The sequence below is a fragment of the Notothenia rossii genome (genome assembly GCF_949606895.1).
Source record: "Notothenia rossii genome assembly, chromosome: 6".
NCBI lineage: Eukaryota > Metazoa > Chordata > Actinopteri > Perciformes > Nototheniidae > Notothenia > Notothenia rossii.
In genome coordinates, this window is record NC_136909.1 from 70,804,289 (window position 1) to 70,875,852 (window position 71,564).

The 71,564-nt window shown below is 38.6% G+C and overlaps 1 protein-coding gene across 3 annotated transcripts; it reads left to right on the forward strand.

The window, feature by feature from the left end:
- The first annotated feature begins 2,627 nt into the window (after positions 1–2,627).
- On the forward strand, positions 2,628–56,296 carry wdr27 (WD repeat domain 27). Of its 3 annotated transcripts, none has more exons than XM_079690020.1 (24): positions 2,628–2,767; positions 10,894–11,035; positions 11,381–11,505; positions 11,716–11,829; positions 11,920–11,971; positions 12,274–12,344; positions 12,464–12,578; positions 12,729–12,831; positions 14,480–14,571; positions 14,754–14,818; positions 15,319–15,431; positions 16,416–16,489; positions 21,449–21,518; positions 21,679–21,747; positions 21,840–21,943; positions 22,130–22,219; positions 23,080–23,201; positions 24,922–25,055; positions 26,488–26,585; positions 27,076–27,197; positions 30,697–30,794; positions 38,538–38,640; positions 40,897–40,995; positions 55,422–56,296. In XM_079690020.1, exons 1-24 carry the CDS (start codon positions 2,756–2,758, stop codon positions 55,521–55,523), a joined length of 2,289 nt encoding a protein of 762 aa, XP_079546146.1. In that variant the 5' UTR covers positions 2,628–2,755; the 3' UTR covers positions 55,524–56,296. The 3 variants fall into 3 exon arrangements, with proteins under 3 accessions (XP_079546146.1, XP_079546145.1, XP_079546144.1); XM_079690019.1 differs by lacking the exon at positions 2,628–2,767 and adding an exon at positions 4,048–4,449; XM_079690018.1 differs by lacking the exon at positions 2,628–2,767 and adding an exon at positions 10,025–10,497.
- Positions 56,297–71,564: the final 15,268 nt, after the last annotated feature.

A 71,564-nucleotide genomic window follows, 5' to 3' on the forward strand; every position in this document is an offset into this window, starting at 1 on the left:
AATGGAAAGCAGCATTTGAAAAATTATTAGAGATTATTTACATACAGTATATGGTGAAATTATTGGTCCTAATATGGAACCTTGGCGCACACCCTTTCAAATCAAATCAAGTTTTATTTATATAGCACATTTATAAACGATTTTTGGTCGAGCCAAAGTGCTGTACAAATAATAAAAATACCCTACAGTAAAGACATTTTACAGCTAATACAACAGCAGTTTGTTCAGAATATTAGTATGAGAAGAAAACGACACCCTCTGTCCTTAGACCCTTACATCGTACAAGGAAAAACTTCAAGAGAAAAACCACAGTTTAAAGGGAAAAATGGGAGAAACCTCGGGGAGAGCAACAGAAGAGGGATCCCTCTCCCAGGACAAACAGACGTGCAATAGATGCCGTGTGTAAATCGAAGAGATAATACATTTTACAACATAGGTAGACCGAATGTTAGGAAATGCATGTGTCTATAATAAGAGGATGAATCCAAGAAGATGTCAACAATCCTGTGGGAGCCTTCAGGGAGGCAGCACGACGAGACCATGACCCGAAGTCCACGACTTAATCCAGAACTCAGGATAGAGGATCCAGGATGCGGGACCACAGCAAGAGGATCAGCCTCGACTCAAGATCACATCAAGACACAAAAGAAGAAAAATTTGGCTGGGTTAATCGGAACATGAGAATACACAGATAGACAGACAGAAGGAAGAACAAGCACTCCCTTTGGAGTGATTTTTTTTAAATATTGAAGTTAAATGCATCAATCTGGTGCACTTTGAGAGCAAAATGAAGAGATATATGGATACCTCTCAACATCCATATGAAACAACTGTAAACAGATTTACTTTGTCTTTATGGATTCGATTGTGGACTTGATTGTGATTGCTGCACATTATCCCTTACTTAATAAATACTTTTTTTGATAATCTATTATATAGAAAAGTATATCATATTGATATATAATATATAATTTATTGATAATATATAATATAATCAAATATAACAATCAAAACGAAATAAGTAGTATTAAGTATTAGGGCTAAGAAAATATTGTACATGTGAAATAGTTGTATGTATTGATTTAAATTGACATGCATACGCTAAGCAAAAAATAGTCCGTTGTTACTGTTTGAACTAACGTACCAACGGCACTGAACATATTACATATTACCTACCATATTACGTTATATACTTCTTACCTTCGATTTCTCTTGTTCTTCTCCTCATTCGTCTGTGTTTTTCTTCAAGTTTTATTGTATTTCTTCAAGTTTTTATCTTGTTGGTCGAATGCACTTAAGCGTCAGCTAAATGCAATGTAATGTAATGATCAAAAAACCCCTCTATACGTCTAGACAGCGTGAGTAAATTACCGTACAGCCAATCACAATGCGTGACGTCATTGACGTCATTACGTCGTGACGTTGTACGTATTGACGTCACTGGTAAGAGACGGACCCCGAACACATATGGTATCCCGAACACATCTGGTACCGACACCGGCTCTTCTGTTCCCTGCTCGCCTGCAGATCACACTTGGAAGCAGTAGCGTGGCGTGAGAAAAAAAATTAGGGGAAGCCAATAATACGTCCTTTCTTTTGGGGTGGGGGGGGGGGGGTGTCGTGGTCAATGTAATAACGTAACCAGATGAGTGATTACAGCGCCCGGTATCATTTTACACACATTTGTATCATACAGATGCAGGACTTACACACGCCTGTTATCTGACCGACAGGTCCGCACGCACTCTCCAGCCGAAACTCTAATAAACATTAATTCACAAACTAAATCAGGAGGCCTTTAACGTTTTACGTCCGGTTCGCTCCTTTGTTCCTCGCTGTACACAGCTCCAGTTTGGGCATTGGCCTGTCATCAGATTGTATTTGTTGTAGTCCAATTATTTTTGATTAAATAATCCAAATCTCCACCCTCCATAATTGCAATTGCTTCAGTTGCTTGCTTCTTTCTAACGGCGGTGAGAGTGGTGCAGTGGCTCTATCTATCTTCTATCGATTAGATGTATGATTCGAAAATTATAAAAGTAGGGTAGACATGTGGATATTATCCGACTGAACAAAACGTGCCATTACCTAACAGGTTCGTTTTCCACTGACCTTTTTTCGAGCTATTTTCCAAAATCCTGTGGAAAAATCCCATTGCTATTTTGTCGAGGGAAACCGAGCGCAGCTTACTTCCGCTTTTTGGGACGCGTCACTGCACCACTAAATTGATGCGATTTGATTGGATTGTGAGGCAAGGCCTTGGAATGGCCCTGACCAAGGTTGGCAGGGGCATGACGTGAGCCTCATCTGATTGGTCAATCCCTCCATTTTCTTTCACCAAGGGAAGCAAATTTCGGCTGGCCTCCTCTCGCAACAGAGAGTGCAATCTACTGTTTCACCATAACATCTAGAGGGGTGCTGTTTCACTCTTTGTAAAATACTCAATGAGAATGGGGGAGAGACGGGCCGGCAGCAACACACAACAAAGAATTTCCGAAACTAAACGAAGTGTTTTTATTTATTTATTACAATTATAACTACAATCCGAAAAAACAGGGGAAGCCTGGCTTCTCTTGGCCTCCAGGAGAAAACGCCACTGCTTGGAAGCGCGGCTAAGAAAAGGTTCCCCTCGGCCCTGGAGGCTGTAGCCTTTGCAGCTTGCTATGAACGCGAGCCGGCTAAACTAACCACTGATGTTGTGCTAGGCTAGTGGTGGCTGAGCTAGGCTAGGCTAAACCACGCTAGCGCTGCATTGATGGTGGACTGGGTACGTTACAACCGTTATGTTTGGACACAATTGATTGTATAATCTAACGCAGGGGTCGGCAACCCCTGGCACGCGTGCCAGCATTGGCACGCGGCACCTTAACCAGTGGCCAAGCCCGCCTTAACCTGCCATCAGGCCCTGGGGCTGATAGTTTTTGTAGGCCCCCTATTTAAACAACAAATCAAAGTCATTTATAGCCTGGGCAGGCTCTGTGATCGCACTTCTCCACTCTGCTCTACACGCGCCTGGTCCTCTCCTCCATATGAGTGACGTATCGGGCCTCCCTCATGTATTTGTCCGGTTGCCGTTGGCTCCCCTCCACGTAGCAAGTCCTCGTCGTCCTCTCCATCTCCTCCAACAGATAATGTCCCTCCTGTCTGTTTTCCCTTTCCCGCTACTCCATCGCTATCAGAACCAGACGGCCTACTTGTCTCCGAGGCCCCGCGGCCGGCACCGCTACCGCTCGGTACAGAACTCATCTGTCCTTCCTCCTCATCCTGGCCTACAGCTTTAAAATAACCTGTAAGCTTCGGCATTTTTTGTAATAGCTGCTTGTCTCGAAACTCCTTTTCCCTCAACAATTTCCTTTTCCGAGTGCCACTCTCAAACTTTTTCTTCACTCAATCACTCGCAATTTGAATAAGTCACATGTGAAACATATTCTCATTCTGACGTGTGGGTGTTTGTGTATATTTGCGTTTGTGTGTATTGTGTTTGTTTCCCGGGGAAAACACTCACGAGAAACACCGGCTGTTGTTATGCCTGCTGTGACGTCAAGTTACTCCGTTCTCCGCTTGCAATTATGCCATTACAAGCTTCAAAGTTGTATTTATCATCTGAATTTACCGAAACAAGTTTAATATTCTGAAAGCCAAGACTTTGTTTTTTTAAAATCAGATGAAGACAAACTGTAACGGACCTTGCCGTGTTATCTATGATTACTATACGTCTTACATTAATAATTTCAGTGGAGGGAGGGGGGGCGGCGCTGTGGAACAGCAGAGTGGCGAGGGAGAGCTGTTGTCTTCCCTTTACAAGCTTCAAAAATGTATTTATCGTGTGATTTTGGAAATGAAAGTTTCATATTCTGAAAGCCAAGACTTTGTTTACTTAATATTTTTTTTAAAAACACCCGAAATAAAAAAATAAAAAAATGGATTTAAAAAAAAAAAAAAATTAATTGGCACATGATAGGCCCCCGATCTCCGTAGGCCCCTGGGCTTCAGCCCAGGTCAGCCCGTGCATTAAGGCGGCCCTGCCAGTGGCACACTAGGAATAAGTGGAATAAGTGTGCAAAAATATTTAAATTGTATTTTCGGATCCTGAACGAGACCGCCGCCAGAGCGCGTCTCCCCATTACCTGCAGAAGGAAGCCATGCACGCAACGCAGCCCCGCTCTCTTTATCTCCAGGTGACATTCTGCCGCTTTCCTCCGTGGTGCAGTGCTGATCGTTTCACCACGGAGGAAAGCACTTCACTAATTGCAGTAGGCCTACCCATAAGGAGCTGTACAAATGCCGCCGTTTTTGCGTGGCTGTGTATTTAGTTGAAAGCCCAGTGGCGATCTGCTCATCTCTCATCGACATAATATGCTACAAAGGGGCGGACTGGCCATCTGTGTGTTGAACTTTCCTGTCGGCTCCCAGACCGTAGTCGAGGAGGGCAGAAGCAACAAGCTTCAGGTTCGATAACCCACTTTAGAGAGAGGCGAGCTCTTCTTGGGAGGCCGTTGCATTTATTTAGCTGTTCTTCTGTTTCACAAAATACATCACAGAGCTCTGTTTTTCTGCTTCCTCGTTTCACTTCCAGAAACATACACACGTTCTCTCCATAGGTTCTCTCACTGTCGCTCTACCATCCACAAACACACATGCACAAGCCACACCCCTCTCTCTCTCTCTCTCTCTCTCTTAAAGGGACAGCGATCTCATCTCACTCTGCATGACCCTAATATAATAGCATGTGTGCTCTGGAGAATCACAGAACGGACGATCGTCCTTATTATTATGCCGTTTAAACCAATTATTTAAATGTGTTTGTTAAATTCGGCATCATGCGAGTTGCGCTGACAGGTCCACACACTGCTTCAGGTCCACACTGCTTCCCCGCAGCGAGGCTCCCCCGCCCTCCTGCTGATAGTTGACGAGCGTCAAGCTCCTCCGCGGATATAATGTTTATACAAGAGACACATCTATGTAAATCTGATCAGCGAAAGCTGAATAGGCCGTGGATTGGACAAATGTTTCATTCACAATTTAACCTAAAGACAAGGGGCACAGCCATTTTAGTTCGGAAAAAAGTAAATTTCACCCCTACTAATACAATTTTAGATCCAAATGGACGTTATGTCATCATTTCTGGTACACTATCAGAAGCCGGTCATCTTAGTTTCTGTGTATGCTCCCAATTGGGATGATCATAATTTTGTGAAGTCGCTATTCCCCACCATCCCCAATTTGAATTCCCACCTATTGATACTGGGAGGAGATATGAATTGTGTTATAGACCCAGCACTAGACAGATCTAGTTCCAGAACTGTGGCGCCCTCTAAAACGGCACAAACTCTCTCTGCTTTTATGGACCACTATGGCTACGTCGACCCGTGGAGATTTTTACACCCCTCGGCTAGGCAATACTCTTTCTTTTCCCATGCACATCGTTCATACTCTTGCATAGATTATTTTATTGTTGATAAAACATTTATTTCGTCGATTGTCTCTGTTCAGTACTCACCGATAACTGTATCAGATCATTCAACTGTGATCCTGGACCTTCACTTTGATCATAAGCCTAAGGAATTTAGATTCTGGCGTCTTGACCCTCTTTTACTTTCTGATGCAGCCTTTTGTGAGTGTATTTCGGAATCAATTGCATTCTTCTGTGAGACCAACCAAAATGAAGAGACCTCTGCGTCCCTACTCTGGGAAACTCTTAAAGCTTTTCTTAGGGGTAATATCATCTCGCATACGTTCATGTTAATAAACTTTGTAGAGCACGCCAAAGAGAACTGGAATAATCTATCATTAATCTAGAAAACCAACTATTTTCCACTCAATCACCTGATCTATTTAAAGAACGGATGGGGCTCCAAACAGAACTTCACCTTCTCCTAACAAGAAAGGCTGAACGACGACTCCTACATTCACGAGGGTCTATATATGAACATGGTGATAAAGCTGGCCGTCTCCTGGCCCACCAACTAAAGGCTAGGGTTGCCTCGATCCAAATCACCCAGATTCGGGACGGGTTGGGCTCTCTCACTTCTGAACAGGGAAAGATTAATAACATCTTTAAAACCTACTACTCTCGTCTCTACACGTCTGAATCCCCTGATAACGAAGGTCAGCTACATACATTTTTGGATAAATTAGATATGCCCAAGATTTCGACTAACGACCAACAGACACTAGATGCCAAACTGCAGCTTGCTGAGATTAAAGAGGCAATACAGTCCATGAACATTGGCAAATCACCGGGACCTGACGGAAACCCGGTAGAATTCTACAAAAATTTCTCAAATCAACTGTCCCCATTATTATTAGATAATTATGTTTAATTCGTCGTACGACCAAGGTTCACTGCCGCCCACCCTTATGCAAGCCTCTATCTCTCTGATCTTTAAGAAGGGCAAGGACCCGTTGAGCTGTGCATCATATCGCCCAATCTCGCTCCTTTCTGTAGATGTGAAAATACTTGCGAAGATTTTTGCTCGCCGGTTGGAATCTATTATACCCTCCATCATTTCGGAAGATCAGACGGGATTCATAAGAGGGAGGCACTCCTTCACAAATGTCCGAAGATTTCTCAGCGTCATCCACAGCCCGCCTTCTCCTGCTGAACCGGAGGTTGTCATATCTCTTGATGCTGAGAAGGCCTTCGACAGGGTTGAGTGGGCCTATCTGTTTTCTGTCCTTCAACAGCTGGGCTTTGGTCCAGGCCTCATCTCCTGGGTTAAACTTCTGTACTCTTCTCCTCACTCCTCTGTATGTACGAACACCCAGTGCTCCAAATTCTTCCCTCTTTTCCGCGGGACGCGTCAGGGGTGTCCGCTCTCCCCACTACTATTTGCAATTGCTATCGAGCCATTGTCGATTGCTCTAAAAGCAGAGAGAGGAATTAAGGGGATTCAGAGAGGGGATATCGAACACAGGGTCTCATTATATGCTGACGACCTTCTTCTGTATGTGCGCGATCCTATAGCTAGTAATCCACACATACTCTCACTTTTGACCACTTTTGGTTCATTTTCAGGATACAAATTAAACATCCAAAAGAGTGAATGTTTCCCTATCAACCAATTGGCTGCAGAATTACCTCTTTTGTCGTTGCCTTTTAGAATATCCAACTCAGGGTTTAAATATCTGGGCATTGCAATCACGCAGTCTTTTGGTGCGCTACGGGAACAAAATCTTACTGTCCTGACGGCAACAGTCAAATCTGACCTAGAGAGGTGGGGCCACCTGGCACTCTCTTTAGCGGGAAGAGTTCAGACGATAAAAATGAATGTACTGCCCAGATATCTATACATCTTCCAATGCCTACCTATTTTTTTGCCTAAATCTTTTTTCACTGCTATTGATAACATTATTTCCTCATTTATTTGGGCTGGTAAACATGCAAGAGCTAGTAGACCATTACTGCAGAGGGACAGGTTCCTGGGTGGGCTTGGTTTACCTAACCTTATGGGTTACTACTGGGCCACAAACACACACAAAATCATGCTCTGGTTCACTTCACCCCAGAGTGACTGGTGTCTTGTGGAGGCCAACTCATGTCGATCCACGTCACTTCAAGCCCCCGCGTGTAGCACTCTGCCCATTTCCCCCTCACAATTCACATCTAAACCCCTTGTAATTGGCACTTCAAAGATCTGGGCACAAGTTAGACGTCACTTTGGTTCGCTTACTCTTCCTCAAGCGACTCCTGTCTGTAACAACCATCTATTTTTACCAGCAACAATTGACCCCCAATTTTCTCACTTGGAGAGGGAAGGCCTCCGCTGCATAGGGGAGTTATACATTGATAGCCTGTTTGCCAGTTTGCCACTACGGGTTGCCTTAATCTAAGAGGATCTGATTTCTTTAGATACTTTCAACTAAGGGATTTTGCTAAGACCCACTCTCCACAATTCCCCCAATCCCTGCCTCCCAGTGGAGTGGATCTTGTACTTAGAGCAAGAACTTTGTCTAGACGCCATGTCTCTTATTTTTATGAACTTCTTTCTGTGGTTGATGAATCTGCCATTAACAAGATTAGAACTAATTGGGAAAAGGAACTAAAGTTCACCTTCTCTGATGACTGTTGGAAGGAGGCCCTGAGAGCCGTTAACTCATCCTCCAGTTGCGCTAGACTCAGCCTAATACAGTTTAAAGTTCTCCATAGACTACATTATAGCAAGGCTAAGCTCTCCAAGATTTATCCAGATAGATTAGATGACCGGTGTGATAGATGCTCCCAGGCCCCCTGCGACCTGACTCACATGTTCTGGTCATGCCCTACATTATCTAGCTTCTGGCAATCTTTCTTCGAGTGTATTTCTGAAATTGTAGGTCTAAAAATCTCTCCATCCCCTCATGTAGCTATTTTCGGTAGGACCCCAGATGAAATCAACATTATAAACACTCAAACCAATGTCATTGCCTTTACCGCCTTGATTGCTCGTAGGAAAATCCTTCTTTTGTGGAAATCTCCTTTACCTCCCTCTTTTAAAATGTGGCTGAGTGATACTATGTCTCTTCTAAAGCTGGAAAAAATTAAGTTTACTCTCCGGGGTTTCTCGGATAAGTTTTACGCTCATTGGAGGCCACTGATCAGCTATGTAGACCGTCTTCCCCCTGATATGGTGTCGCTGTAAGGATTCAACCTTTATTTATCCATCTATAATTCTGATATGATTACTCCCCTGTCCGCCACACATGCAGCGCGTGTGACATCCCTGAATATTTGTTAGTATGTGTACATGTATGTATGTATGTATGTATGTAAGTATGTATGTAAGTATGTATGTATGTATGTATGTATGTATGTATGTATGTATGTATGTATGTATGTATGTATGTATGTATGTATGTATGTATGTATGTATGTATGTATGTATGCAGGTATGTGCATGTATATTATTGTATCTATCATTTTGTATTGTATTGATGTACTGTTGCCTCAGTGCTCCGGGAGAGGGGTGGTTGGGATGGGATGGGATGGGATGGGTTGGGATGGGGCGGGGTTAAGGGAAAGTGAGTAAGGGTTCTTTTGGGCGGGAAAAAAATGAAAATGCCTTAATTGCTGTAATGCACTGTTACACTTTTGTCTTACATGTGAATAAAAATATTTTTGAAAAAAAAAATAATGAGGACCACAGCATCCGCTATGGTGATGCTGGAGATCTAGTCTCAACCTGTTCGATACAGCTTAATCTGACTTTGCTCCCAGTCTTATTTTGCGTCCCTTGTACAAAGATGGAGGAGTCTTTCACAATACCTTCACATGTTTGACACTTAAAGACGTGAGAAGAGATTACAATCATTCTTCATTGCTGAAAGTTGCATCAGTGTAGCATATGAGCCCTCTCCCTTTTCTAGTCATAAGATCCAGTGGAATATTTCCCAGCTGCTGAGCTTGGAGGGGGCTCTGCCAATTTTGCATATCCCTTTCTGACGAGTGTGTTGGTTAATCTGGCAAGGCATTGCAACACTTCCAAGCTTTCATTTTGACAAAGAACATAAAGCTCCAAGTTAGTTATAGCAGGTAGCCTACTTTGGGTTGCTTGCGAATTCATTTATTAATCTACAACATTAAACAACCCAGCACCAAGAGAGGAAGGAGAATACTGTCAGACTTTATATGTTGTATGTGCTCTATTTGCAACCACCAAGACAAGACAGTTTCCAAGGAAAAGGAAGAATGGGCTGGTTTAACCTATTCAGTGTGGGGATTTCCAAAAGTAAAACATGCATTGTTGTTTTTAATCTCATCCAGTCATTGATTTGCAAGTTGTGATTTAATTAATTAGAAGTATACCATTTTTTTTATTTGTATATTGTGTTAAAATATAGTATACTACTTTACAACATGTCTTGAAGCAGGGCCTGTCAGTACGTCCTAAGACTAAAGGTGAGCAGTGATTGCCATCTTGTGGTCAAACGAAGAGGTACAAAAAGGAAGCAACCATGAATGTGTTAAAAAAATATATTTTTAAAGAAGATACATTTAATGGTAACGCATAGTAACGTGTAGCGTTAAAAAAACGGAAGCGTGGATGTTACATATTTAAGGTATATAAAAAATGATTGGCAATGCAAATTTGAATTACTTATGTTGTTTTAACTTGTGTGAATCGTTTATTTGTAGGCGTAGGCTGCTGTTAACGGAAGTTGATGACGTGTCGGTGTCCTAGCAACCTGCGAAACATGTCCACCTACAACTTTTGTGTAGAAGAAACTACATATCTTCCTTAAACATGAACTAACTTTAATGTCACTGTTGGTGAAGCAAAAGTACCTGTACGGCATGACTCCTCGGTTACTTTTAACGGGAATTAATTAGCGTTTTCTGCTGGCGCGGCACTCCACCAGAGTTTCCTGACAGGAGCAAAGATGGTGACTGAAATGCTCAGTTTACCTTGTGATAGACTTCTGTCACACCGACAGCTAGCATGTTGTCACACTTATTGTGGCATACCAGTGGAGGGCAAGAACATGTTAATTTACAGTAACATGGATAAAGATAACAAGGTTTGTATTTATGTACACTTTTTAAGAATTAAATTGGCTAGGTCGCTATGTTTGTTAACATGACTGCAAGTGCAAACCCCAGGATAGCTTGTTTAAAGTCCTCATGTGTAGGCGTATTTGAATAGGGTATGTTTTTTAATATGAAATATTCTGTTTTTCAACATTCTGTACATATAAAACATAATCATTTTGACAATTAAACAAAAGTTGATACAATGTCGGCCTGTCTAATTAAAACATTTGCCTCACTAAGGTAAGACTAAATTATATCTGACATGGATACATATTTTATATTGCTTTTTTTAAGATGGAGAATGACAAGATTGATCTATCACAGAGCCACACATAACTTATTATACTACATTGCATATTTTACCAGAGTCTGTTTGTCCAAAGCCCCTGCTGCTAACAGGCCACCATGGTGAGATCAGTGCCATGACCTTTGGGAAACTACGTGGACCTGTTCTCCTTTGTTCTGCCTCTCCTGACTATATCATTGTCTGGGATATTGAACTGTGCCACAGGAGAACACAGGAGGGTGAGGAAATATGTATCTCTTCGTAGTGCAAAACATAGTTGCTCCCCTGGCCAAAGGTGGTTTTCAGCAAGAGTTTTTATCCAGTGTTTATTTTATTCTGAACTACATGTTTTTTCTCCCAACCCTCATTATATTGCCCTACCAGTTTAGTTCCCTAATTAGTTACAAGTCAACCCTGTGACACAAATCTGATATCATATAGGCTACTGTGAGTATGATCATTTTCCTGAGTGAAACTCTTAAGAAGCCTGCCATCTAGTGAAAAATATCCAGATAGCCCACTGATGTCTACTATGGTCCTGTACGTCATTTGCTTTGCTTATAAACAGACTCATTTGTTTGCAGGTAAAGTTGCTGCTGGAACAGTTATTGGGACTTTACTGGGAGAAGTCGTCCATCTTTCATTCTGTTTCTCTGATGAACGAGTGGCTGCATGCTCGGGATCAACTTTGTATATTCTCAGCTCAAAGGTACAAAATAATGTTACTTTGAACATTTCAGTATTCCTTTGTGCACATAAATCCTCCCTGAATGTTCTATTTCTCACATGGATTACAAATACTGCTCTTTCTTTTACTTCTCTATGTTATACGTTACAGACATCTAAAATATGTGTCATATTGTTTATTTGCTGTAGCCATCACTCTAATCAAAATTGTTAATGTTATTTTTCACATTAGAGACATGAAGTGATTTTTACCTTTACCAACCACCTGGGACCGTTGACGTCAGCAGAGTTCTGTCCCTGGAATAAAAACATTCTTGTCACAACTTCAGAGGATCGCACTTTTAAGGTACCATAATAAATATCCCACTTTTACATTAATTTATATCAACTGTTACACAAACTGTAATAGTTATTAATAGAAAGTGTCTCTTTGCAGGTGTTGGATTTAAAAACTGAAGCTGTTTGCTACCAGTCTTTTGTGCTTTCAGGTATGATATTAACTCTTAAAAATCTTGTAAAAGAATGTACACACCTTTATTCACTTTGTACAGTAAAGGTGGTTTTATCGCATATATTAGTGGGATCTATTTAAAATCGGGAATTGTTATTATATATCAATATAATAAATATCAAATTATAGGTGTCAAAGCTAATCATTAAGCATTTAACTATTTATGTTTAAAGGCATGCTTCAGTAGTGGTAGCTGTAGAGGAGTCAGGGCCCTGCTTTATTATTAATAATATAATATTTACTACCAACCTACCCAAAGTAAATTCTTCAATTCTTAAGGCTCTCCCCTACTCAGTGTTTTCTTCTTGGAGGAGAACAGGCACCTTATCACTGGCTCAACTGATGGACAGGTGAGTGACTGAGGCACACAGTCCTTAACAGCTCACACTCACTATCTGACTCAGTCTGTGCTATCACATGACGACATTCCACTAGCTGCTAGTAACAAACCTGTTCCTGTTTGGTTTAGCTGTGGTGCTTTTCTGTCACCGATGACCACAAGTGTCACCTGGTGTCCAAAATGGACCTTCAGAAGATGGAAAAAAGACATCTACAGCACCAAGGCACTGTCAGCGACCCAGCAGGTGATGTTACTGATCTATCAGAAAAACAATGATGGAGAATATCTTGTACTGGCTTTGTGAGGAAATGTATTTTCATAAATCATTTCTTTATTTTCAGCTACGTATATGATTATTTTACATATTTTGAAGGTTTTGGACATTTTCTTCTAGGGTTCTCAGAACAGTTAGCTGAAGATAAAGTGGATACTTCAAAACCTGTTCTCAAAATGGCTACATGCAGCTCATTAATTGATACCAATAATGAGCTTAAAAAGTAAGTTAATCCTTTTATAAACATTGCTAAATGTTAATAGGAGTTATATGATTGCTTGGTATGGTTTGACACAAGAGACTTCTGATGTTGTTGAGCTGGGGTAACTGCAGAGTTGATTAAATCCTTTAATGTTTTCCAAGTCCCAGAAGCAATTTCTTTGAATTTTGAGACCTAGATAAGTACTGACAAGAAGGATATGCATAGATAGATTTCATAGTTTCACAATAGAGGCCGATCTAGCTCTCAAGTGCTATAAAATGATTAATAGTTTTGAAATGTGACTTTACCACAGGGAAGAGCTGCTTTGCTTCATTTGTGACAAGGAATCTTAATGTTGAAACAAGACTTGATTCTGTCAACACTGTGGCCATCCTCAAGGGCTTAATTCTTATTTCCACTAGGTAAAAGTTGTAGCTGATCCAGGAAAATATTACACAGGCAATTCAAACACAGTTGTCATGAAAAAAAAAACAAATAGCTGCATTTTTCTTCCAGTAACACTGCATAGATTTCTGAAAAGCCTGCACCAAAATGCAACCTCTTCACGGCTACTTGCGGCACGTGTCCACGTAGTCGCTTCAAACGTCACAGGAAACTTCACACATCACAGGAAACTTTGCAGGCTTGTAGCATAAACTGCTTCAGGCTGTTAAAACATTTGATGTTATGACAGGAAGCAGGCACTTAAAATGCCCCAGCATAACTTTCTGTGTATTTTGTGGACCACTGGAAATGAAATGGACGTTGATTCCTTATTTTTCCAAGCAAAGCATATGATCTTGGAGCAGTATCTTCATAATCTTAACTCAGGACCTCTAACAGACGCTCCAGTTCATCAACCGCATGATGTCTGTCTGCAACCACGGTTTTACTGGACTCCATTTGATGGGCTTTAACAAATAGGTCTTTCTTTGCTCAGGTGTATGATGGGTATGTTTGCAGCTGGAAAAGTTTCTGGTTTCACATCCAGTGGAAGCTGACTTTTCTACTGTTAAAATACAGTATTGGTGAATAAAAGTGCTATATAAATATGGTTCTGGGGCTTCAAATTAGCTATTGTTTTTAGAATACTTTTTTAAATACTAATGTAAGTATGTTAAAGTCAGTATATGTAGGATTTAAGACTTTATGCCCCCCAGTAGAGAATACAAAATATAAAAAAAACATTGTGGCTAACAGCAGTAAACCTTAATCTACGAAGCTAACAAAACAATTTTTGTGCAATTATCACATAAACCTCCACACGCAATGGTCTCCATCCTGCACTGAAGCCCACGCTCAGCATGAATATAATGATGCACTAAAATATAAAATCTGTCCCACAATGTTATAGCCTCAGCATGAGTCTCAGTGCAGGAAGTGGATGAAAAGGATCCTTCAGACTCAGCTCGCAAACCTTTACTCGGTGGCAGTATTTTCCATCTTTCTGGGTGTACATAGTTTAGACTACGTGAAGTCAATGGAAACTTGAATAAAAGCCTATAGTTCTATGGTGTGCTTACCATGCCCCTCCATCACATCAGTATGTTTTTCTTTAGTATGTGGTTACATTGTCTTTCCCCAAATGATCTGTCTTTCCCCAAATGATCTGGAAAAAAGGGAAATCCTGTAACAGTGTTTCCATACTTTTCTGTGTGGGCCCCTGCAGGGACAACAGCTGGTTATGTATTGGAAGCTCCGACGGCCTGTATGTGGTGGAGCTGGCTACTTCAGAACTCCTAACAGCATTTTATTTCAAGGGTAGGCTGCTGGTGGTGACACCTCTACAATTGCTACTCTACTCTGTAATTTGTTTAAGCACTAATGTTCAACCAGTGCACCATTACACTACAATAGGAGACATTGTATACAATTATTTCTTTTCAGAAAGGTTTCACACACCTAAGGGAATTCACTAACAACCCCATGAACGATTTGTCTAGATTACCCCATCTTGAGCATCTCAATGGCAGGGTCGTGGTCAATCTCTCCAGGCTGGGATGACTCTGTGAGTAATTACAGTAATATCTTCATGAAACCACATTGAGACATTGCGCTGTTATCCTTTCAACTGTAACAATAATTAAACTGTCCTTCAAAAGATGCTTGTACTAAGTAACCCTTATGAGATTTTTGTCTCACGAAAGTATTCCTTAGTCAGACCACATGCTGAGGTTGATGCAGGCCTGGCTGCTATTGTCAGTTCTGCTAAAAGTTGTTCATATCTGATGATAAAAGTCACACAAAAATGAAAAGTTAACTACTGAATTATAAATATATAATTATAATATAATACTTAAATCAGTTCATTTTCAGGGTCTGGATCTTTGTGGAGTTTTTCGTTTTGATTGACTTTTGAAAAAAGTTCTGAGATGCTCCTCTTCTCATTCCTTACGCTTTATTTCCACAATCCGTTCTTGAATAATGTGGAATATACTTTTTTTGAAACAGGTATGGAGTGATGCAATTGTTTGTTACTAATTGATTTCTGAATTCCTTGTCACACAGATGGTGTTTTTAGTGAGCTCTATGTTCACTCCATGTGTGGCCCTGTTGGAGTTACGTCTGTGCGTCCTAAGGAGCACCTTGGCTTGTGGTGAAGGCTTTTCGGTGTTCCCGAGGTAAGCTCGGAGTCAAAGGCAAATATTTGGTTATGCATTGGTATGTGACATATTTGATGCTAACGCCCCGGAGGACAAATTGTCCTTTTTTATTGCTCTGAGATCTGAGCAACGAATCAGCTCTGTGAGTAAAACGTCAGTATCTTGTTTGGCACACCTATGACACAGTCTGGAAAAGCATGCTGCTGGAACCCAGGTTTTTTTAATGTTATAGAATGCCAAATGCTAAATACTGTATCTCAGCCGCTTGTATTGCAAATTATTCTGTCAATTGTTTATTCATTGGCAATAGTAGATTGTATTATTATTCATTCTACAAAGAGCCTAAGTAGAAACATACTTTCCTTCAGATCAGGTTTAGTTCCAGCCTGGAACTGCTCTGCTCAGTGAGTTACTTCTACTACTCTGTGTACATTTTTTAAATGTAAGCTTTTAAATCTGTATGGGTTTTAATAAAGCTGCTTGAATCCAAAAAATCATAATCAGTCATTACTCTCACAATAACATCGCGTAAAAAATGCCCAAAAAATGTAATTTTCTTCTGGGGAAGGAATGAAATCCACACTTGTATTACCTGAACCTCCAAAATCTAGCAGCACCAATAAAGACTTATAATTTCATTAACGTTATTTGTTTTTGTGCTTTTACAAATATGCAATTTATCCGCCAAATAACAATTTGCAAAAACAGTGCAGTTGTAGACTTTTGTTGCTTTCTCTCAGACACTGGCCACCAGCAATAGAATATATACGTGTGGTCAATTTATTTTTTAATTGGCCTCATGCCTGTGACTCCTTGTGACTCTGACATTTCCACATTAACTTGGCATATTATAACTATTCTTGCCATCTGGTTTCTCATGAGTCAACAATATCAGGGTACTGAGAATTAGAAGGGCTAATAATCCACAATGCTGGAAAATGCTATGCTCCTTCATTTCCAGTAACTCTTTCCCCCCATTTCACCACCCTCCTTTGTTTTCAGCTCTCCTCCAGTGCTTGAATCTCCTCTGAGTGCCGAGTTTAAGAGAAAGGAGCCCGAGCATCCTAAAAAGAAAGGTCAGAACACTCACTCCCCCTGACTCAAGCTCATGCACATCAAATAAACAGGAGCAACTGCTGTTTGATGACTGTTTTTAAAGTATGACCCATTTTATAGTTCACCCCATGTCTGGCTCGTTGTCTGTTTTGATTGGACACTTCTCTTAAATTGTACTTATTGTAGGTTTATAGAAAGCCTGTGTGGCTATTACAAGAGCAACTGAGAACCTCTTCATTATCTGTAAATATAGAGGATGGAAAATATGCCCTTCTTTGCATTGTGAGGATTGTTGATGTGGCATTCTTAAAAACACTCCCTTCTGTTATTATTTGCCACATAGGCAGTTCTTAAAAACAGGGAGAGTATACCACATTTAGACTGACACATTCTCCTTAATTAGCTCATGTACGGTTGCTTCTTGCAGTCGTGGATTCCGAGGTAAAGTGAGCCTATTTGTGGTTCTTTGGTGTGTCATTAGGATCTGGCAGCTTGAAACTCTCCTGCAGGAGACACACAGTGCAATATACTGTGGTTAGCATGTTGCTATTACAGAGAGTTACTGCTGAGAAAGCCAGTATTAGCAGGGCTCCTCACTGCTGGAGTGAAGGGAGCTGCCACTTCTATGTAGGTGATCTTCAGGGACTCCATAGGTGCTTTTCGACTGCATTGTCAGACCCAAAACCTACAAGCATCTAAGGAGCATTGCAACCCACCATGCTTCCCCCACGCATCTCTACATTTGTAAGGATATGTGCAGAACTTTATGCAAATTACATCTCAAACCTCTGAGATTCCTGGAAAGGAAATTGTTTTTCCAATAGTACATCTTGTGCAGAGGGCTGTGAGAGCACATTAGATATCTGTTGTCACATCACACTGCCTGCCACGTTACATAATCATGAAACGAACCAGGACTTTTATGAGATGATGATAATCAGCTGCCACTATTCTTTGCATGATGTCACTTGTCTGAAGTGCAATGCCTGAGTCTTTGCCTGGATGAAGTTGTTTTGAAGTTAGGGTTATAAGGGGACCACTATAACAGCAGTTGGAGTTGAATATAATCAATTACATGTTCTGAACTGAATGTCTGTTATTTCGCTCAACAAAGTGATTACATCAGTAATAACAGTTAAAGTTAAATTATACAGATGAAATTGATTTAGTTGTTTTTCATTTATCTTTAGATGTCAGTACATTTTGAAAAGGAAAGATTGGCTTTATGTAATCCCCAGCGATATCAGTTGAATGACTGCTGCAACACATACGCCCTAGATCAGTAACATCGATGTCTTCTTAAGAGCTAGAGAGGGGTAGAGTAAGATGGGAAAAACAATAAGTGACATACAGTGGTGGAATAATTACTCAGATATTTTACTTAATTAAAAGCAGAAATACAAAATTGCAAAAGTTTTGAAACAAGTGAAAGTCCTGCATTCAAAATCTTACTTAAAGGTGGGTTAGGTAAGTTTGAGAAACCAGCTCGAGATACACTTTTTGTTATATTCCATGGAATGCTCTTAACATCCCGATAGCAATGAATATCTTAAGTGCTTTGACAAAACATCCATACAAAAATGTTCATCTGTGGAAGCCGTAGTACTGTAAAAAGCACGACCAATAATTTTAGCCGGCCCGGCTAAAATAACTGGATGGCCTACCTGCCTGTCAGCCTTCCATCTGTACACAAACTTATCTCGTGCCCTCATTGGTCATGTGCGCGTTCGTGTGTGTTGGAGGAGGGGCTCTGTAAGGAAGTGGCAGATTTCTTCCGGCTGTGTATTTTCAAATTCTAGCGCACTCGAGTTGGTTTCTCCAAAATTACCTACCCCACCTTTAAGTAAAAATACTAAGTATTGGCATTACATTATACATCAAGTACTAAGAGTTTACATACTTGAACTGCGTAATGACACAATGAGGAATCGAATACATTTAATTACTGGGCTATGATTATTGATGCATTAATGTGTTTATCACAGCTTGTAAATGTAAAGCTAATTTGAAATGCTATATAATGTTTCTGGATATTTTAACCAAAATAATTATATATTTATATGTCATCATTAGTTTAATGATTGATTTATATTTTGTATAAGCTAATACTCCTAATCGAGTAACTAAAGTTGTCAAATAAATATAGTTGAGTAAAGAGTGCAACATTGCCTTACAAAATGTAGCTGAGTAGAAATATAAGGTAGCACACATAACAAATACTCAGGTTAGGTAAAGGTACCTCATAATTGTACTTAAGTACAGTACTTGAGTAAATGTATTTAGCTTGTATCCACCACTGGTGACACATGAGGAATTGTTTGCTTTTGACTGCTCTAGTTTAAAGGAAATGGGAAATGGTTTCATGCTGTTAGCCATTTACGCCATTTGTCAGTGCTTTGCAGAAACTACTGTACAGAGTACCTTTTGTTTAGTGATTCCATTTCATGTCTAGCTCTTTGATGAGGTTTGATATTGTGGTTAGTTCACATAGCTACATGTAGTAGTTCTTTGCCCTCTTTGTACATTTCCCCCCAGTATGCTACACACATGTTCCACATGGAGAGCATATTATTCAGGTGCTACATGATTTCCATTGCTGTGAGCCCCTGAGTTTGGCTCCTTATTGGTGGATGCTGTCAGTCTTCAGTTACCGAGCCTCAGATACCTTCCTTCTTCAGCTCTTGTGCTTTCTCCTACCGTGTGACCCACTTTTCACAGGTCAGTAAGGCTATAACTCATACCAAAGTCTCTGGTTACATTCAAAGCAAGATTGCAGAGACACATATACCTTCTATGGTTTATACATTTTTAAAAGCTTGAATTATTTCTCTTTCTTTTTTCTTGGGTCACAGCAGGAGGTCTGCGTTTTCCCATCTCCTGTTCTCTGACTGAGAACAAGAGTTAGTGGTTTATTTTAGAGTAAACTCCAGGCTAGCTGAACCTTGTATCTTTTTAAATGCAGACAACACAAACCGTAAAACACTTAGTTTTTACTTCTTAAAATCACAGAAACTGAAGAAAGGATGTATTTGAAACTTGTTAAACCTGACCAAATACAGCTGATATGCCCTTATCGTACCATTGCTCATTTGCTGCTCTTTTAGCTGTTGCATCAGAGGTTAAAAATCCTCATATTAGAATAATGAATTTAAATATTATGAAACCTTTTTTCCGTTGTTTGACAGTTTCTGACAGTTTAGGCTGAGCTAAGTCTTACATAATGAGTGCTGTAAAAAGAGCACACAGGCAACCGCTGTGATTTTACGCAGATATGACTCTACTTTGAAATGTGTCTGAAACCCTTGCTTTCCTTCAAACAGCGTCTAGTGTAAAGTCAGCGTAAAGTATGAGATTTTTACTGCCCCATAAAACTAAATGGCCATTATATATCAACAGGGGGTTAATCGGGAAGGGATTGTGTTGCCAGGTAATTAAATTTCTGGACTAAAATGTCCTGTTTGTAATCTGTGCTGGGTCAAAAACACACCACATTATCGGCAATAGAAAATGTGTACTTTTTTTATCTGATTAATGCTATATTATCAATTTGTATTTGTATATATCCAAACCAGGTTAACAAAAGTTGTAACGCTTGCTTCGTAAACACCTCTGACCTCTGTACAAAGAAGGCCTCTGAATAGAAAAAGTGGAAATAAGGAAATCAATTGCTTCTACAGAAGCAACTCGGCATGAAAAGTATCAACAGCTTTATTCCTCAGGGCTGAACAAAACAAGCAACAACATGTCCCCTAACAAACTCACATTTCACTGCAACATCCAAGAAAAATGGAACAGGATGGTTGTTCAGAAGTTGTCAAGTGTGCTTTACAGGAAAAAGTCCTTCAGGGCCAAAACTGGAGTGAACATTGGCACTGCTGATCAAAGATGAAGACTTCCAGATAAGAAAGGCTTGAAAATAGATCAAGATGTGCTTCTTTTTTATTTTGACTGGTTGGTTTAACTTGTATTATTGTTTTGGTCTGAGAGCCAAAGAGGCACAACTAAAAGTACCAAACTCTAAATTAATGATTCAGATTCAATAGAGTCTGATGAGCTGTAAGCAGGGTTTGTAGTCTTAATGATTTATTAGCTAACTTGATATACAATTAATAACCATACATTTGCTTGTGGTAATTTACTGAAGATAAGTTAAAATGCCATCGTTCCTTTTGACAAATAGTGAATTAGCTTATGCTGTGTTTGTGTGTCACCAGATAGGACAACATTACCAATCAGTCTGTGTTCTTTAAGGTGAATTTGATAACACTGTCAATGAATTACCTTAGATAATAAATGACTGTTAGTTGTCTTTAAGATATGATAAGAAACTCAAGAGATCAAACACTTACAGGCAGTCTCCTTATCCAGGTTCATTTATAGTTTGGTTGGTCAATTAAACCCATTGGTCAATTATTTAACTTGAACAAATTCAGGGAAATGTGTTCTTAGTTGAGAATTTAGTGGTAATGCTATCAGGCAAATTAGTATATTATGTGTTCTGATCTTAAATTAAATCTTAAATTGCCACTGGGAGATTTTTCTTGCATTGCCTGTATTTGACAGGAGAACACTTTTTGGAGAGCTTCACACATTTTAATGGTTGTGGAAAAAGTGAGCTCATTGTAATATAGTAAAGGCACTGACAGCAAACAGGGAGCAGAATGAACCATCCCACAGTTTGTGGCTAATGCACTTAATACCCAGAGCAAGGATAGTTTACCCTATAATATTGTATCTTACTTCACATGTTATAATTGATGAAAAGCCACTGCAGTATAATGAGCATTATGTCCTAAACATGGAACATAATGAACAGGAATTATTTGTTCCTTTTGACTCATTTCACTTATCTTTTATTTATAGTATATTTTATCTTGACTCTGGGGTCATTTATACTATTTTTCAAATTGTTTGGACTGAATGTATTTGTGCGTTGTGGTCTGGGTCTAATTTAAATTACCACCTTATTTTCTACAAAGGAGGAGTAAAGGAGCAGCCTCTAGTTTTCCATTCTAAGGTGAAGTCATCTGGATACACCAGTGCCCCAAGGTAGGTCACTGAGCAATTATTACATTACATTACATTTAAATGACAGGAGGATTAGAAAAGCAAAACTCAATGCATTCCTAAAAATATATTTATGAAGTTTGATTCACCAAATACATTGATACATGAAACATCACAGGAACATTTTGTTTTTGCTTTTTAGAAGTGCTATGTTTTCACCTAAAACAAATATCCAGAAGAATCCCTCCTCTAAAAAGGCTCACAAAAATACGTAAGCAAACCCATCCTTAAAATGCAATTTTGATAAGTTAATCACATTTTATTGTTGATTAACATATTGTACTCATTTTGATGTTTTTGTAGAAGTTTACTCCTCAGAGATTACCCAGCAGACAGTGCAGCACCTACTATTCCACACACTCATCTAAGCATTGCCAACAAGTCAGTCCACTGCCTTCAGTATTCAGGTGAGACAATATGGCTGCAGCAATATTGACAATAATATGTGGAACATAATGTCATTAATGTTATATTTTAGGACAGATGTTTCTATTTCAGACAAAACACCTTCCTTGTATTACTGCTGTTAAATAAATGGTCTGTTACCTGAAATATCCTAATAAAACTTTTCTGTGTTTCTCTGTCTCTCCCAGGTGACGGGAAACAAATCCTGTGTGGTCTTGGCGACAGCTCCGTATTATTGTACAAGTCCTCCCTTACTGGCAACCCAACTGTCTACACAGGTGCATGAAGTGGTCCTGAGTATCAATACCGTAAAAACTTCTGGGTTAACAGTATTCGCCCTCATTCACCTCAAGGCATTTACATGTTGTTAGTTGTCTTTGCCAATAGAAGGACTTATCGTATTGATGTTTTTTTCTATTGATTTATTCATGTATTAATAAACTCCTCACAGATAATATTCATATGTTAGAGCAAGCCAAGGGTGAGATGTTGCCCCTGCTGTTTGAAGAGACAAGGAGGATCAATACCTAAAACGCCATCCTCAGCATGGTCAGCCTTATTTGGGATACTGTGATTAAAATACCTTGAAACAGATTCCATGGCTTAAGATGAAAGACTCCTGGAACATTCAAACATTCACTTACTAAGCTATCACTGTCAAAGTGGTTGATAAAGCATAGTCTTCTACCAGGAAAAGCATGGTTTGGTTATATTCCAATGCAAGAATTAAGTACATACCGTCTTTGATTTTGGCAGACAGTAAAACCTAGGTGATGATCGATGAAAGAGCACATTGTCTTTGGACACCAAATTCCTCAATATATTTCACACGGTATTAAAAAGTTAAGCATTACCAAGAGCATTCAGTTCTGTCTGCCACCCAGCGATCCTAGGCAGTAAACACTGACAGGCGAAGAGAGGATATCCATCCATGTCAAGCATCTGTTTCGCACTTGCTGGCTGAAGTGCAGCGGGAACAAAGTCTTCACAAGGGGGCGCCAGAGATAATATGAAAGGAGTTGAGGTGACCAGTAGGTCATTGTGTGCCTTCTCTCTTCGATCTGCAGCACTATAAAAGTAAATGTCACAACCGCACTCTGTTTCCAGGTTCACTTCAAACTTCTCTCTTTACAAGCAGGGCATGACAAGCCAGTGGGCAGTGTGAGCTGGAGCCTCAACAGACAGTGGTGGCTGAGTGCGTCAGAAGACCAGTCCCTACGAATCTGGACCCATGGCAGCCCAGAGCCTGCCATTATCATGGTAAATGTCCTGTCATTCATGAAAAGACGCCAGGTCTTCATTTAGATTTTTATGGGTTTTAATTTAGTCCCTATCACCCTAATCTTATCAACCATCCCTAAACTTAATCAAACCTTCCCTCAGCCCATAAAAATCAGTGAAATAAGGACCAGCCAGAGTGAGCTCATATTGCAAAAATGTCCTCACTCTGAAGGTCTTAAACTCAAATTGGTTTAGAAGGATAAACAATAAGTACAGACACATGCCGTTCAGCCTCACTCCTTTCTTCAAAGACGGCTATGATTGCTAGAAGGATTTCCCCCCAATTGTAGTGTTGTGAATGGGGCAACGATGCCACACTTGAATGACAGTAAAAATTAGTTGCTACTGTATGCACATTATTTTCATTTGCTGTTCTCAGCAACCTGCTTTCAAAGTATAAAGATTAGATATTGGGATCAAGTAAGATAATAAATTAAAAATGTTTTTTAAGGTGGATTGGTAGGGTGCGCTATTTTATATAGTGGGAAATGAGGGTAAAATACGCTTTTATGCAAATTCTCTCATTTGTTTTGTCTGTAATGCATTAGCAGTTGGCATACCTTTGTAACCGAGCCTTTTTTATTGTTAAAGTGTATATTTTTCCTTTTCTAATAAGAATATCATCTCTGAATTAAAAAAAAAAGACAAACACGAAATGAATTGGGATGATGACATTGTGGGTTTCTTGGCTTAGAGACGGTCCCTTTGTCATGCAAAGCATCTGCTGGACTCAGAGCGTCCAAAACACTGATCATATGCAGACCCTCCTTACTTCATTGGGTATCACGTTCAATAGGACAGTCAGAAGTGTGTCTTTGTCCCCATGCCAATCGCAAACTAAATCTGGGGTCTCCCTAAAGCTGATGCTTACCATCCGCTTGTCTTAGTGAGATAGTTTTGAGCTTGGCGGGGTCTGCAGCCTTTGACTGCTCTGTGTTCTTGTGAAAGAACTTGGCAACAAATGTAGGGACAAGGGTTCTGGAGGGGTTAGCCAGAATAACAAATATCTTTGTACAGTTGAAACCTCTAAAGGAAACAACCACAAATGACCACTTAGTGTTCTTAAAGTCTATTGTCATTGGAAGTCTTCAGAGGTCAGATAGGTGGGAGATAAGTCAACAGAGAAACCGTTCTGACATGACGGCCTGACTGTTAGCTTCTGTTATCTTGACAACATTGAACAGTTTGGGGGTTAAGGCCCTACTGGATGCTATTTCTTTAGTTCACTCGCTCCTTTTTTGGATAATCTTTTAGTCTTTCTTTCCACTAATCTGAGTTGGAAGTGTTGTGGTTTCTTGGCAAATGCCTGGAGAAAACAGACAGTAGTTTATCTGAATATGTTGCAGGTATCAATTTGAGAAATTAAAAAGCCATAGCAGTGAACAGCACTTACTGTTACAGCTTTTTATTGCTTAGTAATTCAGCAGTGACTTTGCTTTAAATCACCTTCAGGCAACATGGAGTACCAAGTTAGAGAAAAACAATTTAGAAACAACCATTTAAGGTCTAAGTCTTTATTTTAGCATCAATGTAATGATAGAAACACACAAGAGAATTTGATACAAATGTTTTATTTTTTGTTATATTCTTTGTTTATATTTTTAGTTGTCAGTACTACAGTATATGCTCTGGCATCATAAATGTCTCAATCTTTTCAGTATATCAGTTTAATTTATGTCTTCTTCCTTTCACCCTTTAGGGCAACAGTATGTTCTCCAAACCCGTTAGGAGTGCTCAGTTTTATTACCTCGACAAATTTCTGCTTCTGGCATCTGGACCCTCTCTATACCTGTACCTTTATAATGTGGACATCACACGGGACAACATCAAAAGGTAATCACAAGGGCACAATCACAATAGTTCAGTGTTTATACTTATAGTGAGTAAACTTGCTATTGCTATTGAATTGGTTTAACTTCATTTCATTTATTATTTTATATACAAAATAAGATGCAATGACAAAACTGAGAACGCTTGACAGAGTCCAGGCAAAGATTTCTCTCATCTTTTTTCATACAATTTAACACCCCAGTCACTGCTGGGTAGTCAAAAGAAGTCTATAACCTTTTAGTGGCCCAGCCTCAAATCATTCATTAACCTACAACATCAACATCTTAGTGGACTGCCATAAAGGATATCAAAATGAACAAACAAAACATATAGGTTTAATACTACATTTCCATATGAACACTGTATACTGTTACTGTTTGTATTTCTTCCATTCTAGTTTTTGTTTAATCTGTAACACCTTGAAACCATTAATAGAACAGCTGAAAGAAATGTAACTGAGGCATGGTACTGGCGTGTTGGAGAAGCATCATTACATTAAATACATCTAATGTGGTTACACAGTCACAGGGGCTTCCATTCAACCTCAAAGCTGCACAATAGGATCACACTCTTGATGACATGGTAATACTGACACATTGAGTGCCGTTCCCAAGAGAAGATTAAAAGCACTTGCAGGCTACAGAGGGAATTTTTCAGAGATGTAAACCAATCACCCACCACTTTTCATCTCAAGCCTTAATAATAATGACCACCACATCTATTATAACAGCAATGCAATGCGGATGAAAGGGGCATACACTGTAGATCAAAGGACTGATCTTTAGTAAGACATGCAAGTGTTTATGTAGGAAGCAGGTTTTGTTGCTTAAGCTAGATTTGTTACTTATTTGATGGCCGTCTGGCTATATTTAGCTGCTACCACACACTGCTGACACTCGTTACCACCAAAAGTACATGACTGTGTGTTGTCAGGCCCTATTTACTGTACTAGACTAGGGAAATCACAATTGAGTATCTGCATTTCCTCTTTAAGCAGTGCATGTTGCTTATTCGTCTTTCCCTTGTTTTAGTTGTATGATTTGTTACAATAAAAACTAAATCAGAAATCCCTCCTAAAAGGTAGTGCATTTTCTCCAACAGCCGTATAGCTCAGACAACAATTAAGATGTGTTCAAATGTTAATCATCATTTTTTTTTTTCTGTTTTTTCCTTTTCCGTTTTATGTTTATTTTCATGGCTCTGTTGTTTAAGTTATATTGATAAGCATTTTTTTTTTGTTTCGCCCGTGTGGGCATGGAGGGAGGGGGGAGTGTAGTGAGTATACTGTTATATTACAATATAAATGAAATGGCATCGATTACTGTACACTATAATGAAATAAAAAGACTTGTAAAAAAAGAAAAAAAAATTTTTTTATCATCTAGTTTCTTTTATTGGTCTAGAAACTGATGCAGATTCTTTTTTTTCTTATCAGGTATCAGCAACGGAGTGTCGTCAAATTGGCTAAATGCATAACGTCAACATCAGCGACAGACATCACTGCCCTGTCTGCTATCAATGATTTCTTCTCTTGTATCCTTTTGTCTTGGTATTATTGCTTTTGCAGCAGGAAGTATTCTATACAGTAGACTGCACTGATGCTGTGGAGAGCAAAGTGAACAAGTGTTGCCTCAGGGCAAACACTGCAGACTGTACCTGTAAATCATTTAGGTGTCTTAAATTGTTCAGGAATGTCTGCGTTCCTGCCCCTTTTTAGGTTTTTACGATGCATTTACTTTACAATAAATCCACTGGTGTGAGCTGCGTCAGGATACGTGGGATCCTGTCTGTAGTTATTTTGCACCACCATGTTTGGGAGTGGAAAATGGCTATACAGTGATTACAGTAAAAACTATTATAAATGGGATATTTTAAGTCTGGATTTACCATGTCAATTAAGGATTTATTGGTTTATCATTAAAAACACACAATTAAGTTAAACAGAAATCTCTCTTTGTTGCCTACAGCACGCCTATAGTATGTCAACAAATAATATCATACATTTTCTTAAAAGCTGTCTCAGACATTGTTCTAGCTTGTGGTTCTGATCGATCCATCCAGGTATTTGACATGAACAGGGGTTGTGTTGCCGCAGCGATCTCTGATGCTCACAGCAGATCCATCCACTGCATTACACAGAACAAGGTGAGTCCATTTAAATCTTACTTTCAAAAAACGGACTGCCAAATCCTTTTTAAGAGTCCTATCTTCTACAAAATATGTTATCTTTATTATATGTATTATAATGCGATGTAACGTCGATAATGTCAACATGTGTGAAGTACCTACGCATAGATTCTTCATACATAAGAAACTGGTAAGTATACTAGATATTAAAACTGGAAACCATTGAACAAGTTTTACCCATATCCTGACTATTGTGAAAAATAACAGGTAAAAACACAGCAGTCTGCAACTTCTGCTTTTCCCTCTTCAATAGGCAATAACAATGAGTGTGATTCATTCAAATAGAGTTTGCCTTAAACCACAGACATTGTTTTTCAGAAAATGGCCTATTTCTTTACAATTATATTTGTCATTGAAAGGGAACCGTTTTTGGCATTCAAAAACTCACCCATAAACGTGTTTTGTGTAGTTCCACTAAAACTTACAAAAATCTTTGAACCTTTTGTGAATGGAGTCAAAAACATAACCGACAGACTGAGTGACGTTCAGACCTGACCCATACTGCAGAGATTTAGCTTGGCTTGGCATCAATTGTAAGTATGAGCTCCATCTTCCATTTAACTCTTGAAGGGGCTACTATTTGGCAGAGGCTGTAGTCTTACATAAGACTTCTAGGAGTGTTGTGAGAGTTACATAAGGCACAAATCATCTTTGAGCAAACAAAAGTGTTAGTTTGTGGTGTGACTGAAGAAGGTCATGGTTAAAAACAGTTTCCATGACAGGCAGACTGGACGTGCCATCATCAGTATCATTCATCTTGCTGAGAGTTTGAATGTAATTCCCTGGTGCATCAGGATTCAGCAGGAGATGGCAGGCCTTGGAGTAACGCTGTTCCATGATGCACTTTGGGTTTTTGTGGCCTTACTCACTCATCACTGTCTTGGAACAATGTGGGCCCAATTTGCTTGTATCTAACAAGTAGACAGCTTGGGCCTGTATCCATATCCATTATAGTGCTATGAAGAATTTAATACTGCGTCATCACTCAAAATGAAACTATAAATATCAGTTATGAATTCTGGGTCTTTTTTACATTTCTGTGCAGATATGTAACCTTTTTTAGAGTGGAAAGAAGGTCCTGGTTTGCCTGTTTTTCTAATTAAAAAAAAAAGACATTACTTTTCATCATAATAAATGCGTAAATCATTCAGCTGCTAATATAACTTGTCTTAACCCTCCTATTGTCTTCGTTTCCCCCCCCCCCTTACTTTGGTGTTCGCGGTCAAATTGGACCGGTCCTGTTTTAACTGCTATTACATTAACACAAAAATCATTAATCATCACCAAATTTCATTTAAAACCCTTTCAAACTGTACATATTGTATCAGACTTCTGGTATACATGAAGAACTTCAGTAAATATACAAAGAATAGACACTGAACATATATTGCGTGTGCCAGGTGTGATCCATGTGGGGGGGTGGGCACATAAGAGCGGGAAATGTGTCAAATTGTTCTGTGTGTGTGTGAGTGCCAGGTGTGATTCATAGGGGGGGATTGGGCACATCTAGAGTATGTGTGTGTTTGTGTGTGTGTGTTTTATCTGATCCGGATGGTTACTAATTCCTTTTCTTTATGGCGGTCATTTTTGACCGGGAACACCATGGGTGACTAAATCATCCAAAATTCAATGAAAGTGGTGGTCAGCCATTTTAAATGTTCAAATGTCTACTGTGAAGGATATCATAAAGTCTTCATGCAATTGAATGTAAAACAAAAAAGTTATGATTGATGAAAGTAGTAAATCGGTCAGATTTGACCCGAAGACAACAGGAGGGTTAATACAGAAAGGTGTGTATTTGTGCGAGCTTGGGCCTGTATCCACATCCATTATAGTGCTATGAAGAATTTAATTTAGCGTCATCACTAAAAATAGAGAGAAAATAAACTATAAATATCAGTAAAAAATTCCTGAATTCAAGTCTCAGGTCTTTCTGCATTTATTACATTTCTTTGCTGATATTTTTCATTTTTCAGTGAAAATCAGGCCATGGTGTGTCTCCACTTATATTGATGTTTGACTGTTTTTGTAATAGCAACAAAGCTATTAGTTTTCATTATAACTCATCTATAAATCATACAGCTGCTTACATAACTTATCTTAATATAGAAAGGGGTATGTTAGTGCGAGCTTGGGCCTGTATCCACATCCATTATAGTGCTCTGAAGAATGTAATGCAGCGTCACCACTAAAACTAGAGAGAAAATTAAATATCAGTTAAAAATAACTGTTTCAGGTTTTTCTGCCTTTTTTATACATTTCTTTGCAGATATGTTTCATTTTACACTGAAAATCAGGGCATGGTGTCTCTCCAGCTATATTGATGTTTGACTGTTTTTGTAATACTGTAGCAACAAAGACATTCATTTTCCTCAAAACAAATCTATAAATCATAGCTGCTTATATAAGTTATTGGAAAACAGAAAAGTGTGTATTTGTGCGAGAGAGAAGCTTGTACCCAGTAACCCTGAGCTATTGACTCTCTGCATGTTGACCTGTGCATACTTGACACTCAGGGCCAGCCTGGATTAGCTGGACACACTGCAGCTAGCGGCATGGATTAAATGCATCAACCCATTCAACTGCAATGCTCTCTTACACACAGCTGACCACACTCCTTCCACCCAGAGGTGCCTGTTCTTTGTCACGCCAGCTATTGTGTGCCATACACTGTGGAAAGCCAGCAGTGTGTTGTTTCAGCTTGGCTATTGCGTCAATGACGGGTCCTCCGCCTGGGTGCCCGAGGGCCTGTGGGTGCTGTAGGGTTAATACCTGAGGATCAGAGGGATTGCCCCAGCCTGGAGACTGCACACATAACATCACTCTCCCCTCCCCTCTATAGCTTTGTCGTCTCGAGCTGGACCGAACTTTGGGAACTGCAGCATGTGAATCAGCTTTTCCCACTTCAAATTTCCATGGCCTCTTTGGCAAAATTCACCTGGAACTCATCAGAGCTGAGGACTTCTCGGAAAAATGGAACTGGAAATGCCCTCTCAGACTCCTGTTCTCACACTCTTAATGGAAATCTAAACAAAAAACACCCCCACCGCTCTCTCTCTCTCTCTTTCTCTTGCTCCCTCTCTCTGTAACACACACACACTCCACTGTTTCATCTGATAAGTTGGTGTGAAAGTCATATATGGAATGTATGTATACACGTGCAATGGAAAGTCTTTATATTTATAGATGTACCGTATCTCAGAGTGGTGCAGAAAAATGAACTACATTTTTGTTTCCATTACAGTTTTCCTTCCAGCCCCAATGCGCGTAGATCGCCCTAAAGTCACCTTCTACTTTTAGGAAGTATTAACGCTACCTGGAATAAAAATGTGCTTTATTTGCCAAGACAGGATATACAGCAAAGAAACTTTTCCAGTACTGGACATTGATTTACAACCCATTTCAGTCAAGCATGTGCTGACTAGTCATGTTTCTCTTTTTTGTGTTTAATTCACAGGGCTCTATTTTCAGCACACAAGCTCCAGATTCATACAACCTCTTCCTCACCAGTGCAGTCACGGATGGTGTGAAGATGTGGGACCTCCGTTCACTGAGGTGGGTTTCAATATGTTCTTTTTTTTGTGTTTGTTATCGATGTGCATCTAATGTGATAACCAAAAAAAGTGTGTTCAAACGCCTATGTCATTAAATACACACTTAGTAAATACTTCTGTAAGCTTAGGTTAAAAACCCATAAGCACAACATTAGTGGCATTACAGTATACAGTACAATGGATAGCAACTTAACCAAAACAAGAAAGAGTTGAAAACTCTATATTCACATTATCTTTTAGGACACTTGGCTTAAAGTGCAATACAGAACTACTGGCATTGATTCTAAAATAACTGCCTCATCCTGACGTAATAGGGTTTTGCCATTATTTCAGACAGTTATTTTGAACACCTGAATGCAACCTCTGTAAGAGCTTAGCCTTACTGTATTTTTCTCTGTTTCTGACAGAAAGCTTAACCTAATACATTAACTGTGATGAGTAACTGTAATCACCCCATTTGTTTTGTGCTGGCTTTACCGTCATAATCTCTACAACATTTGGTCCAAAAGAGCAATAGATATTCCATCACATTAGGGAAGAAATATGAAGTGCTAAATGACCTTATATTTCAATAACCCCATAAGATGTTCTCACAGAAAACAATCCTCAGTTGATAATGGAATCTGCAATTGTTCAATTTCCAAAGTTACAAATATTTTTCTTCTGGCATTTAGTAGCCGATCCATATAAGGCGGATAATTCAAGAAGGCTCTCTTGGATTTAAAAATGTTCCTTTTGGCCCAGATGAAAGGCATTTTTAGGTAGTTCGTTCATTCATTGCTGAGTCTGCTTTCATGTTTAACTCTATATCCCGGACTCAATCAAAACCTTATTTTGTATCAGATAAATATTTGTGCATGGTTTCCAGGTCAACTTCTGCTCCTTAGAGCTGTCATCAAGCATCCCTCAGTAGATGCAGTTCCTCTGAGTTGAAACATGTGTATGTATGAAAACAACAGCATTTGTCAGGCCTGTTCATTTGATTTCCCTCTTTGATAAATGTTATATGTCTGTTTTCGTAGCTAGTGCTAACCACAAACAGTGGTACAGCTCACCTAAATTAATATATATTTATGTGAAGTTGGCCGCTCATGGGAGTAGTTAGGTCAGTTCTTGGTTTTATGTTCTTTTTTTTCTCTGAATTATATAATAAGGCAATATAAAATTCTTGGAAATATTGACTTGCACGTGTAAAGCTGCCATAAGGTGCTCATGTGACTGTTGTTTTTGAACAACCATCAGCATCACAAAGATATGTTTGAAGAATGTTCAGAAAAGAATATCTCTTAGCCCAGGGATGTCAAACTAAAGCTAACTGAAGTGCTAGATATCCTTAAAGGTAAGGTAATCGATTTTTTTTTTGATTTTGCCTTTAGGGCCTAGGCTAGTAGGTAACTTATTGGGCGCTTTTACATCAACATAATTTTAATTTAATTTTTTTTTAATTTTTTTATTATCATTTTTTTTGAAAATTAATGAGACCAGACATTTTCTCACGACACTGACTCAATAAACCGTCATTCCGAGGTTGATTTCTGCAATCTGTAGAGTCATTGCCAATGTATTAATTGGCATGTTTTACAAACTGTTTTTCAATTAGACATTAACAGTAATCTTATGACTGTATCGTTCTAGTCCATAAACACTGCTGAGGAATGAGTGTCATGGCTAAAAGCTGTTATTCTTTACATTGAACATAAATACAGTGTGGCCATTTACCCGTAAAGTTAATGGCGTAATATTCTTATTGGTCACAGAAACGCATAAATTGTTACTGTAGGTTGGAACAAGAGGAAGATTACTGTTTCCCCTCTTCAATCAAACTATAGGAACTTCTAGGAATAAACCACAATGGGAAATGTACATTTCACTACTGAAACTCAATCTTCCTTTTTATTTTGCTCTCACAAGAGAATCCCCAGCCCTTCTTGTACTATTAATTTGTTTATTTATATGGGTTTATTTTTTAAAGCCTTTACTCACCCCTTGTATTTCCTAATCTTTATGTCTTGACGAGTCAACACTTTAGTATTTAGCACAGTTTCAAATCCCCTGCAATCACATAACAGATTTGATTTAAAGCTGCAGACAGTGATGATCGGGTCCTCACACATCCATGTGTGTTGGGCGTATTGGTGGTACCCTGAGGCAAATAAATGTGTTGACTTACAGCAGTTTCTTTGGTGAAACATCAAAATGGCTCTGCCAACCCAAACCATCGTAACTTTTGCCAAATTTGAAATCCTTTAGAAGTAAATGCCCTTGAATGTTAGAAAACAATTTAAAATTCAAAATGGCAGCTGGTGAGCCTTTTTGCCATGCCCATGCATAGCACAGATGTTTATGTAAATGATCACCAAGTCTGTATTTTGTGCAAGTTTTAGTCAGTTTTAAGTCCTCTTAAGGTATATAAAGAACAGTCATCCTAAAGATAGATTTAACAGATGTTTTTTCTTTAGTCCAGATTTGTATCCCCATGAATCTGGTGAAATGTCCATATTGTGATAAATGAATGCAATATCAATAATGCATTTATCTGAAATGGTAATACTATAGTACAGTGGTTCTCAAAGTTTTTCTGTCGGACCCCCCCAACACAAATAGTCACGTAATGGGCCAAGTTAACATTTATTAAAATACATCAATGAACCTGAGCATTCCTTTGCTCGAACAGTGATAATAAAACAATGCTCCATAAGTCTGTGTGGTCAAACAAATAAATACATAATACAATTGTGCAATCCCTTTGCTAGAAAAATAAGTTATAATACTTTGCCACTTTGCAATCTGTGCAAAGAAATGAAAAGAAAGAAAATGCTGATATTTTTGCAAAGAAGTGTGTCTTATCACAGCATTAGTGGCTGCAATGAGCCTGTTTTGCACTGCACATTTCTTCAAAACGGGGTTGCAGGCTCAGTGGCGGCACCAGATAATTATTTTGGGGGTGCTGTGGGGTAGCTTGACGTTTCACAGAGGGTGCTCAAACATTTAGGGTTTCCCTTTAATGTACCCGACTGTTACAATGAAGACTCTATAATCAGCTCACGGCATATAGGTGTAAGCAGGGGTAAAGTGCTATTTTTATAAGTTGGGAGTGGACCTAACATAGGGGGTTCCAGGGGCATGCTCCCCTGGGAAGGGGGATATTTATTTTTTAAATATTGAAGTTAAAAGCATCAATCTGGTGCACTTTGAGAGCAACATGAAGAGATCTATGGATACCTTTCTCAACACCCATTTGAAACAGAACTGTAAACAGATTTACTATTTCTTTATGGATATTTTACAAATCACTCCCCTTTTAAACTTTATTCTTTTTTACTGTCATATAGTCATATATTTCATACCTGTTCATTTATTCTCTTATTTTTTTTTAACTATAATGATCATATAAACGTGTGCCTCGGAAATAATTATTTACATTAATGTTGGCCAAAACGTTTGAGACCCACTGAGATAACACTGAGAGAGTCCTTTAGATCGATGAGTCCCTCAATCTGACAGGAGAGGACTCTCCTCCACCGTGTTGTTGAAAAAGCTCCTTATATCCATTAGCGTAGCTCGCTAGCACCAGAAGCTAACAACAACGATCTCTGGTACCGGTGCGCTCTCTCGCTCGCGCACGCACACAAAATGGCTCGTTCCACACACACAGAGCCGAGCTTGAAAGAAACACAGAGAACTAGACGTACTTGTACTGTATCATATTATCATACCTGCCAACCCTACCGATTTGGGCGGTAGTCTACCGCTTTTGACATGTTTCTACCGCCTACCGACTTAGCTTGCTTTCCCTACCGATTTTCAATCTTCCCAAACTATAACAAATAAAAATGACACTCCATAGACTCTGGACTCGACTTTTGGCGGACAACGTTTGTAACGTGTCTGTGATCGCATCATACAAACAGTCCTCTGTGTTTCTGAAAGATAAACAACGTGCAGACCGTGGGGGGGGGGGCGAGGAAAGGCAGCGTTACCCCCGGGGCTGATGGGTAATCACTCCCAAATTGAGGGAACGGGAACAGAGACGAGGCATTTGAGTCCTGCAGGATTTCCCCGTTAATATCAGTGTCTCGAAAACACATGTTGGTGACTGGAAGACATCCAGTGTTTGGTCTTTTCCTGAAGCATCCTTCACCTACACTGTCTCAACTGAAAGAGGACCACAAACACACACAAAATACAATACCATTTTGAGATTTGGGGATATTTATCTCCCATTCTTTCACTTTTTCTGACATTTCCAAAACCAAACATGTCGTTAATGTCTCTGTTTAGTGAACAACAGCAATCTGAAAGCCTGCACATTATCTATATCACACTTTATCAGTACAAAAATGCAGGAAATGACTTTTTTAATGCAGTATTTTCTGATTTATGGCGCAACACAAAATATTTCGCTCTGTGCAAACCTTTGGCTCTAATATGTCATCAACATGAAACAAGAATATGAACCTGGCTTTATCCAATTTTCACGTAAGAGTTCTACATCCTGACACATCCTTCATCTACACTGTCTCAACTGAAAGAGGACCAGAAACACAATAAAAATATAATAAAATGTGGAGACTTTGGGATATTTATCTCCCATTATTTTACTTTTCGGGCATTTTACAGACCAGACATGTCGTTGATGTCACTGTTTACCAAACTACCACTTTTTCTGAAAATGCATAAAATGATGCAATATATGTTAAATACATGGTTTATACATGTAATTACTGGGGTTCCATTCAGGGCCGGCCCTGCCCAATTTGCCGCCCTAGGCAAGATTTTAGCTGCCCCCCCCCCCCAAAATGCAGACACTCACTGTGATTTGCGTATGCATGCACGGTTGTGGCATCACCAAAACAGAAAGATATGGACACAAGCTGTGTGCAAATGTATTTAGTGTCCTATCCATTTGAGCATGATTTAAGTGGGGGGTGGACCTCACCTTCTCTAGGGGGGTCCAGGGGCATGCTCCCCCGGGAAGATTTTTTTTTAAATATTGAAGTTAAAAGCATCAATCTGCTGCACTTTGGGAGCAACATTAAGAGAGCTATGGATACATCTCTCAACACCCAGATGAAACAGAACTGGAAGCAGATTTTCTTTTTCTTTATGGATATTTTACAAATCACTCCCCTTTTAAACTGTATTCTTGTTTATTAATAACAACTTCATTTTACTGTCATATAGTATTTTATACTATAAGAGAATGGATGAAAATCTATTCTCTTATTTTTTTTATAGCTATAATGATCATATAAAGGTGTGCCTTTACCTCACTGAGCTGAGGTTATCAGAGCCTCTCAGTCTTTCAGGAGAGAGCTCTCTAAAGCTCTCCCCCCCCCCCGCGGCTGCTTAAACAGTAAATTCCAATGTTAATAAAAGCTGTATATGTTTTTTGGGAGTTTGATTTATTTTAAATTAACACAAATACAACATTTAAAACCTATAATTGCACACTAAAACCATTATTTCAAAAAAGAACTATTTCACATAAACCTCTGGTTTTTACTGGGGCTGGGGCAGTTCAACTTGATTGGGGGGGGGGGGGTGCGCCATAGTTTATAAGCGTTGTACGCAATATAGGCGTAGTTTTGTTAGTATAAGATAATAAGATGTACTTTGTTGATCCAAAACCGGGAAATTGTGTTGTTATGAAATTTTAAAAAATTAAAAATTCTAACTTTTTAAAAAATGTTTGGCGCCCCCCATTGATTGATGCGCCCTTAGCATTCGCTTATACTGCCTATGCCAAGGGCCGGCCCTGGTTCCATTTCGTCTGATTACCTCATTTGGGCGTGCACATTTGCCGCGCGCAAACCTACCTCTTTTGGATTTGGAAAGGTTGGCATGTATGTATTATTTTGGAATCAATAATTTTTCAATTATGATTTCTTAATTTAAAAAAAAACATTTTTCCTCCTTGTCTCCCCCCGGTCATGCCTCTGCACAAGGAAAAGCTAGCCTTTGCCTGATTTGGTCTGACGAAGTTAAATTGGGCCAAATATATTGGCTGCAAATACAGCGCTATGATCAGCTCGTTGATTACCTCGATGACTGACACTGAATCCCCTACTGGATTCAGAATCTGTAAAGGCTCCCACTAAGTCATTAGGAAAATGCCAGATAGTCATCACTCACACAACACAGAATCTGTGTGTGTGTGTGTGGAGGGGATTCTGCCGAGCACCTCCTTAAGGCTTAGCATTAGGTCCACATTCTGACTAAGGAAAAAGCAGATGAGTGTTTATTCTAACTTGTTAAACTGCTTCTTATCAGTGAGATAGTGACAGGTTGTGTCAGCTGAACTGTAGACCTGCATGTCCAGATGTACTGAAGGGGATTTAGAAACACATACTTCTCATCCATCTTTCTATGCATAGAAATGATTAGAGATTTGTACTATGTTTCTCACAAGAAGCTCTCACAGGACATAATATGACAATGTTTTGTACCATATTCATAAATGGAAGCTAACCTGGAATTTTTTTTTTAAACATTAAAAAACGTTTTAGTTTTTAAAACAATCTTAGCTTTTTTTACTAATCCCAACAGTCAGCTATATGTTATTCCTTCCTGCAATGTTTTTTCTTTTTTCCTTTTCACTAAGTTGCCTTTTTGTGCTGCATTGTGAATACACTAAAGGTTTTTGACTAAACCAACTCAGTACCATGAAGTGTTCAGTTACAGCCAGAAATACTTTTATGACTTACTATTTTACTGGCAGACAGCGTAGACAGCAGACTGTAACTATATTCTAGCAAAATAAAAAAATTACAGTCTATACATCACGAACACAATCAACATTATAAGCTTCATAAACGTTGCTTTATTGGATGCTTTTATGTATCATTCTCACTGTACTGGGTATATCCTATGTCTTTATGATCGCCAGTGAATATGACCTACTTTTAGTCCAGCCTAATAGCATAAGCATGTGAATGTCAAAGACATTCTCTCACCATATCCTGTCAAAGCCCTGCCAACATGCCTGCCCACTCAGAGACCCTCACTCAGCTAGCTGTTAGTGGCATTGTAAAGACATTACATGCAAACCAAAGAAACAGTGTAGAATTTGCACAAGGGGGCCATTCGTCAAATACTACCTCCACTTTCCCGTGTTTTACTTGAGTCATGCTCAGCTCCTGCTCCTGGGTTCAGATGTCTGTAAAGCGTGAGATCTGCAGGGTGGCATTCTGCTCCCCAACTGTGGAGCATGTTTTCTGAATACCTGAGGTCGGCAGAAACGGTCAACTCTCTTAAATCAGGGCATAAAATATTATTGTTTCGGAAGTTTCTCAAATAAATTACATATACAACTTATTTGTATTTATTTATTATGTAATTATTTATCTGCTTTCCTTTGCTTTTTTTTGTTTTCTAATTTTTTAAGACCTTTTTTTACATGTCAGTGGGATGTTTTCTTAAAATCCTATGTTTTATGTTAATATATTTCAATGTCCATTTAATTTGCTTTGGTCTGAATGGCGCTTTCTCAACCGCCTTGTCTTGGTTTTTCCTGCCAGAGTTCAGTTTGCACTAGAGGCATTTTCATCTAGCATCACAACAAATCACAAAATGTGTGAAATGGTATTTATGCCTCTATCAAAGATGGGATTTTTTCTTTTTATGTTATAATGTTGTAAAATGTCCCCTACAATATTCCAGTCTTTCTTGACTTTCTTGAGTGTTTTATTGAGTTTGTAAGTTAGTCATTAATATCTCTCCACTGTGTTCCTCTCCATCTCAGGTGTGTACGGCGTTACGAGAACCATCTCAATCGCTGCCATCCGTGCTCTGCAGCCATCTCACCATGCGGCCGCTTCATTGCCTCAGGCTCTGAGGATAACTGTGTAAGTTGGAATATTCCATATACTGTCTATCCGTCAGTCAGCTTTTCTTTAAGCATAGTTGGATAATTGACTATGTTAGTCAGTCATTTAAATAAATGTTCTATAAACTTGAATGGGGTGATAAAGTAATTAAGGGGAGCTAAGGGGATTGCAAAAAGTTGTTTTAAAAGCTGTGTAAAAAACAACAACATTGACCACCGACATGATCATGCGTCACTGTTACTTCCATTTTTGAAGAGTTATAGAGTGGTTAGGCCACTGTTAAAGAAGTCACAAAATAAAGCACTTTGATATATTAAAAGGAAAATAAAAGTTGTACTATTAACATAACGCATAAAGGCAGATACAATGAAGTATTTTTCTTTGTATCAGCTGCTACACTGTGTGTCAACACTGTGTGTCAAGCAGAAACTCGTGACAATTAAGCATCTTAGAAATACTTTTTATGGTACATATCTTACTGAACCTTGTAAACCACAAGGACAGAAGGAAAACAGCGGCATATCTGTTTCAGTTTCACCTCCATTTAAGGTGAAGTCTGTTTGTGCTTGACTCAGAGATTTTGTTTGGACTTAAGCCTTTTTCCAATTTCAACATTCATGTTGAAGCAGAACTGTTTAATTGCTTTTCCAGACCGGACCTTATTTCTTTCAAAACGTTTTCAGAAGCATGCCTCCCTTTTCCTTATCCATCTCTCTTTGCTTCTGGTCTACGTGCTTTTTGAAAGAAGTGGAATAATATATACCCACCGTTGGTAATTATTAATTATGGGGACTCGGCACAGCAAGGACATTTGAGAGCATCTCTGTCGAGATTGGACTTTTTTTAAGGTTTCTTGGAAATTGGTATACGGTAGTGAGCTACAGCATATTTATTTGTTGCTGTCCTGAGACTTTCATAAGCCAGACACATTTGTACTTGTCTTAATATATCAAAAAGTAATCATGGAAAAAAGACCCTGAATACTTTAAAAAGACTCCCTAGATCATATTACACAGTTTCCAAAAACACACGGCCCAAAAAAAATCTAAGTGGAATATGATTTCAGTGTGGTCAATATTAACCTGTTATACGTTCAGTGTTGCCCTCCGCTTCAGTTTCAGTTAATATAAACTGATACATCTGGGGATCCATGTTATATTCAAGCATTCCTGAAGGAATTTCTTTCTTCCACGTATCTAATGCCCTGTTAGGCACCACACACATATGCCTCTGACAGGAGACACTCTACCCATGGACCGTTTGACAGAGCTCACTTGGAGCGTTTTTTTAGCAAACATAATAAAAAACAGCTGCAGGAATCTGATGAGTCGTCGTCTGGTAACAAACATCCCCACATCTGTTTTTATCTGTGCTCATGGCACTGAATCAAACGAATGGGTCTGAAAACTCACTGATTGTATTTAGCAAAAGAAAACCTGTGCTAACAAGCTGATAATACATTAAACATATATTCTAAGATTCACATAAAGTGTTGATTCTAAGACGTCCACACCAGCCTTCTGCAAATGTCTTATTGTGCACATAAGACCTTGTCTTTATATTCACACCTACTTAACACCTTCAAGTAAAGAGATGATAAGTGAGGCTTTAAATACCTCTAAGCCGAAAATAACTAATATTTACGCAAAGGTTCATTAGGATTATTAGTGGGTCTCAATGGCTACTTATTTGGGAAGTGTCTTTTCCAATTTAAGGGCAACTTCTAATTGTTGATAAACTACTTTCCTTGCTACAGGGATGTAGAAGTGGAATCCAAAATAAATGCTACATAGATTTAGTTTGTTGCTTAAAAATTATGAAGTTTGATAACCAGCCCCTGTTTTGCCTTTCCCCCAGAATCATTTGGGTTTCATCCAGCAGTAGAAATGATTCAATCTATACAATATAGCATAATATTATGTGTTAAATTATCAATAGCCAAGTCTCACCGTCTTTCCAATCTCTGAACATAGTCACAAACCTTTGATGATCATTAGGGAAACTTTGATTAATTTGATCTTATTTTAAGGAAAGTATGTTCTTAGGTATTAAGGTGAAAGAATACTCTGATATTCACCCCAAAGAACAATTGAACATGACAGTATGACAGATAATTCCCCCCCCCCCTTAAAGTTGAAATGATCCTGAAAGCAAACCCACATGTGTTCATGTCACTTTGTATGTAGTTGTACCACATTCACTACATCTGGACATCACCGCAGTGTTAAAGTTCAAACCTGCTTTTGTTCATGTAGTCCATCTCTTTCATTTCAGGCTTACGTGTATGACATCCGCAGCAGCAGCTACCTCCACAAACTTCAGAAACATTCAGACACGGTGCTCAGTGTAGCTTTCAACCCTGCCACCCCACAGGTAAGTCTTACCTTTTGTCTCTGATTCGGTCATTTCCTCTTGAGTAAATGGTTTGTACGGTTTCATTAAAGACCTTACTTTGACCTCTTTACTGACATCAGATACAGTGAAGTTGATAGAGAAAAGTGTTAATGCGTTTTTACCCTCCTCTCATCTATGATAATGTCTTCCAATCAGTGTCATCTTTATCTCAAACATCTCAAACTGTTATGAAAGAACAATCTGTAAAAGCAGGTAAGAGGTCAAGGTGAAAAACAGTGTCAGTCAGAGGCCATGTCTTCATTCCAAGTAAAAGTATCACTGCTTCAGTCTTTTGTGGGGGGGCAGGGGGCTAATGTAAATTGTTCGTAAATGCCACTTTGTTAATTTGCAAATTAGTATTTGACAACATTTCCAAAGGTACAGTTCAAATAAGAAGAGAACTTTCTGATGATCCTAACATTAATTACTGAATGTTGTTTTTCAGTCATAATAACATGATTTGGTTAACATGGTTTGAGTGTCATTTATAATTCTTTCTCTCATATTTCATGATGTCAGGCTGTTACATAGGTCTGCAGTATCTCTACTTTTATAATGAAGGAGATATATCCTCAGGCTGAGATCATATAGCAGGACTTATTCAGACCATCCTAAAGTTCAGGGTCAGTCTACTTTATGAACGTGACCTCACAGACTTTCTACTAGTAGCCAGGAAATCTATATCAATGACAATAGAAATAATAGGAAGCTTTTAACATGTGTTGAATAGGTGCTTTTAAATGTATTTGTGTGTATGTTTCATTGTGTAAGTGCAAACATACCCTTGTCTCTAAAAGTACTGCGTATTATACTGAAATGGTTAACATAAGATAACACTTGTATAATTTCAATGTGTATAAACCGAAACTAAAAATGCTGCTTGCAACTAAAACGACTTCAAAGACAACACAATTTTTTTCTTAATGTAAGCCTCCTGGAACAAAACCATTTCCATTTAAAATGAGTTTCCCCAAATCGCTCTATAGCAAGTTCATAGTCCAATCAGATAATGACTACCGCTCTATTGTGCCATGTGGCATCTATGACTGGCTTTATGCACTGTGCTGATCCAAGTCCATGATTGGCTGCCTGCAGGGTTATTCCAGCCTGTGATTGGCTGCACAGTTCCACAGTTAACAAAAGATGAACAGTATACAGGGTTTTGCTTGTTCAGTTCAGGAGCTGCTTTCCAACTTTGGTGACTGTTTATACAATTTCGAACTGGATCCATTGTAGTTTAATGTCATGCCAGACTAAATTCCAAATTGATGGCACTGTGTGAGCGCCAAATGTAGAAATGCTTTGAATGCTTCAGTATTTGATCTCTTTATTTCAGTTTATCCCCAGAATTAATTTAAATCTGTTTCTTTGCTTGACCTACTACCGAACTAATAGAAATTCAGGGACTGTAGAGTCTCTCCATGGAAAACATAAAAGTAAAGTGCAATACAGGACAAAGAATGTGTCTATCTTGAATTGCCATTACAGGAGAATAAGAGTTTAAGTTTATAGCTTTACTTGAAAACGGCATACTTTTCAAATCTCCAGAGCCTTTCCTTGAGGGCTACATTCTCTTTGTTATGTTTTAGTGTCCCCCAATGATTTTCCTTTGGAAAAGTTACAGGCCAGTTGTTTTGCGAAAGAAGCATTTCAAAATATAACATCTCAACCTCTGCTAGACTTCTTATGAGACTTCTTGTTGCCTTTCTTTTGGACTTGAGGTTTTAAATCTTTTATGTCATTCTGTGTAATTCAGTTCAACTTCTCAGAAGAACATTGATACATTCAGATTCTCCAGTTGAAAGTGGACATTTTGATCCACGGCCACATACTAAACTACATATTCACAAAGTTTGGCACTATGGACTTACCTTTATTGTATTGTCCACCACAGGTGTTTGGACATTAGGATATTGCTTTACATGTTCCAATTTGTGCAACTACTCAAAAGCACTTTTCTTCATTTTAATATATTTCCCTTGTAGGGTCCTGTCATGTTGTATCACTCATAAGGTCATCACTTATTGTTCATCATTTTTTTTTTCTTCTCAGATTTGTCAGTAGCCATGTTATTTAAGATTTTACCGATTTAATTCGTAAAATCCAAAAATGCATAAAATAATTAGTTTTCCAGAGTGTCATGGCTTCTTTGAATCATGGAAAACTTAGTTAGGCAGAATATCTGGGTCTTTTGTTGTCACGCTTTCAAACTTTGTGCTTTTAAAAGACTAATATTTATTCAGGCATTATGTTCACTTTGGTTGTGTAATTGCCTTCAGATTTGAGCTTTAAGCACAGAAATAGGTGCTCATACAATACATGTGCCTTCTCATACTAACCAATAACCACTAAAAGTGTAGTTTATTGAATTAACTGTCTCCTCCAGTGTTTGTCAGGCAATTTTCTGAATGCAATTAGCACACAGCTGCAAAGTCATGTGTATCCACTGCTGGACAGCTAGCTTTCTGTCTGTGCACCAGAAGGGAAGGGGCTGTTCTTCATCCGTGTCTGAAATCATCATTCACTTTGGCCTATTTATTCTTTCTCAGGACCTTTGAGAGGGAGGTAGACCTCAGAAATTCTTAGCAAACATAGATAATACTGTATTAAATTGAAATTCACATCCTGTCATGGAACGCTTTCAGATAATTTCAGGGTGAGTGGAGGAAAACTAATTCCTGCCTCAGGTCTTACTAGCTCTCAACCGTATCACACAGTCTGCATTATTAGACAGAGATTACTCAATTGTAATGGAGAGGGATTTGTTGAACCCTGAGCTTTGTTAATGTTATCATTCCATCCATATTATTATTAGGACTTTGTGTTAGCTTCAAGTTAAGTGTGGAAGTCCACTCCTTCATTCTTCAGATTTCTCTTTTTATTAGAAAAAGTAATTTAGCAAAACAATCCCTATTCAAGATCCACTTACTACAATATCCTGAATGTCTCTTTTTGTAAGTTCAATCCCTTGTCATGCAGGTGGGTTGTTTGATTGACACAATCCATACTTTGATGGAAATATCTTCTTCTGACTCATATCCATACCGAAGTTGTGAAATAAATGTTTTGTTTCACTTTTAATAACGCAGATATTATTCTGATACAATTTCACAGTCACTTTTACAAAAATAAGTTGAATCAATTGTGTCATTGATTCAATTTATCAATGACACAATTGGATTTGCAATTAGCTTTTTCTGTCTTAGAAGAATGGGAATAAAACAGAAAAGAACTTGTGAAATGTAACTGATGCTCTGTACATTGCTGCAGATGAATGTTGCTGCTAAAGATGGTACCGATCTGATATACTGAGTGTCTGGCTCTGCTTTGTGAGGCTGCTTCTGGTTAATCTTGATCCGGTTGATCTAATGGCTGCCTGGAATGGACGCATTCATATCTGTCTTTTTTTTCTTCTGCTTGTTGCCAAATAAGAGACCTGTGAATAAAAAATGATTAAAAGATCAGGAAGTCCTGGGAAAATGTCTGCTTAGTCTTAAAGTTAACTGACACCAAGGCCATGTGATATCATCATGGTAACATTGCTGTATTTCCTTAGCCTGGGCTTTCTGAAAAAGTGTCCCCAACCTGTGCTCACCTTGCTTTCGAGACACATTTGAGGGCCAGATGTGCTCCATATTTACTGCTGAGAGAACCCTCCGATGCAAGACACAGACAGATAATGCGATGCGTATTTTCCACTCATTTTTCACTCATGTTTTCCACACTAATACTTAAAAGACCATCAAGCAGGCAGATCTACCTCCGGGGTTCATTCCCTCAGGTTTATTTCTGTACTTTAGTCAGTAATGAAAGATCCCAACTTTTACTGTCTCGTTCACTTTGTTGTCTTGTAAAATCTTGCGGGATTTCACATGGCATACCTCAAGTTTTGCAAGCTCTCCTGTGTAGAACCTACATGTGCTACCATAAAAGTAGACGTGCAAATTCTACTTGAGAGTACGTTCACACTTCACATGAGTAATTTCGTATCTGCTGATTCAACAAGGATATTCTCCTTTTTTATTTGATTTGTTGGAGGCTAAGCGTTCTAAGGGTTCAATTTGGGATTAAGGCATGAGTGATACTGTATCTGAAGCTACCTCCTCCAAATTAAGATTCATAAGTAAAAGAAAATAGCTTGAAAAAGATATCTAGGTCAGACTGGAGAAATAGACTTCATGGGGCTTTGCTCTATTTGGGTTATTCAGATTTCTGTACAGTCTCACTCCAGCTGTCGGTAGCTCCAATTGCATTGTTCCACATTAGCAGTGGAAACGTCTTTGTAGTATTTACAAGAGATTGGTTCTTCAGAAATGAAGGGCATGATACTAAGAGACATAAGGAATGATTTTCTACAATTTGAAATGTCAGTAAACATCAATGAAAAGCGACAAAGGAGGAGAAATACTAGTATTTTTTGTAAAGTTACACTGCATTCAAGAGAAAATAGAGAAAAATCCTTACATTGTTGTTAAACTGTCCGTATGTTGTGCGAGCCCTTTATTAGATGTGACTCATACTTTATGAATTGGAAAATCGGTTAGCGTTGTAACTTTGAGCTGTGGGGGACTCGCTAGATGTGGACATGGTGGTGCAGTAAGAGACATTTACAAGCCAGATCCATCAAATGAAAAAAGGAGTTTGCTTTGAGTAATCCTAAACCAGGTGTGCTTGATGTTTAAACATACTTGAGTTCCAATGTTAGCTGAATCAGCAAACCGTCAAATCGTTGCTGTATGCCGTCATCTTCATCCCGTAATGTCCGTTTACTGTATGCTGGTTGAAATGACCAAAATATCAACTTTAAAAACAGAAAATATTTTTATGTGAGCTTTAGTTTATACAGAAGTTGATGGTTGATGGGTCATTCTGCCTCAAAGTATTCTCAGATCACAAGAGAGTAAAAAAGACCACCAAACAAACTGAAGTGTTAGTAATCGGACATGGAAAATGTGTGTTTGTGGTGGAACAAAAGCAATCAGTTTATGGTGACTGAGGTTTCCTGTTGTTTAAATGTGTTTGTTTCTTTGAAAAATATCCTTGTGCAACTCAGTGAACCCTTCTGTCCCAGAAACACTGCTTCACCCTGACATATATGGGCATAAATGCAAACACGTGTTCTTTTTAGTATTTTTAATTTCAACGTAGGGATCAGAATGAAATAAGACCTTTTTTAATAATGGTTTTTGTTTCAGTCTTTTTATTAAGTGAGAAGTTTAGTTCCGTCAAATATTTTAGATCTCATCTGCACTTCATGTGTTGACTGTGAATGCTGACACAACCAGTTTTCTCTTAAAGTTCACATATTCGATCAGCCCAACTGGGGAGATGAACAATGAGTGAATCTGGCTTTCTAGTTTAGCGCTCCTCTTGTCTCCATATGTCACCATGTATCATCTTTGCTCTTTGCAGGCAGGCAAAATGTGCAGCTGGTGTCCCACTAGACCCTTTTACTGTATCGTATCATTTTTGTCCATTTGGCATTTGAAAAGCTAACCACACTTTTTCTTCTTCTATTTAATCCCTTCGTTTCCTCTTTCCCTGACCCCAGAGAGCAAAACCCTCTCTTCTTACTGTAGTGGCCAGATAGCAAATACAGAGCTGGACTTTCCTGTGTGCTCCAGAATGTGGCATTAGAGTGAGATACAGACTGAGCTGAGACAGCCTCTCTGAAATCATCTGGCCTGGGTTCAGCGCAGCTGGAAAGCAATGAACAGCAAGTGAGCATATAAAGACTTTGGGTCCAGTTGCAAAGTAGCAGGAGGCATTTTAAAGTATCAAAATGTTATACATTCAGTAAACAGGATTTTCTAATTTGGTCATGGTTGATCGATTGGTGTTAGTTAATTATGTTTTACTCCCTGAATAACCAAAACATAATGTGTTTAGCCTGTGCAGTTTGAATGCATTATCTCAGATATGCATATTTACATTTAGTATAAAAAAAGAAAAAAAAAGAAATACGTCATATTTTGCCTCTCCATAACAAACAATATTTCGATACGTTTTTTTTATTGAACACTATGCAAAGAGAGATCTAATAAATCACTAATCTTTGGTATATTGCATAATAACTCCAACCCACTCTCTTCAGTCTGCGAACAAATGACACGACTTTACACATTGGAAATGCGTGCAATAGATACGCAGAAGTCCAATTTTGCGTGCATATGATACGCTAACCATTCCCATTGAGATCTGATGCCGAGTTTTGCGTGCATATGATACGCCACGTTTTGTCCGTCGGGTCTTGGTAGACCGGAAGCTGTGTGGTTCATAAAAACATGTTCTTACTCAATACCAAGCCACGATTATAATTGTTTTTATTTTAAATCGTATAATGTCGTACTTTTTTTGCCGTCTTTGAGGAAAAGAAATACGGCTCAGAGCTTCAGAAAATGAAATCTGTATTTTTAAAAATCTTTTTTTCCTTCTAATTTGTTATTCTTTTCTAAATAATAACACACAATTATCCTTTTTTTTATTTATTCCTTTGATTCTATAATATTGGGCTTTTTACCATGCTTTTTAGCCGTAAATAAAGTCACCGGAAACAGGCGTAGACGGTCAACTGATTACCCAAGATCCTCAGCTTGAAGCTCGGGATGTTTTAGCCGCAATGCACGTTGAGATATGGTGTTAATGTGATATGATATCCGAAAAAAAATCAGAGTTTAGGATGGCCGAAGACACTACACTACCCATAATCCCCAGCTATCGTTTGGGACTACAGTCCCGTTGACAAACCCTGTGATTAATCTTCAAGCTCTGTGATTGGATGTTGGAGTGGCAGTGCGCCAAGGTTATGCCGAGCGTCAAACTCTTTGAAATGGAACGAAACCACGGCAGACTATTCAAAACTGGACTCGAACGCCCCCCCAGAACTACACATGCTGGCTAATGGCTATTGTGTTTCGCAACATGTTTTACTTTGGCACGTCTCTACTGGAAATTGTAGTTTTAAAAGACGTTTTCGTTGTTTCCAACATTAGAAGTTGACTGTATTAAACTGTGTACAGCCCTGGAGGTTTAGGCGATAGGAAACAAATTGGTGTGTACACATTTAAAACATGTAATTACTAAATGGGTGAAGATCGCTTTTATCCATAATGGGCAGCATTAATATATACCCACATGACAGCTCATTGTTACTTTGTAATTCTACTCCACTACAATTCAGAGGTTAAACTGGTATTTTTACTCCACTAGATTTATTTTAGTTACTTTGCAGATTCTGATTAATGATGTGAAATATAAACAACCCTTAAAGCAGACTTTAGTTACACCTGAGTAAAATTCAGAAAAGGTGATTGTCAAGTGCCAACAATCAGGAGAGATATTTGATAGTTGGTGCTTGAGAAGACTAAACATTTATCTTCAGATCTCTATAAAGTATATTCATTACTCGTTATTCTCTACTAATAGTTAATTAAAGACTGTATAATGGCTATTTTGCACATCCCTTTCAAGATTTTCAAAGGTTTATTGACATATCATATACATAACTACGGTGTAGTTGTGCAATGAATGAAAAACTTGGGTCACAGGTTCCTCAACAGCACATTACAAGACATCTATCAATATGTGTGTACCTCCACCATTAAACTGTCAAATTCTGCACATTTCTTATACTATCTACATACATAAGAGTATAATTAATGTGAATAATATCAGTTAAAATAAGTGCTTCAACATAGTTAACATTGCAGGAAAGCAATATATTAGATGTTAAGTATTTTGTCAGGCTTAATATATCTAGATAGATACCTCCAAAGCTTTTTTCTTACTTAAAAGAAGACCTTAACCTAAAGTATTCTTTAATGTGTTAATAAAGGTTAATTAGATGTCTGTTTTACACATCCTCCTATTAATATCTTTGTACATCCAACACTAAACTGTTTTGTTGTAGAGGTCACTTACAGTATCTTCTTGATTTTTTATATTCTATATTTATATCATTGACCTTCTACTTTCCCCCTATGAAAGTATGTACTCTTAATATGTTTTTCATCAAATAACATTATTCAACACAAATAATTAAATAACGTGCTTTAACCACTAGGCGGTGCACACAAGGTACACACAGCATACTAATAATAACTTTGTATTATTAGTGTAGGACACTTATGTATGCAGAACATCTGAAGATGTGTAGTTTTATTCATGTTTTCACATAATTTTACTGGATATTGCTATACTATTTCTCATGTTTTTGTTCTAACATTAATATCTGATTTATAAAACATCACAGACAGAAAGGTATGTCCGTCATTTAATGGTAAGCTATTGAAATTGTGATTCCATAGATGTGTCTCCCATCACCCAAATCCCCTGACTATTCTCTCAACTCAGTATTTACATTCTTATATTCAAAGAAAATCAGCAATATCTTTAAAAACTACAAGTATTTTTCTATCAGCTGCGCACCGTTATGGTGTAAATATAACCTATCTACCAATTGGATCAAATATAAAAGTCAGCCGAATTAAGGTTGATACTGCAAGGAGACGTATTGTTTGAAAAGAAATGGAAGATGTTGTTTAATTGCTGATATATTTATGATCCACGTCACATATTCAGTTTTGGCGGCAGTTCTTCCAGTTTGTCTATAAGTCTTCAAATCAGGGCTCTATAAATAAAGAACTACGGCAGATATGTAATATGTAATGCAGCCGAACCGTGAATTACAATGCCGTTATGTGATTACTTCCAAAGAGAAAAGCAAGCATACTCGGAATAAAGTAGGCTATTATTTTCTTTTTTTAAATGTTTTTCGGATTTCATATCGCATGAACACCATATCCCAACATGCATTGCGGCTAAACAATCCAATCACAGAGCTTCTAGCTCAGGATCTTGGGTAATCAGTTCAGTGGGTTTGTGTTGTGTATCGCGATGATGCTCGAGATGTCCCTTATAGGTCTATGTCTGTTTCCGGTGACTTTATTTTGAAATTCAGTTCCTGAGAAACGGCTAAAAAGCTCGAGATTATAGAATTAAACGAATAAATAAAAACAAGGATAATTGTGTGTTATTGTTGAGTAAATAACAGTGTGTTATTCAGAAAAGAATAACAAATTAGAAGAATAAAAATATTTTAAAAAATACAGATTTCATTATTCTGAGGCTCCGAGCCCCATTTCTTTTACTCACAGACGGCAAAAAAAGTCAGACATTATACAATTTAAAATAAAAACAATAATTGTGGCTTGATATTGAGTAAGAACCGGTAAGAACATGTTTTTATGAACCCGACGGACAAAACGTGGCGTATCATATGCACGCAACACTCGGCATCAGATCTCACTAGGCTTGTTTGAGACAAGCGAGACCTGCGCAGAGCTGCGCAATTTCGATCAACGTCTTGCTAGTGCGTTGCATGATGGTTAGTCATTTTGTCCGACTTGCTCTGGAGGCTCGCTCACATGAGATGTTGAAATCTCGCGGGACAAAGACGCCCGCAGCCTTGAGAGCGAGGTGCGCTGAGCGCTCATTGGTGATTTTTACCACGTGCTGGTGATGAAACTCTCCAATTGGCTCGGCAAAAGTTTGTTGTTGTTTTGTGTCAGTTTTACGTCTCCCCTTCCATTAACATTTTCATAATTGTTCCACAATGTTTATCATCATGAAATTAATATGTATATATGTTATAATATATTTGCACTGCTTACCGTTTTCATACTTTATATATCTTAGCATATTCATACACACTGTTCATACTGCTCACAGGCTGCTGTGTATATCTAGTGTATTCATACCCCTCACTGTTTATTCATCATTCACTTCATTCTATCTTTTATTCTGTAGATTGTGTACATTACTTTTCACTTTACTGGTTGTTGCACTCCTGGTTAGAAGCTAAACTGCATTTCGTTGTCTCCGTACCTGTAATCTGTGCAATAACAATAGAGTTTAATCTAATCTTGAGCAGGAACAAATGTATTTACTTAGTACATATCTGACATTAACAATTAAACACATGTGTGCCTTCTTTATAAATGCAAACCGAGTCAAGCCAACTCCGGAGGTGGCGGTATGCACCATGCGTATGCACCTTAAAGTTGTTTGCAATCCGCGAAAAAACCGAGAGGAGGAGGAGGAGGAGGAGGAGAAGAAGAAGAAGAAGAAGAAGAAGAAGAACCCGCCGACTCGGAGCTGTCCGACTTCAGGCGAGCTTTTTGAGACCTCCCCCGGCTGCGTTCGGCTATTCTCGTCTACTTTCGAGGCGAGCCGCAATGCGTCTCAAACAAGCCAAATGGGAATGGTTAGCGTATCATATGCACGCAAAATTGGACTTCTGCGTATCTATTGTACGCATTTCCAATGTGTAAAGTCGTGTCATTTGTACGCAGACTGAAGAGAGTGGGTTGAATAACTCTGTTTGAAATAAACTAGCATACTGTATTTCCGTATTAGTAAGTAATTATTTTTAATGCATTAATAAAATAAAACTAGGATTACACAAATAAGATTTCATCTTTTAATTTGTACGTTTTACAGAATAGTTTCCCTGTGTTTCCAGTCTTTATGCAATGCTAAGCCAAGCTAACTAGCTGCTGGCTTCAGCTACACACTGGTTGTAAAAAGATCCATCTTCTCTTTTAATTATTTATCATACAGATTCATGATGAAACAGATACACAAATAGAAAAAAAATATTTACTCAAAGTGGCTCAGATACCGACAGGCCTTCCGCTCCAACGCTGTTGCAATACACTAATAGTGTGTTCTGTGATTGTCAGCCTTAATAATCATTCACTTTTCTTTGTATTATGTGTGTTTCCTGAGAAAGAAACTCCATACGCGGCTTCTGGAGCACATGGCATGCTCGGAGTCTGATCATATCTGGGTTTCTGTTTTGTAACATTGTCCAGAGCCTAAAAAATTAGATCTACCTCGACTGTCAGAGACAAATGGAGGAACAGGCAGGAAGCACAAGCTGGACAGATACAGTATAAATATACTGTTACTTCCATTATTTGGAGTGTTTTATTCGTTAAGTATCAGTGAGATCTGAAAAGAGCTGAGGTTAATGCAATGAGAACGAAACAGCAAAGAACGTCATGTCTTCAATCCCTGTCTCTGATTTGAATTGGAATTTCCTGAAGATAGTTTTTATTAGATTACAATTTTCCTAATGAGAAAAAAAAAAAAGACGTTTTTTTTTTTTAAGTTACCTGGAATTTCCTTTTGTTCCAAGACTCTATCAGTTCCCTAATTTAAAAAGAGATATAAGAGAAATGTATAACACATAATAGGCTTGACGGCAACAAAAATAAAACACAATGTTAACGTTGGCTTATATAAAACTTTGTTCATTAATACTTTGAATGCATAAGGAGAACTAGAAGGTTAACAATAAGTCCCCAATAGCAACAGACTATGAATTTCTTTCCCCGACAGTTCATGTACTTAACCGCTGACACCGGTGACTGTCTGCTCTTTTTCTTCCCCGTGCAGCTTGTACAGTACAGAACATTCTGGTATGTTGGCATTTGAGAGGTCTGCACTCATCTGATGAATGATATCCTTTTGGACAAAAAGCAAATCACTCCTCATACCTTCAAAGCCTCAGTTATTGTTCATACCACTATCAACAGATGAACACTTTCTGTTGTCCAGCATGCCAATATTTCACACAATGTGTTCACCACTGGGAAGCCAACGCACATTGCATTCTTAGTCATGATCCACATTCTTTACTTTATAACTTTTCCTTTGTTCCTTTCTTTGAAATGATTAAAAGTCAAATATGAAAAGAGAAAAACATTTGCTTTTGTTTTGAAAAAACGATATTTCAATGGTGACAGGGTTGCATGAGGAAATCTGACAAATTCCAAATAAATCTTTAAACAGATGTTGAGGAAAGACAAATAACTCGCTTGCGATGGCATGACTCAATGCTACATACAGTGAACCGGCGTGCAAGAATTTGTGTCCTCTGACCCCAAAGGTCAACAAAACCCTCGCTGCTCATCAGCTCGGCCTGCTTCAGCCTCACTGAACAAAGGTTGAAGGTTGCAGAGATGGAATGTGTTGGATTGCAGATATTTGCTGCAAGAATCAGAAGCAAGAAATCTATAAGTTACACCTTTTTAGACAATATGTGATTTAGCTTCAACTCAGACACAGAGAAGTGTAATGCTGGTCGATTACACAGTTTAATGCTTTTAGATGGCCATTGATGAGCTCTGGTTGCTAATGGAGCTGTTCTCTGACCCTCTTAAGTTTTAATTAGCCAATTTAGCAGCCCCGGGGCAGGACCCAGGCAGCTTGGCTATTGTTGATTAAGGTCATTGAGCACAAGGTCAAGGAGTAAGATGACTTGCTCATAATAGAAGAGCTAGTAAAATGAGCTGTTAAATTGTTTGTTTTGTGGGAGAGCCTCAAACTGTTTTATACGTTACAAAAAGTACAACATGTGCTTTTGTAGGTGTGATGTGCTTTTGATTACTTGGCTGCCTTTTTTGCAGACATCCTCTTGTCTTTTGGCTCCACTCTCACATGTTCAAATCCTACGTGTGTCTTTAGGATAAGGGCTGCAGTGTTCCCCCGTCAGAAGCAGATTCATTCTACCCCAGTGTAGCCCATTGTTTGTTTGAGTCATACCCAGACCACAACTCTTGTGAATCCATTTCCCAGCACAGGCATCTGGCTTGCTGGTAAAAAGATAATTTCTTCTGCATAAAACAGCCTTAGTAGATAGGGAAAAAATGTTGGACTGTTTATACCAAATGTGGATTTTATCACTGTTTGGCAAATCATTTTTTCCCCCAGAATTCCTGCTGTTAGAATGCTTTAAATAGAAACTCTGACTTTACAACCATCTTAAAATCTCTAATATTACTTACAATAAATGACATTGACACTTCACAGCAGACCTTGACATTCACCCAATCACTTAGTTTCCTTATTTTTTCATTATGATGAATTAGTCATAATTAGGCAGAATTAAGGGTGGAACAAATAATCTTGGCTTAAGGTTGTATGAAATATATCTAAAATGGTTAATCATATCCACTGGTCATTCATGTCAGGCTTGAAATGAAAAAGGGGCCCTGTTATGCAGATTTTCAGGTTTCATATTGTATCTGTTGTGCTTCTACTGTGAAATGTACATGCTTTAAAGGGGACCTATCATGCAAAATACACTAAATGTAAAAAAAAAGGTATTTATTTTTCTGATAGTTTCTGTGCTGCAGCACTTCTTTTCACCCTCTGTCTGAAACCCAGTTTATAGATGTACCACCCCTTAGCCTCTATCTATCATGTGTTGGAGGGATACCTAATATAAGTGCAAGTGCTACATTGTGATGTCATAATTTTATGTAAGTAAACAAAGGACTACAAATGAGACGTTTCAAGCAAGGTGGGAGTGTGTGGAAGAGAAACTCCTTCTGGTGTGAACTCTGGGATTTTAGCCTTTTCAGACCATTTACATGCAAACAAACCTATATAACACACTACAGGAAAGGGAAGGGGGGAAAGCAGAAGGAGAGCAGTGTCCAAACATCTATTTTGGATATGATTGTTCTATCATATTTATCTATCTGTGGGAGGCTGTGGCTCAGTGGATAGCATGCTGGACTTGGAATCAGGAGATGGCAAGTTCGGGTCCCACTGCAGTCAGCATGTTGTTGTGTCCCTGGGCAAGACACTTCACCACAAATTGCTCCTGTGGGGATTGTCCACAGTATTGAGTATGTAAGTCGCTTTGGATAAAAGCGTCTAACAAATGACATGTAATGTAATGTAATCTATCTCTGAGCTACTGCAGTTATGAATATGTTTCAAGAGCTGAAGCCCAAATGTATTGTTTCCTATTGCTATAGCAGTTGATTGGCTGTCAGAGTGTTGAGGTAATGCTCCTTTACCCTCATCTGCACTACTAGTCGATGCAAACAGATGAGATAATCTTCCCTTCTTGTTGAGAAATATAATGAAGAATTGATTACATGTGTGCTTGTCTGCGTTCCGCATCCACATGTTGGTTAGAGTCTAATGTGTGAGTGTTTGTTTGAGTTTGTGAGCAGAGTGTGGATTCACTTTCTTGATATGTGCCTCATTAATGTGTAAACAGTTGACTCACCTTGACTCGCACTGGCAGCAACCTCCAGTCCCGCTGCTTATTAAACAAAGTTATATAGCAGACTTCAGGCCAGGGAGCTTTATGTTTTTTTCCGATACATGGCAGGTATGGAAAATCAATAATTTCTACGAGGCACAGATTCTGGGTCTTAACCTCAGAGGTGCTAGTCTACTTTAAGGAAGCAGGTGCGCTGTTATTCAACTTGGTCCTCTTAATGGAGTCGTAAAAGAAAGAGTAATATATGACACAGTTCCTGGGAAATATCCTAAAGAGTAAAAGCTGAACGTGATTTTTTTTTTTTCTCTTTCTCTCCTAGCTGCTAACTGGGACCATGGACGGAAAGCTGAGATTGTTTCAGTCCAGCAGTGCGGCCCGTCTGTCTCGTGACACCAGTGCTGTGCATAGCGTCCCTCACTAGACTGGGTAGTCCATGCAGGTTTCATTAAAGCAGTTCCAGCCCCCTGGCTTGGATTTTAGTGGGAATGGAAGAAATATGGGTTTGTTTTTATTTTTCAGTTTAATTGAGATTGAAATGGAAACAATAGGTTTTTATTTTTCTAGTTGTATTTTCCTATTGTGTTCTTTCACTTCTGTGCTCGAAAATTGGAGCCACCCATTTTAGCTCATCTTGGTAAAATCCAGTATGTACATAACTACACTGCTTTTCTTTCTATTACTGAGATTCAAATATATCAATGCTTTTTTCTGAATATCACATGATTGTTACAAGATATAATGTGCTCTCAATTACAGAAAAAAACTAAACTCTATTTGACTAAAACCTTTAGCTTTAACAACTATTTCCCATCCGTCTCTTCACATTAGGATAGTCAAGTATCAGGTTGTTTAAGTTTAGTATGTGCAACAGATTTCCTTCCATATAACTGGATGAGCGCAATACTTAGCAGATCAGCACACTATGCTATGACATCAACTGGGTGCAACCTCTTTGGCTGCCAAACACACAGATGCTACTACTGTTCATACTGACACACCCGTCCGCATTGTTTGAGCTTTACATTTACTCTCCACAGTTGCAAAACAAAATGTCGGCTCGGCTACAAATGACATTTACTATTAAAATCTTCTGGAGCAAAATAAATTGAATATCTTTTGGGAATCTTTTTTTTTTTTTAAAGTACACATTGTTGGGAATATTTATATAAAGTCTAAATATACCCTTACATCATTCATACATGTCTGTTGAAATTATTTATTTTATTGTCTGTTTTCTGCTAGGTATGAATGCGGCTGTGTTACTGCGTGTCTGTTTGTTTTGCCAATATAAGGTGTTCCTCAAGGTTCTACTTACAGTAAGGACCCTTTGCAATTTTCGTTTAATTTATGATCTCCTGAAGATTTTATATGAATATAACTTATGATCATACTTATATTTCAATGTATTTATTACAGGGATGCCTTACTCATTCCATCATCAAGATAGGGTGCATCTCCAGAAAGTAAACAAAGTTGTAGTACACAAGATGGTGGGTACAGCTGCCTTGTATGTGCTTGTTTTGGAACCTTCTTTAGGTTTAATATTAAATGTTTACCTTCTCAGTTTCAGAAGTATAACCACATGGTTAATAAGTAATTCATATATCGTGGGGAAATGTCAGTGGCATTCACTTTGTTATCTTAAATGTTCTGGGATTGGGGCACGATTCTCACTTTTCCAAGCCCAGAAAAAAAACTCCAGTATGCTGCCATTGTTGCTGCCGACAAGTTCTAACCCTCAGCTGTCTTGAGAGAAGCTAAAGGAAAACTCTACCTTTCTGCAATGGAATGAAATTTGGAGCGTCACTCATCCCCAGTCCATTAGGAAAAGATACTGAATTTGATGCATTATCTGACGCTGATGGTGATGATGGAAAGATAAATCCACTGATAGCCCGCCTTTTCTTAACTCCTTCAGACAGAGGCAAACGTTCAGAACACTGCTCTTCTCTGCCTTGTCCTCTGTCCAAAATTCTGCATTTGATTTACTCTGTCTTTTTAAGACTGTTTGCTTTAATTATTACCAAACCAGGCTGCCTGAAAGGATTGTTCTCTGTGCACCACCAGCCTCAGCTCAGTCAGATTATTTATATTGAAGTTGCACAATTTCAGATGCCAGGTTTCCTATCACAAAAACTAATGTTATAAATTAAAGAAAGCAGGGCTGAAGCTGCATTGGATTTATGGGGTGATAGCTATCTTTGGTCATACACAACATTATACATGCACATTTCTGAACGTTTTTTTTATGCCACGAAGACAGGTATGTGCTGGCGAGTGTGAGTCGGACCTGTCATGGTGAGCTTTAGTGTTCCTGCAAGCAGAAGAGACTTTCTTCTGGAACAAAACATAATAAATTGTCATCAGATAAAATGTATGTAGCTGTGTTCTTTCTCCATTTTAATGTGCTGGAATGTGTGTTTGTGCGTGGGTGTATTATGGAGTGAGTATCTTCTTCTCTTGGATGAATTTACCTGCTAGGCTACACTAAGATTCAGTGATCACATTTTTGCAAACAAAAGTGATATATCAGAGTTTGTGCATTTTTGTTGTCTGTGTGAGGTCGAGTTTGGTACACTGGTCAACTCCCTGCATTGATCTCACCAGTTAAGAATGATGTGTTTATACTTGCAAATAATAAGATTTCAATGAAAGCCACACCCGTACGTAATAACGCAATCTGGTCCAAAGTTTTATCCCTCACAATTTGTCATTCAATTTGACTGTGAGAAGAACTACTAGTACTAGGAAATGTTGAAAGCCCCGAACAGAGCAGAGTGTTAGTTTGGGGAAGATACAGAGCAGAACTCAGAACTTGTTCTTCATTTTTCATCACATAATCATCTTATGTCTGAATGTCTCTCACATTGTATGTAGAGTTTTTTTTTGTGGTTCACTGACTCTCTGGCCTGTAGCTCAGAGCTCTGAATGCTTCACTTTCCCTAATGAGTCATGTATACTGTATAAAGAAACCAAAGATATACATCATAAAGCATTTGCATTTTAATGATCCCCCAAAGATGAGATCCTGATGATCTCTGCTTCTTTGTTTTCATGAACTCAGTGTAACTCATAGTCAAGGGAGATGAATATTTGTGCACATGTCGAAAAACTGCTGGCAGAAAGCTGTGAGTCATGCAAGTGTTACGCAAAGCTTTTCTAAATACTATGTAATGAACATGTGAATTATTTAAAAGAAAAAAGTAGCCAGATTGATGGATATCAAAGTGATGATCTTTGACATGAGAATGTTTTATTGTTTGTTTTTTTGTAATGACTGGTATAACATTACAGCGAATCAGCTTATATACGCGCCCTACTTGATGAGAGCTTTCACATGCTGTGCTAAACAGCTGGTGTGAACTAATGCAGGAACCAGACTACATGACATCAGCGCTATAATGGAAAGACGTATAGTTTCAGGAACAAAAATGTGCAACAATTGCTGCTGTAGTGTTTTATAGTGGAAGTCAACAGGGTCAACATCTGGGACACCTCAGAATGTCTGAGCAGTTTTTATGACTATAGTACAGGATTGATTTTTGCTTTCTTTTTGACATTTTACGTAAAGCTGGCACGCACAACTATAAACTAGAAGAGGCAACTTGGGTATAATGCTGTTGATCCTGTCAGGTAGCCTGTGTTTCCCTTATTGATCACTAAATTGTGCTACTTTCGCTTAATTTCAGATGATAATATTCTTATTTTGTTCAAATTAGGTGCATTTTGACCAAATAAAACATGTATTCCTAGTAATACATGTATTATTTGTATTATAATAATATACATAATACTCTGATAGGATTCGTTCAGCATAAAATGTTGACTTTGATGAATAAATCAAAAGAAAAAATATATCAATACAAATAGCTGTGCAAAACCTCCTGGCAGTACTCAAAGCACATAGTTGTTCCTCATTTATTTGAAGTTTTCATTTTCAATAGTAACATGTTACATGTCTGCATGTGTAACATTTTCCTTTTTACCATAAAGGTGTTCATGTTACTGTTTATATACTAGTATTAGTCAACCTGTGTTTTTCCTTATGTGGTCAACGAATTACAGAGTCATATTTCAGGCTTAACTGATACAGCACATGTCCCAGTGTTCACTAACTCTTACCATCATTTTTTCTGACTGTATACAAATTAACACTAATGGTTGAACATGGATGGCAAACTGTTGTTGTTTCTAGTAAATAGTGGTGAAATATCCAGATGGAGCTGCACAGGAAGAGTTTGACAGGAGTTTCAAAGTCTTACTTGACTCTTTTTCTGGGCCTCTGTGTGCAGACAACAACGGAAATACAGATTAGCTGCAGATGGTGTCATCCAGGGTACAAGGCATAAACATTGAGTGCTTAACACTTAGATAAATCAACATAGGACCCTCATAGAGTGAGCAGGAGAAAATGGGGAAACCAGGAGCGCGTAACACAAGGTGCCAAAACGCAGGGCAGCAGTGTGGGCCAGAAACCCCGTCGAGTTTTTGAAATCTACCCAATAACTCTTTCAACAACAATGTTGATCTTTAAGAGAGGAAAAAACATTAATCAGGTCGCTCATTAATTTCTGATTCTCTATTATTCTTCTAGAGCAAAGCCCATCCAAGTCATATTTAAACAAATAATACATGGTGAGATTGTTTGCAGCATAAAAGCTTATTCCAAGTTTTTATTTAAGTTGTAGAACCACTTTGCTAATTGCAGAGTCTTTCTTCAGGGTCTTGATAAGGTAAAGACGTTTAGTCGGCTCCGTTTAGCCAAAGTGGTGAGATGAGATGATATTTTGGCATCTCAGTTCAAACCATCAAGTGTCTGCGCATTTATCAGATTCATTAACTCTCCCCATCACCCTAAAGTTTAGCCCTGCACTGACACAGAGATAGCGTTTCGACATTAGCCTTTGCCATTAGCAAATTCCTTTGTTTTTATGACTGAATATGTTTTCTCAAATAGGCAATTTTATGATTTCCTCTCTAATCATGTTTTACCATCCTGGAGAATTATCATCACATGTGGTCGAGACTCACTTAAGTGTATGATGTTATTGCTACACATGTTTTTGTGTTTAACTTGTTAATTTTACTTCTCTATTAAAATGTTCAAGCAAAACAATTAGAAAAATTGAAAGGAATGATGAAAAACATCGAGGTGAGCAGCAAAACAAGCCCAAATATATCATCTGTTAATTTGTACTTGTACCTATAGTTTTTAGGTTAGGTGGTTGCTAACCAACCATGGCCGTCACCCGCCTGACTTAAATATGAGTGACTTGACTTTACTCTATTTCATATAATGAAATGACCTCCAACTAAGCAGCAGGGGAAATGTCCAAATAAAATGTGTTTACTTAAGCATTCAACCCGCTGGCTTTTGCGGGGCCGTAGACAAAAGTTATTTCTACACCGTGGCCGCATCACACTCATTCACCCTGAGTGCTTAAAACTCAGTGTACCGACCAATGCGGAGTGCCACAAAACCTGGAGTTAATAATGAGCAGGAAATTCTCCTCTGGAACATTTGGTACTCTTCAACATATCATTCCTGCTAACTGCACCTATCCTCAGTGTTTCTTCTCATCCCACAATATGTACGACCCAGGTGCTTCAGAACAGTGCCAACAGAAGATTCTTGTTCCATTTTGTTCCATAATGAATATTTTTCGTCTTGTCAACCAATTAATCGATCCTTAAAACATGTGGGTATTTTATGATTAGTGCCTGATACTGAATGTTTTCAATAAAGGCTATTTGACTTGTAGATGAACAAGTACCAATGGTTATAATGTCTCTTAAATGTGGAGGGTCAACCGACTTTATTGGATAGAGGTAAAACAAGCTAAAAATACATTCATAAACCTAAAGCCAGAATATTAAATGTAATCTATTGGCCTCAGAGCAGAGGCATATTGATATATGGTTTTCTGCATAATGTGGAGAGGAGATCTGCTTCAGCAATTCTCATTCTACACCTCAGAGGAAACTGTTTGTTCCTGCACAAAAAAGTCAAGCTTCTGCCATAGTTTCGGAGAGCGCACGCTCATGAACTGTGAACTCGCCGGAGCCTCGCAGCGGGGTTAATGTGGAGCGCATAAAGCAGACTCTTCACGCAAACGAAGGATCACTTCTTCAGGGCAGGGAAGGTTACGTAGTACGCAGGCTACTGTCCCGCAGCTGCTGCCTCTATGTTGGACTCCGGTAATGCACATTACTCACGAGACGTTTTTAAAAAATGCACTGCTTTGAGTAAAACATCCAGGGCTTAAGCCCACATAGCCACCCCCTAGCGCCACCACTGGCTGTGTCCAGGCTTGGAATTTCGTCATTTTAGGGGCAAAGCCATTTGGCCTTTGGTGTCACCATTTCTTTTAGGGCACAAAGGCCATTGAGGGAAACATTTGGATTTGGTGCTTACCAGGGGCGTTTCCTGGACCTGGAAACATTCGGGGCTTAGCCCACAATTCATTAATTAAGCCCCACGGACCCGTATCCGGGGCCGAAATCGCGTCATTTGAAGGAAACAAAGTCTAAGGAACCTTCATATTTAATAAACTATGAATGTTCCATGTAACGGAAAAAAACTAATTTAACTGATCTTTTTCATTTTTTTTTTCAAAAAAAACTCTAAATGCTAACACTGACCCTCTGATTTAGCCCCGAGCGAAAAATGCTAACCTATTACTGCACCAAAAATCACTCCTAGCACCCTTATTATTTATCCTAACTGCACATCCATCACATCGTTTATGATCGTAAGGAGACACAGAATATATTGGTACCCACCTCAACACTCAAAGATTACAAATTTGTGGAGAAAATAACAAAAACCTACATCAAAACATGTCGCGCTAGGTAGCCACAAACGCTAACATGGTTTACCTTGGTCTTTGTCTGGTCAAAACTGGTCTTCAATGGCATTAAAACGATAAAAACGATGGTGTAGCTAATCCATAGGTTAATCCAATGTGTCTGTGTCCCCTTTGAAATGTTCTAATAATCCATAAGCAATAAAACTGCTTTTCCGTGTCAAGATATCAGAGCAGGGATATTCCTATGCTCTGTAGAAAGCTTGCATGTGCAAAGACGTGACCTTTTTTTTTTAACATGAGAGTCTATGGGACGATATCCCTTCGATTCTATTGGCTCTAACGGTCAGGAAGAGATGTCATTTGTCAAAATCGAGCAAGGGGGGCCAGAGATATGGAAAATCCACCCAAATGGCCCCAGAAGAGGTATTTTTTGCTAAATCTGTCTAAAAAGGTAAAATATCACTTGTTTTGCATCAATCTTGATAAAGAGTACTTATTATCTGTTGTACTTTGGATTCCTAAAGCTTTTAGTCTACTAACCCAGTAGTGAGAACTGTACTTAAGTACACTACTTGAGTAAATGTACTTAGGTACTTCCTGGGTCACATGTAGAGATGTGCTGTGGGCGTGTTTGTGTTTACTAACAAGACTATCATGGCGGCGGCGGAGCTCAAGTCGAGTTTCTCCGCCTGGAGATATTCTCACTATTTCACTTTTGTCGAGCACAAAGAAAATAACATTTTAGTTAAATGTAAGTTGTGTCTTGGCGGGTCAAAGATCCTATCTACTGCCCAAAACAGCAATTCAAATCTGTTGAAACATCTGCAGAAACAACATGCTGGGACGAAGCTAGTAGCTAAGACCACAGACCCAGACTCATCCGACGCAACTCCACCTCCACCTAAGCAACAGCGGCTGGATTTTAACCGAGGGACTGCTAGCCAGGGAAAAGTTGATAAAGCCATTGCACGGTATGTTGTAGAACACATGAAGGCTATTTCTACTATTTCTATTGCTATTTCTTGATCAACAGATTGTATTATTCTCCAATGCAATAACAGTACTGAAATGAAGGCTATAAGGGCATTAATGGGAGCCCTTTTTTTAAGTAACTAATGCGTTACTGTTCACAGTAACACATTACTTTTTGGTGTAAGTAATCAGTAAAGTAACTGAGTTACTTTTGAAATGAAGTAACTAGTAATGGTAACTAGTTACTGGTTTTCAGTAACTAGGACAACACTGGTTTTCACTGTAAGTACAAAATATATTTTGGACGGACACTATAATTTACAGTTTTTACCATGTTCAATCTGAATTTTCTTTAAAATAAAAAACCTCTATATTGATTCTGACTCTTCTCCAACTCACAGGTTTATCATTACTTTGAGAACAAAGATTATTAATTTAACCCTTTTAGAAGGGCAGATATGGTCATTTGTTCTGGGAATGTCATTTTCTAGCCTGAAACCTGAAAAACAGGCTTGGGGCTTAACAGGTTAAGGTACATTAAAGGTGGGGTAGGTAAGTTTGAGAAACCGGCTCGAGATACACTTTTTGTTATATTCCATGCAATGCTCTTAATATCCCGATAGCAATGAATATCTTAAGTGCTTTGATAAAAAATCCATACAAAAATGTCATCTGTGGAAGCCGTAGTACTGTAAAAAGCACGACCAATCATTTTAGCCGGCCTGCCTCTCAGCCTTCCATTTGTGCACAAACTTATCTCGTGCCCTCATTGGTCAAGTGCGCTTTCATGTGTGTTGGAGGAGGGGCTCTGTAAGGAAGTGGCAGTTTTTTTCCGGTTGTGTATTTTCAAATTCAAGCGCACTCGAGCTGGTTTCTACAAAATTACCTACCCCACCTTTAAGGTACCTGGTGCACTTTGAGAGCAAAATTAAGAGATATGGATACATCTTTCAACACCCATATGAAACAGAACTGTAAACAGATTTTATTTTTCTTTATTATGGATATTTTACACATCACTCCCCTGTGACCGTGTAATGTAAGGTAGCTTCTAGCTTCATGTCGAACACTGACAGAAAGTCAACATTTTCCAGAGAGCTTTCTTTGAAATCACCAGTTAATGCTAAAAAACATAACATTTATATTGTATGACAAAGTGTTAATTTAATATCTCTGGCTAGCTATAGCGACTTGCTAACAGTTTAGTTTACCCGCGCGATTCAAAGTAACGTCAACAACGTAGCTGTAATTTATGCTTTGCTTACATGGTCACATAACTTGGAAGTTTTCTATCATTTAAATACCTTGTTTACCTGGCGCAAGTGGTGGCGCTGGGGTTGTTGTGTGAGCCACCACTTGAGAATTGTCGTCTTTTTTAAGAAAACATTTTCTTATGTCCATCTTCAAAAACTCAGAGTCCGACTGACAGTTTAAACATTGTCACAGGATAGGTACCTGTCAGCCAATAAGACACGTTTATTTCCATGCAACTCTCTGGTGATTGGTCTGGTGTCTTGCCTCTGTTGCATTCACTGAACAGGGGAAATTACATTCCTGCCGTCCTCTCTAGTGTCATGATGAAGTTCAGGTAAAGCACGGTTAAAGGGCCCATGTCATGCTTTTCCGGTTATTACCCGTCCCCTTGTGTGTTATGAAGGTTTTTATGCATGTAAACGGTCTGCAGAGTCAAAACCCCTCAAAGTACACCCTGTAGCGAGTAAAACTCTAACACAGTCTATGCTGCCCCAAAACGCCTCGTTGGAGATTTCTCATTTTCCATTGTTTACTTCCTGGGTACTGTGACGTGTGGTGTGAATACCCAGAGGCCACACCCTCTGCCAGCATTTCATGAAACAACATTTCACAAACCTTTCAGCGATTCATGGCGGATATGTACAGCGTAGGACACTGAAGAACGATACTGTTCCTACTTTGTTTGAACCAGCGGGAGATTCGGGTACCCAACCTGTAAGTATTCATTGTTGTTTGTGTATTTATGATGTTTAAAACAAATAAGGTATCTACCACGACTGTTTAAATGGGCATTTTTAATCTTCCAACTGTTCATATTTTTGGGTCAATTAACAAACCTGTTACAAATGTGTTGTTCAACAAATTTGAGCCTTTGCCACATTTATTTGATCACCATGGAAACCTTTGATCTCTGGACACGTCGATAGTTCAAATATAAACACCTGTGTCATGGAACACGATGATTTCATAACTCCAACTGACATGCTCAGAGCAGCAGACTTCAGATAATGGTTAATGGTCCTGCCCTCAACAGCTCTACGTCAATTATGGGGTGTCATCATATGCCGTTTCCATGAAAACGCATCCCTCGCCATAAAACACGATGTCCCTGTAACTCCAATGGACACGGTCGGATCGTCCCCCAAACTTCGCTTGTATATCACCGGCCCATGCCTCAACAGCTTTACGCCAAATCTGAGATCTCCCCATAGGCTGTTGCCATGGAAACGCATCCCTCACCATAAAACACGATGTCACTGTAGCTCCAATGGACACGGTCCGGTCGTCCCACAATCTACACCTGTTTATCACATCTCCATGCCTCAACAGCTCTACGTCAAATCTGACATCTTGCCATATGCCGTTTCCATGGAAACGCATCCCTCGCCATAAAACACGATGTTGTCGTAACGCCTATGAAAAAGGTCGAAATAGCACCACACTTCAGATAATGGTTAACGGTCCAGCCCTCAACAGCTCTACGTCAATTATGGGGTTTCATCATATGCCGTTTCCATGGAAACGCATCCCTCGCCATAAAAGACGATGTCGCTATAACTCCTATGAAAATGTTCAAAAAGTGCTCAAACTTCACATGTGTGCTAACAGTCCAGCCGTGAAGACATCTACTGGATAGTTTTGAGATGTCTTCAAATGTTGTTGCCATGGCAACACAATGCTCGCCATGAAACACGGTTTTCTCATAACTTCAGGGAAAATGCTCCAAATGGCCCAAAACTTCACAGGTTTGGTAACGATGCAGCCATCAACGCATCTAAGCGTATTATGGGATGTCATAAAATGCTGTTGGCATGTCGACAGATCATTCACCATCAAGTTAGTTCAAAAGTTTGCAGTTCAAATATTCTGCTGCTTTTCCAAGCCTTTTTACTTTCTTTTCTTCTTTCATCACACATTCAAGCCCCCAGTCTCCATGTATCATTTCAATCTAAATTATTCACTTTCTTCTTACACATTACGTTTCAGCATAGCAGTTTAGCGTCAGCTTTTCAGCATAAAGCATTCCCACTAGCAATTTCTTCAGGAATTGCATTCTCTAGTTTTGTTTATTATGCTTTGCAGTGAAAGAAAATGGGTGAGGCAAAAGGTAATAGCTTAGAGGTGATTATTTTTTTCCCTGACTTTGTAAGACAAAGTCAACCACCTTAATAAGATGCCTGTGGTTTTAATTGTCAATACGCGCACTGAATGGAGGGCTAATCCAATTTAAAGCCAGGTTTTCTGAGCTAACAGTACTTCATCTTTCAACTCTCCTTGAGAAAGGTGGTAGACCACTGATAAATATGTTTCCATGGAGCTAGGAGTGTTTAAAATAGCATTACAGTTTTGCTTGAGGACTTATTATTGTTTCTTCACAATGTAGCAACAATAATAAATACAGTATCTTGGTTTTCAGTTGGGCGTGTACAAATATGTGGGATTATTTCTTTTATATCAGATTCTTGTGAAAGCAGCTTACTTAGTGTTATTAAAGCTTGTGCTTTTGTACATCTTTACCAACAAATCATCCTCAGGTATGAAAGCAATGTCACACTAAAATAAGAGTTTAATGAGGCTCTCTAACTGGATGGTATGGCAGGTTAGCTTTTAGTATAGCAAATCTCAGATAACTGATTTTTCTTTTTGGTTAAGCTTTCCACCAAGAGTGGTAAAGTGGTGTAATTTGATCATATTGGACTTACTTCCATATCCAATTACCCCTGGTGGATTTGGTTTCAAGTGCAGCAATGTTCTGTCAAAGTCTGTTGAAGTGAAGACAGTTAAATAAATAAAGCCTCAGAAGAATTGTACTCAATGCTAGGGTACATAACTACTACTTTCATTAAAGGAGGTAAGGCAAGGCAAGGCAAGGCAATGCAAGGCAAGGCAAGTTTATTTATATAGCACCTTTCAACACAAGGCAATTCAAGGTGCTTTACAAAAATGAAAGACATTCAGACAAAGGAATATAAAAACAGTCATTAAAAAGAAAAGATAATAAAAAAAAAAAAAAAAATACATGACTAAAAAGTACATGAATAAAAAGTTACAGTGCAGTTTAAGATATGAATAGTTCACACAGAAGTTCCACTTTACTGATGAACACAACGGCTCAGTTTCAATTAAAAGCAGCGACAAAAAGATAAGTCTTCAGCATTTGAAAGTACAGTAGTAAGAGTTGCAGTGGACCTGCAGGTTTCTGGGAGTTTGTTCCAGATATTTGGAGCATAATAACTGAACACTGCTTTACCATGTTTAGTTCTGACTGGGGACAGAAAGCTGACGAGAGATCTGGATGGTTCATAATTTAGCAGTAGATCAGAAATGTATTTTGGGCCTAAACCATTCAGTGCTTTATAAACCAGCAGCATTATTTTTGAAATCTATTCTTTGACACACAGGAAGCCAGTGTACAGATTTCAGAACAGGAGTGATGTGATCCACTTTCTTAGTGTCAGTGAGGACTCGAGCAGGGGCGTTCTGAATCAGCTGCAGCTTTTCTAATAGGTAGTCATTATACAAACAAATTGATCCTTGTGTGATATTAGTATAAACTAATACAAGTGTAAGCAGCATTTAGATGTAGTAGCTGGTCAAGTTGATGTTTGATTTTATCCCTGTCATAGGTATATATAAAACATGCATAATTTAAAAAAAATAATAAAGCAAAGTAACGTGAATCTTGAACAACTAAGTGTTGTGGAGTAAAGTATAATGTGTACCTCTTAAGTGTAGGGATGTACAAGTATACATTAGCCTTGCTATTTTCCACCACTGGTGCAGGGATATTTGGTGTGGAATGGATGTGGCACATTAACATATAGTTATTATCTTGAACATAAACTTGTTTAGTTAAGAGTTTGTATTGGCTGTGGGAGCTTCAGCTCCGCTGCAGCACCTTCTGTGCCCAGGGACCCAAGGCCAGAGCTCCTCCTCCTCCTCCTCCTGCTCTCCGCTACACTGAAGAGATCTCACTCTCACTTTGTTCTCCGTCTCACACAACACTATTCATGGTGCTTTCTTTCACTGTCCATACAAACATAAATCTTTATGTAGGTCCAGCATTGTTTGTAGTTCCCTCTTTGTCATACTTGCACAAGTTTACTATAAAATGAGCCCAGAATACTCCTAGTTCTTAAGCTCTTATAAATGTGCTCTATATATCTTACTGCTCTGCCATAACTCCAAACATCTCATCAGCACAGGGAAGAAAAAGGAATCTGGAAGAAATTACCAAATGTTAGCATCTCAGAAATGAAAATGCATTTGAGAGGAAGGACCTAAAAGGCTGATTGTCCCTATTTAATGTCCACCTATTAACCTGAATTGAAATAAGTAATAAGTTAAAGTAAATTAAGGGAAACACTTTTACTAGTACTTTCTTCCATCTTGCATGTATTTGGTGTTCAGATCTCCAATTTTCACATGCAATTACTAGGCATTATACTTGCGTTCCAGTTAAATACACATCTGGGGATAAGTCTTAGCCCACTGGATTGAATGTAGTCCTGATTATATAACTGTGACTAACGTTGCATAAACTTTCGGTGTTTGACCCTCCTGAAACATGATCCCCCAGCAGGCAATTCATGTTGTTATTATCAATATTATGATCCCCAGTTTAATATCACCCAGGAACATATTCTGCTGTGTTGAATATACAAATCCTGTATCAACAAATCCCACTCACATAGGTCACAAACCTTTGAGAGGAGAACAAGTCAAACACTGGTTATCTCACTTTGATGTAATGCCTGGTGTTAGCCAAGGTATGTGAGACATTTTTTATATGAAATCTCAAACTAGATGACTTGAGAGCAACAGGTAGTTTCCTGGAAGCAACTTTTTTTGCAACTTCTTGTAAACTATCCAGTCAAAACCATGGGTCAAAACACATGCTCACTTAATATAGAATCTAGTTTTTGTGCTGTTATATTGAACTCTTTGCAAGTGCAAGTGCTTCATTTCACCGTAAAAACCTTGATGACAGTAAAACCTTGCAGAGGCTACTCAGTATTGGCATATCCAGCCATGCAGTGGGGACGTTTGTGAACTACCTGTCTGAAAGGTCCAAATGTGTTCACTTTGATGGGCTGTCTTCTGAGTGGTTAAACATTGCTAATGGTGTTCCTCAAGGTTCTGTTTTAGGTCCACTTTTATTCTCCATATATATGAACAGTTTAGGTGAAAATGTGGATGAAGCTACTTTACATTTTTATGCGGACGATACCGTGATGTATTGTGCAGGTCCCTCCATTAAGGAGGCTGGTGTTAAATTACAGGCTGTTTTTAACATTATTCAGACTCAGCTTAAGCTTGAGCTTAAGCTTCTTTTAAATGTTGATAAAACCAAGGTAATGCTATTTTCAAAAGCTAAAAAGACACCAGAGCCTGTTTTAGATATTGTTACTATGCATGGACAAGTACTAGAAGTGGTTGCCTGTTATAAATACCTAGGTATCTGGCTTGATGATTGTCTTGCTTTTAAACTTCATGTCAATAACCTGCTTAAAAAGCTGAGGGTTAAGCTAGTTTCTTTTTCAGAAACAAGTCCTGTTTCTTGCTTGAGGCCAGGAAAAGGCTAATCACTGTGACCTTTTGACCTGTGCTGGACTATGGTGATTTGTTGTATATGAATGCACCTGCCCGTTGCCTGAACAAGTTAGATGCCACCTATCACAGCACACTGAGATTTGTCACTAATTGTAAAGCACCAACACATCACTGTACCCTGTATACCAAGGAGGCTCATTTTGGTACACGTTTATTTATAAAGCTTTGTTGGGTAAACTCCCGTATTATATCTGCTCTCTGATAACACAGAGAGTTGCAAGCAGCTATTGTCTGAGATCGCATGATGTAGTAATGTTAGTTTTGCCAAGAGCAAGGACTGTCTTAGGTAAGACAGCTTTTATGTGCGCAGCTCCACTTGCTTGGAACAATCTTCAGCAATAATTTAAACTGAGCAGTCTCATTCCTCTGCATGTTTTTAAAGCTAGGCTAAATGAAATGCTCGTTGATACTATGGGCACTTGTAAATGTCTATAACTATGTAAATGTATCCTGTAAATATAATGTATGATGTCCTTTATTGTTTTATGTTTCATGTGGAACCTATCTGCTGCAGGTCTCCCTTGAAAAAGAGATCTATGATCTCAATGGGACCAATCTGGTTAAATAAAGGTTTGAAATGAAACAAAATTAAATGAAAAGTAGCCTCCTCATATTTGTCCCAGATTGTTGAAAGTGTAAGACGACTAGTGGACAGCATTAGCGTGAAACCGGGTAAAACCTCCTTTGAACCCAGAAAGTCAAACGACTCCTTCTGCAGAATATTGATTTGAAAGATTAATGGCATGTACAGATCAGCCTGAATGTTTTTGCAGTGTACTTGCACCACTCTGGACTTTCATTTCGCTCAAAATCTATATTTAGGGACCTCTGTTTTGTGAAATGAAGCCTGTCAAGTAACTCAAAAGTTGTAAATTACGACCTGCAACAATCCGTCTCTGTAGGAGAGGAAATGTGTAGATATCCTGTGTTTGGAACAAGATCAGGGCGTTTAGACAGGATTTTGAATAAGAACTTCCTTCTGGATTCCAGGTAGCTGAGGATATTGTATCATTATGGTATCAGTTGATGCATAGCCTAATGCATGAGCCATTAAATGAAAAAATTGTGTGGTTTCGTCATTGGTTCACACACAATTGTATTGTGAAGATCTATTTCTGAAAAACAATTTTCTTTGTTTCCATATCTTTCTGCTGCCAAGAGGCTCAGATTGATGGTTCTACTGATGTGGCTCCATACATCAGCTATATATAAACAAAACATTGTGTCATCAGGTCAAATTGACATCTATGGTAAAAATAAAAATGTTGTCTAAAGTTCCTGAAAGAAAATAAGCTAGAGCACACAAGTGTTTAAATTGAGGAACAAGACCAAAATAAATGAAGTCATTGACGGTGAAATTTAAGTGACCTGTGTTTGGCGAGGGAAACACTATAATATTTTGACAGTGAAAATTGCTATTGTGCGAAACTTCAATCTATCTTAGTCAGACGTGCTATGCTAGCAGCTCTTTATGGCTCTAGTTACAGCATAGTGTTGCTTATAGCTAATTACAAATGTAAGCATACTAACGTACTCACAATGACAATGTTCGTTTTTAACAGATATAATGATGAATATGTTAACCTTCTTAGTTTAGTGTATTGTCAGCTTATTAGCACTAAACACAGCTTGGCTAAACACAGCTAAAGTAACGTATTGCACATAAGGTGCTATGAGTAGAGTTTGATTTATTTAATTATATTGACAAGACTGCCAACTAGTGTGCATGATAAATCAACCATCATAAAGGCTATAGCTAAATGGGTAGAGGAACAGTCTCATTGGCTTTGGAGCAACAAAGATTAATTTGATGC

Coding starts and splice junctions, on each gene's coding strand:
- wdr27 (XM_079690018.1), top strand. CDS start 10,360: ATGGTGACTGAAATGCTCAGTTTACCTTGTGATAGACTTCTGTCACAC. Junction 21,944..22,129: donor CCACTGCCTTCAGTATTCAG/GTGAGACAATAT, acceptor TGTCTCTCCCAG/GTGACGGGAAACAAATCCTG. Junction 27,198..30,696: donor ACTGCATTACACAGAACAAG/GTGAGTCCATTT, acceptor TTTAATTCACAG/GGCTCTATTTTCAGCACACA.